Genomic DNA, 59,990 nt, shown 5'->3' on the forward strand with positions numbered 1-59,990 from the left:
TTATGTGAAAGTTTGGTAGTCCTCTATTTTCAAAATTACTTTTCGCCAATGTCAGAGTTGATTTTTGAATTTTTAGTTTCCGATATTAGGTTTTCTAGGAAACCTAGTGGGCTCTGGGGTTGGATATTTGATATGGTAATCCATATTTGAGCAAAATTACCCTTAGCAAGATTCAAAATCTTACTATGTTAGTAAGGAAAGGATTTTTCTTTCGCCTTTAGTCCCTCTCTGTGTCAGCTAGAGAGGTATGATGATCATGATGCACCTGTCCTTCATTTGAGCCACTTCACATGGCCCCCTGGGTTTGGTGGGCCCATGATTGGCTGGCTCCACCCATGAGTTTTCAGAATTTGTACTATTTGGGACCCACCAAACTTTTTGCCTTTTTTCAAACTTTTTGATCTTGTCCACTACAAAGTGATTAAACCTGACATAATATCTATTAACACGTTGGTACTTGATCTGTGATCAAATTTACTTGAAGTCATGATTATTTAATGGAAGTATTGGGAAAGAGTAATTTAATAATGGGTTAGATAAAAAAAATAAATAATAGAATATATTATTTGAGAATCAATTTTGATCTTATGATGGATATATAAGTCAATTAATGAAGATTGGTAAATATTGTGAAAATAATGTAATGCCCAATGAATATAGCATAATTAAGTATAAATTTGAATTTGTGCAAAGGTGACGAATGAATTTCTATTTATAATCATTCTGCAACATGGATTGATTTTGAGTCCATGTTCAGTTGTTCTAGTTATAAGTAAAATAATTGTTTATATTTGAAAGTAGTAATTTGTTATCTGTTATTTGTGGATGATGTAGTATTAGATGATAAGATTAGAGAAAAAATTAATAAAATAAAATAAAAAAAGTTAAAATTATAAGTGAGGAGAGGGATATTAGAGTCCAAAGGCTTTATGATAAGAGTCGTGATTTTCTGACTCTCCCCCACTAACATATTCCCCTTCCACTCTCCTAACTTGGCATGTGACATACTCGTAAATTTTCTTTCCTTGGGATGCACAACTACAATCTCGAGGAAGGAAATCTATGATTCTATCGTATGCCAAGTCACGAGAGTAGAGGGAGAGTATGAAAATCATTATTCTTAAACTACACATTACTAAAGATGAATATTTTGAGGGTATTTTTTCTTTCGAGTGACTAAGCAAGGGGTTAGTGATTAATAAAGGATATAGTGGGTTCAATAGGTTTGAAACTACGTCACAGGGTCGACTCTTCTCAAGACTTTACCACATAGCTAAGTGGCACCTTCATAATAGTTGAAGTGTGAATCTAACACTAATACCCAAGAAAATGGTCTAGAAATGTTGTGAAGTGAAACCTTAGATGGTCAGATATATTATATATATATATATAATAAATATAAAGATTGAGGAAGATGTTGCAAATAAAATATAATCAAAATTGAACGATCAAATTGGAGATGCATTTTTGGAGTACCATATGACATTCGAATACCAATCAAACTAAAAGAAACTTTTTATAAAATGATAGTAAGATCTGATCATATTTTATGAAGTTGGACGTTGAGCAATGATAAAAAATCATCTTAGAAAATTCAACGTAAGAAAAGTGAAGATATTAAGATAGATGATTGAAAAGATTAAAATGATAAAATTAAAAATGAACACATTTAAAAAATATAAGAATAATTTAAATAGACAATTTACTAAAAGAAAAACGGAGTAAGATAGTTTGGATAGACTCAACAAAGACTAATTACAAACATAATTAGAAAAAAAAAATTCATTTCGGATATACTAAAAAATAAAAGAAAGTTCTACAAGAACGTGGATGGAGATGGTAAAAATAGACAGTAAATTTAAAATTTGAACCCTATAAATTTTTTTGTCAAACCTGTCCAACCACCATTGGACTTGGGTTAAAGTTGATTGTACTAAATTAAATTATTTTTATTAATTAAAAAAAGTAAAACAATATTCACAGAAACCGACCATTGTTGCTGTATTTTGAACTAAATCACTGTTTTCGCTTCATAATTTGACTTTGGTAGTATTGATCCAGTGTGAGCGCAGGACATGAAGTTGATGTAGAATTACGATCATCAGCCACAATTGAAGTTCATTTGTTGCTGTATTTTGTCCTAAATCACTGTTTTCGCTTCATAATTTGACTTTGGTAGTATTGATCCAGTGTGAGCACAGGACATGAAGTTCATTTGTTGCCGACAAAGTTTGTGTTTTTGGCTAACCAACCAATTGACTTAGACTCTCTCCTCTCTCACAAAAAAAAAAAAAAAAAACACACACACACACACACACACACAACACAAAAACACACCAATTGAAGAATGGGTCATCACTTCAATCACATGTATCTTACCTCAGCTGTCACTTTTTAAAACCAAGTGTCATGATGGTAAGTTTGAACGTTGGAATGTAGAGTCAATCTTGTTTTGAAGGCCTATAAATGATGATGATGATGAACCTATATTGGGATGGATATCATCATATGCCCTTTTGAACAATGAAGGTTGAGCAATTTGAGGATTATATAGGACTAGGACCACTCACACTCTTCCTTTATTTATTAGGGTTGAGAATGAGATAGTCAACTATGAAATGAACTCTCTTCTTCAAGTGTTTGTTTGATCTAAATGGCCTTCTTGTTTGTTCATGGATGATAACTTGACCAAACTCCCCCTCACCCCATATGCTCCACATCACCATCCCCTCCCCCCTCATCAAGTGCTTATCTGGTTCTGCCACCTAATGGACCCATTTCCTTAAATTCTTACCCCCTCACCCCCACCCACCACTATCATCTACATTACGGCCCATTATCATCATCATCATCATCTCTATCGTGGGTGCCAAACTTTTTTAGCTTCATTCTCCTTGTATTTTTTTTTTCTGATGATAGATTCCAATCATTCATGTTCAAACCTGTTAATTTTGTAATTTGATTACACTTTAACGATCAAGTTATTTTGTAGAATTACAAAATTTCTAAGAGGGAGAGGGGTGTTGTGTACCTTTACCTTCATCGTTCATGTTTATATAAAACTTTGAAAGTCCCTCATACCATGTTTGTTCTACCTATATCATTCTTCTTGGGAATTACAACACGACACCCTTAATTTATAAGTTTTGGGAAACCTTCTTTGCAAATGGCAAGCACTTGTTAACGCTTGACTCCAGTGTTTTTAATTCATCAAATTGTCAAATTAGGTATTGCTTGATTAGGTCATTGTTTATCCCTTGATATAAATTAATGCTTTCAAATAATTTATTTTTTCTATATAAAAAAAAAGTATTTTTATCTTTTATTTTATTTATTTTTTTTTTTTTTGAGAATAATGCTTTATATTATTATCCAATTATAGAAAATTAGTTTTCTAAATAGTCATCTCAATAGTTGATTCCCAATTTTTAATAAAAAATAATTTCACTTATCAAAAGAATTTTCTTTTCACAAGTAATAAAATCACTATGTCAAAACACCAAGAGTTCAAGGAATCTTTACCCCAACAAGATGTGCATGGCAATGTCCTCTAAGTAGAGGATCCTTGCAACATTATCAAAATACATACACTTGGGGACAAGAAGGTAGTACTTTTTTTTTTCCTTGGTCAGGTTAGCGGTTAGCATAAAGGTTTTCAAGAGGTTTGAATCTAAAACCTTGGGAACAACCTTCACAAAATCTTACCACTTAACTAAGTACCTAATAAAATGGAAAAATTACTTAAAAGACCCTTGTGGAGAGATTTCTTTCTAAATAACCCCTAAATTTTCGACAATAACTTGACCAGACATTTAGTAAACTTTTCTTTTCTAACTAATCCCTTATTATTAGCAAATTCACCGCTTTTTATTTACAATCAAGATCACAATTTTTACTGCCGAACTCACCACTATTTACCATTGAATTCACCACTTTTTTAATAAAAAGTGGTGAACTCGACATTGGTAAAACCTACCCATTTTCAATTTTTGAGTTTTTCAACTAAAATACATGGAAAAACTACAGATAATGACTTGTTTAGATGATTTTAACCCAAAAGAACATTTTTATTATTATTGATTTTTATCTAAAACTAAGAAGAAAAAAAATGAAGAAACCCTTAATTTTTTACAAACATCTTTAAAATGTTCGAAAAAAAAATCCTTGAAAATGATTTGTTCTTCCTTCTTAATTCCTTTTCGACAAAATGAAATCTCCGAAACTCGATTGAGATGCCAAAAATCCAATTTTTTTTTTTTTTTGATGAAAATGATGACTTCAAATGGTTAAGGCATTCAAAGCGTGAGAAATGTGGGAGATGAGGTCTAAGGACCGTTAAGAAAAGAAAATTTTACTAAATGAACTGTTAAAGAGACTGTTCAAAACTTAGGGACTATTTAGAAAGAAGTCCCTTTGCAAGGGTCCTTTAGAGGCCACAAAATTATTTTCTCCAAACAAAAGAGAAAAAGGAAACATATCCTAGTTGTCTGAAACAAGTTCATGCCCTCCACAAAAGAAGTATGGGTATAAGTAACTATTTCCATCCATGCTGTTGTCACCATACACAATCTTTATCTTGCAATTCTCTCAACGCTCATTATGTGAATTGTGATAAATGAGACATTTTCATATGAAAAAATGATTCTTATTTAGATATTAAATACGACATTGTAAGTGCATATTTGTACTCATCATCTAAGCCTAATCCCAAAATTTGAGGTTCCTCCATTCATTTTTGTCTAAAGCCACATCTTTGGTTATTCTAATGCATACATATCTCACAAACCTAATCCACATTCTCGGTTTTCCTAATTCTATTTTAGAACCTTCATCTTTTACATTTCCTCTAGTAGAGGCCATAACCACCCTTTACCATAGAGAACCAACTCATGTCATCGACATCGCTACGGTTGCACAATTCATGTCATCAACTTTCTTTTCTTTTTTCTTTATTTGATAATATAGGGTATCCTAGATCCCTTTCACGACATCGACAACTCCCTACGGTTGCACATCCCGACTGCATGGAAGTTTCTCGAAGTGCAACAAGTTAAGAGAGCACCCATTTTCGAACACATAACTGAAGGGAGTAAACCCGTCACCAATTTTACCACCAAGCCAATCCCTTCGGATCTTCAACTTTCCCTTCATTTGTCACCTACCATCAATTCTACATTTTCTCAAATGTGTTCATTTCTAATTTTATCTTAGTTGTTCCACACTTCCACTCATACAACTTAGCATCCTCATTTCTACTATGATCAATTTATTCACTTATTGTTACTTGATAATTAGATATTTTATAACATATTCTTTGCTGCAAGTTTCTACTCAGACGAAATATTATTTTAACAAGGAACACTTGCATGGCTAGGTTTCAATATGTGAAATTGGTTGAATTTGTTAGAACTGACCTTCCATGAACAAGGGAAGCATTTTGTCAGCCCTATATCAACTCTATGTAAGATAATGGGTTGATTTTACACCAAATAAAAAATAAAATAAAATAAATGTCGTACAATATGGTATTCTTCCAGTGCAATTATCACAAGAAACAATTTCATCTGTCTCAATAAACAAGACTTAGCACAGATGAAAAGAAATGCAGGTCCAAGTATATGTAATCCCACGAATTGAGAGACTTCAATGAAAGAGAAGTTTTTAATATTTGATGATAAATTGAATTTAATATTTGGTGGGATTATTGGTTGTGAAAAGAAATATGTTGCTATATGATCAAATATATCCGATTTTTTCATAATTTGACTATATATATTTTAAATTATTATTCCTTTTTCCCCCTTATAGTGAGAAGTTTTTAAGAATCCTAGTATCAAATGGAACCAACAATTCAATTTTGACAATGAATTGCTCTGCCTTTAGTGCCCCTTAACAAACTGAAGGACATCTACACACTTGAGCACTTATTTGGGAACCATGGCAAAGACTGGTTACGTAACATAGCAGCAACACTTAGGTGGTGTTTGTTTGCGCTATTTTTCAGTGCTTATTGTTGAAAAAAATTAAATTCAGCACTTTTGTCAAAATAGCGCGTTTGTTTACTCGTGCTTATTGCTGAAAATAAGTGAAAAAAATTCAGCACTATTTTGATGCTGAAAAAAAGTGCTGAAGCGGTAAGCACTTCCCTTTTTTCAACACGGACAAGTATGCCCTTTGTTTTTTTGAGCATGGACAAGTATGCCCTTATTCTTAAAAGGATATTACCTCTTATATCCCATGGATAAGTATATAAACACCCTACAAATTAATAAATCCACACCATAGCTAAATTATTTTGTCTTATATAGGTTAAAAGTTTTGGAATGAGTTGATTTTTGGTGAGGATGATCTCTACAATGAGGAGATTATCCTCACAAAAAATCAGCACATCTTAAAACTTCTAACCCTATCAAAACAAGTTCAAGAACCGTAAATTGTCCACTTTTTTTTTTTTGAAAACTATTTTTAACAAGTTAGAAGTTTCAAAATAGGCTGATTTTTGGTGAGGATGATCTCTATATCATATAAACCATCCTCACTAAAAATTTGCTCATTCCAAAAACTTTAATCCATATAAAACAAAACAAAAAATGGCTATAGTGTGGGTTGCCCTTATTAATTCATAGGGTGCTTTTATAATTACACATCCTTCATTTCCATCGAATATTATTCATCCAAAATTAAGTTCTTTTAAAATTGATTTCAAATTTTGGTGACTTGTATGACATTATTATTTTTAATTTGAAATTTGTGGGCTTTTATAAATAGAAATTATTATTTATAAATTGAAGATTTGAGTATTATTTATTATTTAAAAATAAATTATATTTTAATTTTATAAGAAATAATATATTTTATTGTGTTTGATAATAAATAAGCATTTGAAACATGTAAACAATGTATAATATGATTGTAAGAGTAACAAAGACAATTTATCAGTTTCAGCAATGTGTAACAAACATGATTCAGCATCTAAACAAACAACTTTTTCAGCACTTAAATTCAGCGCTTAATGCTATTCAGCACTTATTTTTTTCAGTTTAACAAACAGCACCTTACTTAACTGTTGCATATCACACTGTAATTTCCTCTTTCTTAGCCCATAGCATGACAAGAGAGAATCCCATAAGAGACATGATCACAACCTACAAATCACAGCAATCACAAGTGCTTTACTCAAAAGAACTCCAAAATATTCCAACATGAGAGATTTAAAGGACCAGTCAATCCATTAATGTGCATTATGCTACATGTGTATCTATCATTAAGCATATATGGAAAAATGTATAATAGGAATATTAACAAATAATATTTTATAGTCTATATATTTAGGTAGCAACAGATTTTTATTGCTTCAGCATCTGAAGTCAACCGTGGTCAAGAAGAACTGAAAGGATAGATGACCTTATTGCCTCATTTTGTGCTAGATTGTGAATATATTGATGCACCCCTCTTCAAAAGAAGGGGAAGGAATTCAAGGATGAATAAATAAGAGTGATTTCTAAGTTTTATTATATTTTGCTTGACAGTTCGAATTCTGGCTAACGATGCCTTATATTAGGATAGTAGGGAGAGTTTTAGAAAATTAAGTGATTTGTAAGGGGAGCAACTAGAAATAGGGGTGTATTGTGAAATTGATTCCCAAGTTACCGTTTTTTTCTTTATTTTCCCTTTCTTCACATTATTTTTCTTGGCAGATTCCTTAGTACTCTATACGGAATTATGCAGGCTTAGGGTTTCAATTGAAATAAGATGTTAAGGAAAACCTTCACTCAAAATTCAGCTCCATAAAGCACATGCAGTCTTGTTGCCATCTTATGCAATTTTCCTTTTAATTTGATTACCTTTATCTCCTATTTATCGGTGTCCTTACTCATTATTGAAGTTGCACTCTTCATACTCTTTCTAGGTTCTATCTATATATTGGCCATATTAAGAAAATATTTGAAGTTTGAACACCAACTTATCCAATGTTAAATGTGATTCTATGAGGACATTAATCAAATCAATTGAGATGTGTATACCATTCTTATCCTGAGATGCCCTTGACATTAATCATCTATTTAATATTCCTCTTCAAGAATGCATTATCAAGCAAGGTCATTAATCAAATCAATTGAGACATGTATCCTGTTCTTATCTCGAGGGGCCCTTGACCTGAATCATCTATTTACTGTTCATCTTCAAGAATGCATGACATAGATATAACTGACAATTTTGTTCATATCCACTATAAATACTTCCATGCCCATCCTTTTTGAACTTCCTCACTCTTTGTTAGAACCTTCAACTTGCGTGTTCCTCCTAACTTGGGCTGTTATTGGTCTTTCTGGCACATGACCAAATCATCTCAATCGACTTTCCTTTAATTTATTATTCGTTACTGAAACTACTACTGCAATTTCACAAGTTATACAAAGAAGGTGAATACAACACCTTTTTTACCGAAACAAAAAAAAAAATGAACCTAATATTACCTACACACCTATACAAGTGACTATAAAATTGGTAAAACAGTCAAATTATTGACTTACAGAGATTGCTGGTGGCACACCAACAAGTGGATCTTGGAAAAACCTGTTTGCAAGTGCAAGAGCTAGAAGACTGCTTTGCATCCCTGAAAAAGAAAAAGAAAAAGAAAAAGAAAAAGAAAAAAATACTGAATTAGCAATCCATATGCTATGGCACAGATGACATAGAAGTGTATTACCTGTCTCAAATGACATTGTTCTTTGCAGGGCTTTCACATCAGGTGCCTTGGCAAAGAAGAGACCAGTGAGGGAATAGCCAGCAACGAAGGATGACAAATGAAATCCAACAATGAGCAACAAAATGGTCATCCCAAAAGGGGACAAAACAGCCTTAATGTTTATTGCCAGTGGTGAACCAACGCAGAGAGCTGTCACAAAAACAGATAGTGGAGGCAACAACGGTCGAATTGCTTCACAAATCCACGGAAAGAACCTGTCATCCACAGAGAGACTAGGTAAGAACTTTATGCTAAAATTGTCATTCTATTGTACAAGAAGGTTGTGGCACCCAATCAAGAGACTTTATGCTGGACCATTAGACCATCCAAATGTGCAACAGATCAGATGGTTGTAATAATCTGAAGTTGAATTTTATCTCTCAGATCATGTAGATGGGATTTGTAAAATAGTAGAAACTTGCATGTATGCCATGTGACCTGAAATTCCATATAGACAATACTCTCAGTCTATTATACTCAGCCTGTAAGTTTACCCAAATGAACAGCACATGAAACAAGTAATCATAGATTCAAGGAGGCATGGGACAGATTCATATTAATTTTTTTCCAACCAGCCAATCTTTTATCACAGTTAAAAGAAAACTAAAATTTAGATTGGTCCCACGCTCCTAGAAGTACCACTGTATACAGAGATTATCTCACTCTCTAGGTCAATTTGAATACAAAGGACATGACAGTTAACCAACCAACTACTCCAAAGGACCGATCTGTTGGAGATAGGGAGAACTATGAATATAAGAGGGTCACACGACTTAACTGGGGAATGACACACCCCGAGAATGGAGGAAAATATACACTCAACACTCCCACTCACCAATAAGGGTGGAAAGAATTGAACCCGTGCTAGCTCTCTGATACCATGTTAACCGACCAACTAGTCTAAAGACCGGTCAGTTGGAGAGGGGGAGAACTATGAATATAAGAGGGTCACGGGATTTAACAATGACCACTTAAGTAGTCACGATAGTCAACCTTCCCTTACTCGAGTGAGGAGATCAACCTTCAATTAATATAAATCCCAAGAAACATAACTAATTCAAACTATTTTTCAGGCCCAAACAAAACTGGTTAATGTCAAATATCCAAAAAATATCTGAAAAGGAAGAATAGGTGCAAATGCCTATACCTATTTAAAAGCAGGCCTGCAGCAATGGGTGCAACTACAATCTGGGTTATACTGGACACCATTCCTTTTACATCAACCGGCAACCTCTTTCCGATGAGCAACAAAGACAAGGCTGGTGTAACCAAAACTGCAGTGGCGGTAGATAGTGATGTCATGACAATGCTTAGAGGGGCCATTGGTGGGTCTGTTAGGAAAGTTGCATAATTTGAAAGCTGGGCTCCACTAACGCAAGATGTCAACATGATTCCAGCACCTGATTTAAAGATTCATAATCATCAAGTTAACATCCTTTTCCCAATTTTAGGAAAAAAGAATAAAATATGAAATAAATCGAATTCCTCACCTAGAGAAGTTGGAAGATTGAAAACTGATACTGAGATTGTACCAAATAGGTACCCAAGGAGAGGCTTTATGAAGAACTGCCCAACATATCCAGTAAAAATGGCAGCTGGTCTGTTGACTGCTTCAACAAAATCCTTTTCCCTTGAGTTAACCCCAACAGCAAACATCAGAAACCCCAGTGCTGGTGCATAGTACCTGAAATTGACTTCCATACATGTCAGGGCACAGGTTAAGTTGATTCCATTTGTATTTGGCATACAATCTTATGGAATCTAGGCAAGATGAAATCCAAAACAAAGTCTCGAAGAAATCAGTGTCATTGCGGGCTACACATTTTTGAGAATAGAAAGAAAATGCATTGGATACATTCTCACGCAGAGCTGCCGGTGAAAAACATTGTTATTCCAGCACTTATGGTTTAGATTGCCTTTAAAGTCGGTAAATGCATGAAAAAGAAGGTTAAGAAGAACAATTGTTTGCATACCACATTGGAGTGTCTCAAATATTTCCATTTCCAAGCTGACCAAAATTGAACGTAATGCATTGTCATGGGAAGTCAACACTCACAAGTTCACCAATTTTTCAAGTCTAGCATAATTGTAACTCACAAAGTAGTATGCTCAAGTGGACTCAACCTGATGGTCGGATACAAAGATAGTATCGAAAAAGATCTTGGGATGTCATACATAATCCCACATCTTTTGTAGTCACAAAGGAGTTGACGGTACACAAGTCATCCCATTTGAATTTGAATCTTTTGTGGGAAATTGAAGCCATGTAATTTGAATCTTTTTTTTTTTGCCCCGAGCATCATCCCATAAACCCATGAATTTCCAAATGCTTCTTTCAAAAGAGTATGAGAAAAGCCAATGGAATCAATTTTACTAAGACCAACAAGATCATCGAAGAAGGACTGAAAATCAAAACTAAAAACTAGTCAAAAAGGTTTAACTCAATCAATCACTCAAGAGAAACAAATATTGTTGCTTAAAGAAACATAAAGTAAAAAAAAGGAAGAATCTTGATTTCTTCCTTTAATTAGGACAATAAATGGGCTAAAATTCAGGACCTAGAGTCGCAGCATATCTCAAACTCTAGTTCAAGAACTCCAATCCAAATCCGATTGACTAGATCCAAAGGTATTTGATCTACGCTAGTTTTTCTTGTTATTTTGTTTAGTTCATCTCCGGGAAATTTTTCAAAAAAAAAAAAAATCAGGAAAATTGCAAGGATTATACAAGAAAGATTAGAAATGCTTTAGTCCAAGAAATATACCATTCAAACTAATGAGAATTAAAAAGATAAAAACGCGCCTGGTTGTAAACCATGTGAAAGAAGGTGGAAAGACAAGAGCCAACACTGTACTTGCAAGAACGACATGAGGAATAAATGAATTTGCTTTCTTTAGAATCTTCAAAACATCAACATCGTCCTTTTGCGTAATCTCCTGAAAAAAAAAAAATTGAAAAGTATATCAAAATCGCCAACTCGATTGATACAAACAAATCAATGAAAAAGTCACAAAGATCTATCAATCTAATTATAATACTCAGATATTCTCAATTAAGCTGTCGAGTTGAAAAAAAGAGAACCTGAGTAGAATCGGGTTCGAAAGAATCCGACACCTTCTCTGATACACATTTCCTGACTATCAAAAGAAAAGTAGAATATGCCATTAAAGGAAAATCAAAGAAATAGAACGAAAACAGAGAGAAAATAGAAAGATTCAAACTCACTTGGTGAAATTAAGTACGGAAATCTCGGAAACCCTAGAGATTGAAAATCAGCAAAGAGAAATCAAATAGGTGTAGTGAAGATCGATCGAAAGTGAGAGTAGAAAACGAAAGATTAACAGACCTGATGATGACGAAGATTTACTGGAGAATTTTGGCGGGAAAAAGAGAATTCGATCTTCTTTTCGGGTCGAGAAATTTGAAAGAGAATGCGAGAAGAATGGCCGTTGGATCCGACACTGAAGTTGGAGACTGAGATTCATTTTCAAGCGTACAGAGAAGAAGAGAGAGAGCGCGACAGTCTTCAAGGATTTTTCTAGTTTTTACCAGAACGTCGGATTCATTGGCTGCACAGATGAAAGAATAATTACAAAACCACCCCACGAATTCCTGAATTTATTTTGATGAGATTAGAAATTTTAAAATATGCTGATTTTTTTATGAATGATAACCTCATCATAAAGGTCATCTTCGAAAAAATAAATAAATAAATAAATTTATTTGAAAACTTATAACCCACATAAGATAAAATAATTTGATTATGATGTGGGTTGCCCTTATTAATTCGTGGGGTGTTTTTATAATTACTTACGATGAAAGCCTACTATGCCATGATTTCTATAGAAAAATGTTAAAAGACTTTTTACCACACTCGTTGAACACTACACTGATGTGAAGGTGTGCTTAAAATCATAGATGCTTTTCCTCATGATATGTCTATGATTTACGTACCATTACAACATCTTAGTGTAGAACGCAGGTGGTAGACTATCTGTAAAAATATCCTTCTCTCTTCATTCTTTGTATTTTAGATAAATCCCCTATGTTTTTAAACTGATTACATGCTCCCCCGGCCTTGGTATTCTCTTATGGATTTATGCTTTATGTTTTAAATACTATCATCTTTAATCTCTAGTTAAAATGCCCTTGATTTTCCTTCCTAAATTCATTTTCTTTAATTTTTGAGTTGTGGTAGAGTGACCTCAAGATTGTACTTCACATTGCACTTTACTAATTTGGAAGTGTGCAGGAGTTATAGGTGCTTTTTCACTCTTATCTCGATAAAAAGCTTTTATGACTCTTAAACACTTTCCATCAAGAAAGTGTGATATGAGGTACAATTTTGAGGTCACTTTTGCATTATTCTTAACTTTTTACCATACATTTGTAATAGTCTATTTAACTTTACACAATGCTGGAATGAAATTGGATTTATTGCTATTTTTATATTTCTAACGTGGAGGTGCACACATAAGTGTAGATGTGTTTACTCGTATTAGCAATAAATCCGATGTCACCCTGCATGACTCTTAACTTTATCTTTAATTTATCATTTTTAATAGGTTATTTTTTGAATCACCCTATTGTTAAATTGGTGATATTAGATTTATCCTCTTGCAAAATGCAAGATTAATTTTACCCCCTTGACCGTAAGTCAAAGTTGATTTTTCTCGATGGTTTAACAAAGAAAATAAAACCTTGACTTACGGTCAAGGGGGAAAATCTATTCTTACATTTTGCAAGGGGATAAACTTAATATCACCAATTTCAAGGGGTATTTTTAGAATACCCTTTTCAATATCACTTTAACCCTTCCAAGAAATTCCTTGATTTTTATATAAAAATTTCATCAATTTTCTACTCAACTTTAAACATAATATGAAATTAATGGGTTTGGGTCATAATAGTGTTAACCCGTCTAACACAATTAATAAATAGGTCAAGTTTGAGTCAACCTGCTTAATCTATTTTGATACATTTTATTATTTTGTCACTAATATGTAATTTTAAATATATTAATAATTATTTAAAAAAAATTAAATTACCTATTTTTGATGAAATTGAGTCTCATCTGAAGGTCTGAAGGGTGGGGATACCTTCTATAAGCCAAAAAAAAAAATGTGGCATGTTAAAAGTAGTAGATACCCTTCTCTTAAGCATATCATCTCGCATGCGCTTTTGCCATTAGTCTATGAATGTTTTTGCCCAACTCTTGTTTGTTGTACAAATGGAATATTTAATCCGATGGGTGATTTGTTCAATTATTATTATTATTATTATTATTTTTTGTTTTTTTCTGATTCAAAGCCATTTTCAATCTTCCTTTGAACATGCATGCTTAATCCAATGGTTAAAATTAGAGTTGTGATTTTTTGGCTGGAAAATTTTCACTTGGTCTATACTTTACTGACATGACAAGGACATAGAACTGTTGATCTTTTTTTCCTTGTGTATAACCGATTACGGACTGAGTGAAAAATTTTGAGTCAGAAAATCATTAGCGTAAAAATTATCATTTAAATATAGCCAATTCCAGTAAGGTTTGAGTGTGGGCGAGTTCAAAGGCGAACTAAATCTTAATCAAACAAAAGTTTGACCGACTCAATATCTGAGTCCTAACCAATGTATTACCTGAACATTTGGGTGGATTAATTCTAGTGGAAAGAAAAAGAAGGATTGCATTGAAAATCTTTTCTGGGGACATCCATTTTAGGATTTTTGGTTAGAACATTTCTTTTAATTGAAACTGTAACTAACTTTCATTGAACAGGGCCAAACCATCTCAATCAATTTTCATGTCAGGAAGTTTTCTAATTTCACCTACTCGTTATTGTGCCAAGTTAGCTTTGTGATGGTCTTAGGCAATTATGACTCAGACTCCAAATGTATCAAACCATAAATATGCCAAATGTAATGCAATGCTGGTCCACTTCATTACACCACCATTGGAAATAATTTTCCAAACCCTTTACAGAAAAAGCTCAACTGGTATTATATTATACTATCATATCAAAGGTTAAAGAGCTAAGAACTCAAAAGGGTGTACAGTTACCAAAATAGGATTAGCCTAGCCCGCGAGTGGGTTTGCATGGATGGTTACACGATTCAGTCTGATCTCTGCAAGAGGTCGATCCCCAGGTCCGATAGGAGTCTGGATAAACACAAAATGAATAAATAAATAGTATGTTCGATGACATTAATGAAACAATTCGTTCTTGAAACAGCACGCCAACCATCATCCTTGGACAGGATGTAATAGGAGGGAAACCTGTTCACAGAAGTAAAGGACACGTACCTTCTCCATTAGATCTAGGACTTCAAACCCGTGGATCACTCTGCCAAAAATGGTGTACAATCCGTTGAGATGCGGTTGTTTGGCATAAATGATGAAAAATTGACTTCCATTTGTGTTGGGTCCGCTATTGGCCATTGCAAGTATCCCTCTCGCGTTGTGCTAAAAATCATGCAGAGTTAAACATTGGTATGGCCTCACAAAAACATGTTGCAATTAAGATGTAACAATAACTTCATACAATATCCGAGACACAAGATAAAAAATAAACAATAAGAGGTAGTATGATGTTAGCACATTGGAAGGTCCACCTTTGTGATCAAAACCCCGCCTACATTACTTAAATCTACACGAGAAATTTAAAAAAAAAAAAAAGTAATAATGGTACCACATGTGTGCCGCAGCTCTTTCACTAGTATATTGTAAGCCATAGAACTTTTTTTTGTTGAAGTCTTTGATAGGCACAAAGGGTGCATATATATATGGGAGGGTCCAAAGGGACAACAAGTGCAACAACAATCGTGACTACGATTTTTTGTAAACCAATTTTTGATGGGGTTAGAAATTTCAGAATGAGCTGATTTTTGGTGAGGATGATCTCTATGGTAAGGCCGAAGCAGATGGTTTGGATCAAGCCAACTTCAAGAATTCACATGAGAGGGATTATGAGAAGGCCATGAACCAAACTTTGCTTGTATTTTGACAGGGTTCAGAGTAAAGTACCTTAAGGGACTCACGGATCTCATCGTTGAACTTTTTACCCCATATACTGGTCCCACCTTTGCCTGTCCCTGTAGGATCGCCCCCTTGGATCATAAAACCTTTGATATTTCGATGGAAAATGGTGCCGTCATAATAACCACTAGCACATAGTGCTAAGAAATTCTGTATCAAAATGAAACATGTGAAGAAGTGAGTAAATATTGTTAAATTACTTGACTGCTTATGAGATTGCTAATAGGAAACCATTTCTGTTTAGCAAAGGGAGTAAAAATCCAACAAAGTCGTGGAAAGAATAGTAGAAATACTGCCAGGATACCAAACTTCATATTACAGTTGTAACATACATGAAACTAGAAACCAGTTAAGTTCCCATAAGTAGTAATGGGAACTAGAAAGATTTTTGCAATTATTCAAACAAGGAACATAGGACACCATCAGACCGCAATGCATTAGTCACAAGACAAATGTCATGATTCATCCAACTTAGGAATTTTCAAATGAATTACAAAATTAAGTCCCAACAAACAGATTAAATAAAATAATTGTAGAGGCCAAGTTTTAAATTTGCACGTGTAGTACAAATTTAGGAGACTATAATGATTTGTTTTATTCAAAACCAAATTTGAACCAGTAATTTGGTAAAGGAGACAGGATATGAAAGAGCCAAATATTAAATTCTGTGATTCTAGGTAGTATTTTTACTCTGCAGAGTGAACATAGACAACTGGAAGACATAAATGAGGCCCTTGGTAAATGGATATATTCAAAAGAATATTGGTGTATACAAGGTTTAAAATCTTGTTTCAATGCAACTTTCAGTTAGGAGAAAAACCAAAATGGTCACAACCAAAACATTCTGACACATTCCTAAAACATTCAATGTTTCGGGGACGAAAAAACCTTTGAACCATGGGCATCAGCCAGATGGTTTGGTCATGTTCAATTATGACAAATGATGGCACCATTGGGAATAAATACAAGTTCAAAACCCTAACAGGGTGAGGGAAAAACCAAAACCAATGCAAATTGAGGTCGAGTGAAAAGATTTGTAAACACTTTGCTTAATAAACAATCACTTTATGGTATCATGTTTGATCATTGAAACGGAGATCCAAGCTTTTTTAAGCATACCCTTGTTATCTAGAGTCATGCTTCTGACGAAGTAATCACTCTTTCTCCATGTGGCATACACAAGACTGAGAGATGGAGACAAAGTTTGGCTCAAAGTTTCAAGATTTTTGGAAGGAGCTTGGATTGACCCATTTATAACCAATAAGATCATTGTGTGTCAAGATGGATTCCACTTAATATTTTCACAAAAGATGATTGGATTTGAATCCATTGAGTTTGTGATGAGGACACCAAGAGCATATCCTTCAGAGTGTTCCAGAGGAGGAGACATCTAGAGTCGTTTTGGATGGACAAAGTACAGACGTGAAATTCATGGATGAGCACCATTTCATGGACCCTTCCCATTGGGTCATTATAATGGTTTGAATAAGATTGAGTGGTTCTTACAAGGAGTCGTGAAACTTTGAATTCGGGTTCGTGGTTCGCTAGTCAATAATGAACCTAGTTCGTAGGGGTAGATAGAGATGAAGGTATTTAAAGGTTGAAGTGATGAGTAGGGTCAAAAAGATATTGAAGATGCTATATTTTGGGAAGAAAAAAAAAATCAGATTTTTTTATTTACAAGTTGAAGATGAAAGTGTTTGGTCATTTTCTATTAGTCTATCAATAAAGACAAAGGTCAAAGAGGTATGCTAACTATCGATTTGAAAATTTAGGTGGATATTTCTAATATCATCAATATGTGGAGAGGATGTAAAAAATTAACATAAAGTCAAAGAAAGATACTCAAATCCACTCAACTGACATGTATTGTGCACAAAGCCATAGTTCTTTTTCCCTAGAGCATCTCAAGAAAAAAATCTGGTTATGCGCACATTTCACGTCAATTGAGTAAATTTTTTTTGAGTCGGTTTGGCACGTCTCTAACATAAAATAACTTAAATAAGCAATTCGTTTGATTCACTGTATATCATGAACCAAGAGTGAACCACATCAAGAACCGGTTTGTGGTTCGACGCCTTATTAGAGAAAAAGGTAACCCTAGTACTGGCCCATTCAAAATACTCAAACAACCCAAATGTATATTACATTGATCTTTCGACAGACATGGGGACTAGTCAGAACTTCGATGTAGAGGACTTAATTCCTTTTCACGGCCAAGCGAGACAACGACTGTACCTAGTGATCCTTACCCGAGCCATACCCTTGATCCTACCCAAACAATCTCAGTTTCCCTTGATCATGCTAGACCTACTATTGATTTAGCCCTCGCCTGACCGACAGTACATGCCATCCCAATTTTCATAGCCTTTACCTCCAATATGTACTTTGCCTCGCATGAGTGAAAGTGATGTTTTCAAGTGGTACAACTGCCGATTGGTATTGAGGAAGATGAAGCCGTGAGAATTGAACTCCAAAAAAGGGAACAAAGAGAGAAAAAGGGTTTGTGATCCTTTGTCTCTAATGCCATGAAAGATCAAAAGATGCTCTGAAGTAATGGCTTGGTCGAATTTACAGCCATATGTTTTATATAACAAGATATAAATTGATAGCATGCTAACCATATAAGAGGAGAATTGTTACAACCTCAAACAGATACAGGCTTAACATTTTGCATAACTAAAACCTGGGTATTTTTGGTGTATTGGTTGGGTTTATATCATTTGGTATCAGGGCCAACACAACATCTGGATTCAAGCCTTGGAATTAGTGACTTGGATAAAAGGCTACATGGGGTCTAAAAAATAAGTGTACCAAAGTGAAAACTGCCACACAGTAGGTACCAAGGGCATTGAGGAAGGTGTGACCTGGGAAAGAGCTACCTAGGGGATAAAAAGAACGGTATCAAAGTAAAAAAAACCACCACAAACATAAACAATGGAACATGATGGCACAATACGATCCCAAAAAGAGATACGGGCTTAACTTTCTGCACCACCAACACCTAGGTATTTTTGTTATGTTGGCAAAATTCAAGAAAAAATGTTTGTAGACATTAAATAATAGAGAGGAAAAATGGGGAAAGATACACAGAGAAATCAAATAAAAGAAAGATTAGGAGATTGCACCGTGCCCGCAAATAAGCTACTCTGCGGATTTGTTATCAATTACCCTTTATTTGTTACTCTTTGGATCTGATCATCACCTTATGAAATAGATTTATAACATGTTTCTCTTCAAAGCCCAACCAAAACCTCCCCTAGTGAATAGCAACTGTAGTTTTTACACTACCTCTGTGATGTTAGGTTCGAGTAACAATAATTTGTAGGTTTTAAGACTTTCAATTGGTCCAGAATCAGGTTCTTGCCTCAAATTTACACTCAATTTCACCAACAAAACATGCCTACCAATATGAACTTTTTTTGTAGTCTTACTTAGATTATCGAACATGATAGAAACATAACTTATTTTAATCTCATCTTTCTCGAAAATAAATAAATAATAAGAGATATTGGGTTCCAACCTCGGCAGTTTTGGGGACCTCATCGCAAGCGATCTCGCACTTAATGTCTCCTAGATTGGTGTGGAGCGTTACCGACTGCACCAAAGGAAAGAAAAAAGCAGATCAATTAGAGAGATGGTTCAGAAGAGGACGCGAGTGTATGTAAAATGTTCGACGAAATGTCACAACAAAAAACATACCATTTTGATGTCTCGAAGGAAACAGTGGCGGGAACAGAAAAAGTCTCAGCTGTCAACACGAGTTATATAATTTGTACACGAATATGGAGTCTGGATGGGACACATTAGCCATAGAAACGTTGTGGAATCTTTTTAGAGGTTTTTATTTTTATTTTTATAAGGATTGGTGATAATCTGTACCCACGTGGCATATTCTTTTTTAAGTTAGGCTCCAAGCATAATCTCCACCCTCTTATCCAAGAAGGCCTAAAGTACAATCTTATACTTCATTATTACTTGTTGTATTATTTTATTTTATCCATATAATTATTTTATTTTATAAAATATATATATATATATATTATATTAAACTAATTTGAAAGATATTTTAAAAAGAGGTGTTCTGGGGTTGACATAAACGGGACACCACGTCATTGTGTCACTCATATGTTCCGATTTGTGTGACTTTAGCATTATTATTTTAAAAAATCTAAAAATATAATTTTTTAAGTAATATATCATACGAATCTAGATGTATCGATATCATGGTTTTTAAACTCGGTATTTGGTCTCGTCTCATTCAGTTCCGATATCGAGTTAACTCGTACGATACGTCTCATCTCGTTCAACATTGAGACAATAATTTTTAACCATTTAAAAATTCAGAAATGATTCCTATTAAAAAAATAAACCCAAAAAAATATTTAAAAAAAAAATCATAATATACCTATCAAAATAAATTGAGTTCCATGTTTTTTTTCTAAAAAAAGTGTTTATTGTGTTGATAGATGAACAATCACAGCTGAAGTGTTGTTTATCATGCTTTTTTAAATTACATTTCTGGTCCTGTGGAATATATTACATATTTACATTCTAGAAACAAAGCATGTAATCCATAAGTGTTTGCACATTGATGTTGCTTGTAAGAATGTTTTGTAAATATTTGAAGGCATGGCATGAAGCGCTTCAAAAAAATATAAAATATAAAAAAAATATGGAATATAAAAAATCTCGATTGTTCATTTAGTGGAGAAGATGAATAAATAATGGAGGAAAATTGATTTGGGGGTGAAATAATTGAGGATTGAGGCAAAATTCGGTTGTCTTGGTTAATTAGGACGAGATTTTAAAAATCTCGTCCTATACAACTCGTTTATCTCGCGAGTTAAAACAAAATCTGCACTGTCTCGTTTATCTTGTTCGTATCGTCCGAGTTTTTCGAAAATATCGTTCGAGCGACTCGCTCATCTCACGATACGCGATTGTCTCATGATACATTGTAAGTTGGTCTTGTTAGACTCTGATACCGAGTTAACTCGGGCGATACTTCTCGGTTTGGATCTAGTTTGGATCAAAGGACTTCACACCTTATTTGATTCTTTTTACATACGTAGTGTGATATTAAACTACAAATAGATCCACCGTATCATCCTCTTTGGACAGTCTCCCCAGTCCTACTCCTAACCCAATGAAATGCCACGCATAAGCAACAAAGGGGAGTGGAGTGGAGTACCTGTCACGCACAATACCCCAATTTGACGGTTAACATACGTTAAAACAGATGACGTAACCAATTCTCCAAGCATTCATCTTTTCCGTTATCTTACGTGTCCACAACGTACACATTTTACTCCACGTGTCCTCTAAGGTAAAACTCGCACTAAACTATCACGGAAACCGACGCTTCCGTGAACGCGACGTTAACCCGCTCCGCCGACCAATGTAGAGAGAGAAAGAAAGAGGTTAGAAGCTTTGATGGCAATTTCGTAATTTTAATTCTTGAATATTTTGTCCGATATTTTCTATTCCGTTACATTGATTTTCACCTCTTTGGTCCATTCTTCCTCCTCCTCCTCCTGTTCTACCCCATTTTGTCCGTTAGTCTGCCGTTTTATATTTTCTTCACTAACGTTCTCAAACAAACCTCTCTTTCATCCTAACTTCGATTTCTAGGGTTCCGAAAAAGGAATCAACTTTGAGTTTAGATTTCTAGGGTTTCTGTTCCGCACGAAGAGAATTAGGGTTTTTTTAAGCTACAGAGTGCTCATGCTGTTGCTTTAGCGATTCAAGGTAGTTTGCGCCTTTGGTTTTTTGGGGGTTTTAATCAAATTTAAGATTTGTTCTTGCTAGTTGTAGATTCTGAAGAATCGATTGGTTACTTTATTCTCTCTTCGTTTTTAGTTCCGATTTTTTATTCAGCTGCGATGACGTACAACGATGATTCGGTAGTTCCAGAATTGAATCTAAGAATGGGGGATGGGAATGGGGATTATACAAGACTGAGAAACTCAAACAATTATGAAATTGAAGAATTTGGAGGAGAGGAGCCTCAATCTCCTAGAAAGGGCAGACCTGTTTGGTGGTGGTTGAAGATGGGTTTATCTTGCATTTGCGCAATTGTAGTGTGCGCAGTTTTTATCATCTGGGTTGGACCTTTCCTCTTGAAGAAGGTAATAATCTGAATTATTCAATTTTGATTTTGAAGGAACTCTAGGGTTTTGTTTCATAGAGTATATATTTCATGAATTTTTATTATATCTTTGACAGTAATGTAGCAATGTAGGTTTGCAATCAAGGGTGGTGTTTGCTTGGTATACTTTTTTTTATTTTGGGTATTTGGGTTTAAGTTGTGATTTCTTGGATCTGCCAAGTTATGTCTCTAGATTTGTTGACTGTTTTAGAATTACCTTTTATTTGTTGTAAACTTTGTGAATTTGAATCCTGTTACCTCCTCTTATATGCTCACTTAATTGCCCACTCATTTGAGCACAGCCATGTACCCATGTGTTTTCTACAGATCATAGAATCATAAAAACATATGCAGGCCTCACATTAGGATCTACACAAATTATTGCAAGGTATAATATAGGTATACCAAAATAATAATAATAATAATAATAATAATAATAATAATAATAAAAGAATCTACACCAATTCATGCTTTTATGAGTGCATTGAATGCAAATGCTCTATTGAAATGGTGTTGAAGAACACTAAGATTGTTCATTATTAATTTAATCTGGGCTTAAACCCACACCTCAGTTGGTTTGACACATTGCAAAGCAACTTTGAGATCATGGGTTACACATAAAAAAAAAAAGTTTGTTCATTTATTGAAGCGCTAAAACTTTTAAAGTTAGTGCTGTAAATTCAGTGAAACATTCTCATTGGAAGATAGAAGTGATATGTACAAGGGGATGTACGTTATACTTTTTTGAATTGAAAGGAATTGTATGCAAGTCATGCGCGGTAACCGTGTAAGCTTCTATGGTATTCCCAGTAGTTGTCAACTAGTTATGTAATCTTCCTTTAATTATTATCTAAATGCTTCAGTTGAAAACTTGAAATAATTTATTTTAACTAATGGCATGTGGAAAAGGTGGTGAAGCCGACTTACCAATAATCTTAGCTAAAGGAAGTTTATGTGGAACTTAGTTGACAATTTTTTTCTTAAAATATAATCCTTACCTGAATATATACCTCAGACATCAGAACAATAATCAAACTTATGATCTATTAAATATATTGGAGTTTGCCCACGCCTATGGAGCAGGCATCATTTTTTTGGGGTCAATGGGGTGAAGGAGGAAAGACAATAAAGTTAGAAGGGTATTATTGGAAAAGAGGAGGTAGAAGAGACAAATTAATAAGGTTTTTTTATATTATTGGTAAGCATGTTTTTAATGAGTTCAGTAACTCGGTTAGCGGGATTTAAACCCAGATCTTTGGTATCATCACCCAAAGACTTTACCAACTAAGTTAGTTGGCACCTGCAAAATTCAATAAGGTTATCCTCGAGATACTTCATCTATACGGGATAAAGATTGAGACAAAGGGATGAAGAAACGTTGTGTTTTATTATATAAATACTTCAAGGAACGTGTTGTAGATCTTTTGTGTGTATACTTTTCATTGACCATTATTCAGCACCACTGGCCCGAGGTTGTGACATTACTTAGTATTTGCACCATTGAATTCCACTTGGAAGTTATTGCTGGTACTTTATTACTTGTTCTCCTTTTAGCTACTCTTTCCATGATTGTGTTTTGTGCTTTGTCAGGATGTTGTCCCAATCTTGGATTGGGAGATGGAAACATTTAATACTCAGGTTCTTGGGATTTTACTCTTTGCTTCTCTGGCATTATTTCCTTCCCTGTTGCTGCCATCTTCACCTTCTATGTGGGTAGCAGGAATAACTTTTGGTTATGGGTTTGGATTCCTACTAATTCTGCCAGGGATGAGTGTAGGCATGTCGTTGCCATATTTCATTGGTTCCCGTTTTCGTCATAGAATTCACGTGAGTACCCTGTGCTGTTTTGATTTCCTGCCCTTCTTTTCTCACATAAACAAGGCGTTCTTTTCTCATATGCTTGTCTAGCATTCAAAATTTTATGCAGATGTGTTTGGAGAAATGGCCGAAGAAAGCTGCTATTGTAAGATTAGCTGGTGAAGGGAATTGGTTTCATCAATTTCGAGCTGTTGTCTTACTCAGAATCTCACCATTTCCATTTATCATATTCAACTATGCTGCCGTAGCAACAAATGTTACATATGGTCCTTATATGATTGGATCGATAGTCGGAGTGGTGCCTGAAATTTTTGTCACAATCTACAGGTAGGGGACTCTCCTCTTTGTCTTCAACTCATTCTTACGCAATAATTTCTATGAGCTTTCCATACATTCCTTTGGAATGTCACTCCTATGTTAATTATCTCATGCACACATATTTATGTAATATAGGTAGGCAAAATATGGGGGCAGTAGTAGATGTGTGTGGCACATGTTCGCATCAATTGGCATCATCTATTTTTGGTCCCCACATTCATGAACTCACAACCCCCCCCCCCCCATAAGCTTGAAAGGTGGGATTCTAGTGTTCACCAATGATTATTAAAATCTTCTTCTGAGATTTGAGGCTTGGGAGATAAAATCAAGCAGTCTGTATTCGAGTCCATGATTATATCTAGGAAATCACATATTTTTTTAATTTAGGAAAATAAGTTGGAATGCATTACTGAGACTATGACTGCAGATTCATTGGGGCTTAAGAAGACGGTTTGCATTGTCGGCCATTGGAACAGCTGGGGTTATTGTAACTTTGTGGGATACAATTATACAAAGTTTGTAAATGGGGTGGATGAGTTGGTGGGGGTTTTCTCAGTGTACATTTCATGTATATATATGTGTGTGAGGGGATTTCTCGTGGGTATTTTCTAGGGCCTATGAACCGACCATGGAGAGAGATCATGACTAGTTTTGGATAGAGTTGGACAATGTGTTTATGTATTGAGAGTGTCTATAATACTTTGGTCGTGGGGGATTGTAGCATGATAAGATTCTGTTTTATAAGAAAGGAGACATGGGAGTGTAAGAGTATGAGAAACTCTAAGAAGTGTGTGAACCAAAATTTTATTGTGGATATTCCCTTGGCGGGAAATGCCATCACATGGTCCAATAATCATGATGATCCTTCATTGTCTTGGCTAGATAGATTTTTGGTGTCAATTTTATGGGAGTACTTCGATTTGGTTGTGTAGACAACAATGTCTTATCTAACTTGAAACTATTCATTTATTGCTCTATAAGTTGGCTTGGTAAATAGTATCCCATTTTTTTTTGAAAACATGTGCCTTTTTCGTCAAGATTTCAAGGAGCTTGTGAATGATTGGTGGAATTTTGTCTCCTTTTTAGGAAGGTCAATTTTAGGTACCAATTGAAGATTCTAAAGGAGAAACTTAAAAGTCTGGAATAAAGAATGTGATGAGATTAAAGCAAACATAAAAACATTATTGCATGTAATTGTGATGCAGGACGATGAGGGAATAAGATGAAAGAAATGGTGGTTAGGGGATCTAATTGGGGATATTTGGAATTGGGTTAAGGATTTGGGCGACAATAGGAAAAAGGTTTTCAAAATCCCAATTGGCTATTGAGATGTAAAATGTAAAGTTTTGTAAATTACAATATTTTGGTTGGGATTGGTGAATGGTCAAAAGAAAAGGGAAAAGATTAAGGATAGGGTTTGTAGGATAAACTAAAGGTTAAGAAAATATGAAAATGATTAAGGGTTGAAGTTTGTAGGTTTCAAGAATCAAGAAAATAGAGTTTATGGATTGGTTTCTTGAAAAGATTAAAGAGTTCTTGATCTCTAGCGAATAAACGATTTTTTTTTTATAGAAAGATGGATTGAAGAAGATTATAGAAGATAAGAAAAAAATTAAAAGAAAAAAGAAATTATATATTTACCTTGGAATGACCCCAATGATTTCTATGGCATCAACCACGTTGAATGCACCAACATCTAAACAGTAACTGTAATTTTGTTTATTCCATTCATTCTTTCTCAATAAACCCTAATACAATCTATAAATAAAGAAAATCAACCAAGAGTCTTAATAAAATTAAAATACCAAATAAATAACCTAATTTTCATTACTTCCTCTCCTAAATTTTCAACACTAATACATCTTAAAATTACGAAAGATTATACTAAGACCATGAACCAATAAAACATAAAAATAAGTCTAAAAAATATATAAATAAAGCCCTAAAACAAAATTTTAAATAAAAACAAAATCTACTCTTTAAGCTTTGATGTCCCCATCAAATTGTAACACTTGAGATGAAGGATGAAGGAAGTAGATTGTCATTAGATGATAAACTGAATGAGTCCAATCTTAAGGTAGATTTCCAAAGAAGTGGCAATGGAAGAAATCTAGTGAAGGCAAAAATCTAGAGTGAGATGGCTCAAAGAAAAATGAATAGATAATGATATGGATTTTTTTTTTAATATTTTAAGATGACCAATAGTCAAATCAGGAATAGCCACATTTTCAAACTAATAGTTAATAGTGTGGTAATGGAAGGAAATGATATAACTAGAGAAGGCAGAATGGAGTCTTACAAAAAATTATATTCCAAAGAAGATGAGTTTTTCCCAGCGTGAACAACCTAGTGTATGATGGTATATTTTTGGAGTAACAAGCTTGGCTAGAGAGTTCGTTTGAAAAAGGATGAAGTTTATCAAACCATCATTAATGGTTTACATGTTTTCAAATATTTGGCAGAACCATTAATGATATTTGCTTGTTAACTGTCAATGATTTTAAGGATTAAGGATACACCTTGATTATTGCTCCAATAGTCTCTGTGTTGATTTGATTCCAAAATAACTAACCGTCAGAAATATTGTGGATCCAAGGCCAGGTACCTTGGATGGGGCTATCTACAAAATTATTTTGAGGATGCCAGGGTTGAGGCTCATCGTGGGTAATCCCAACTATGATTGATCTAGAACTAAAAGCTTTCATCATGGGTTGATAAATTTTTATTAGTGTTGAATTGAGAAATAAATGCTTTTCTATGGATAAGGCACACTTTCTTTTAATAATAAAGCCCAATAAATAATATAGTAGGGCGAAGTATATTCAATGATCTCACATTGATCTTAGCAGTTTCCTTGAGCCTGCTTAGTATGGTGTGTTGTTAGCCAATGAACAATTGACTTGAGAGTGAGATCGAGGGAACCAAGGTTGTTTGTGGGATTGATTTAGAGAAAGCACTTGATCAGTTAAACTAAGAGCTTTTAAAATAGTTGCTAGGTCGTATGGGAAAAAGTGGATCTAATGGATTATGAAATGTGTCATCATCTTCCTCCTCTATTCTTGTTATGGGAGTCCAATTGTTTTCCCATGAGTTCTAGAGGTGCAAGACAAGATGGTACTTTATCATTTAACTTTGATATAGTTGTTGAGGTGTTGGGAAGAATGATAGCAAGGATTGTGGCTCATGAATATCTTACTGGCTTGTGGTTTGTTCGTGAGGTCTTATGATTTTCCATCTGTAGTTTGCAAATGACACATTGGCTTAAGGAGAGTTGAACCCATGGCCTAGGTTCAAATCTCATTGAACCCACCTTCACCTCCGTTAACCACTAATCCATTGCTCTTTATATGCATCTTTTAGGAATTTAGGGTATTCATTTGAAGATTTCATGTTTAGGTGGGAGAGGGGATGTTATTCATCTCTTGAGATCTTGGACATAGATATAGTATCTCATCCAACATGTCATATTAACACACTAGAGTTTGCTTGTGCCTATGGCATGGGCATCCTCTTTGGGGTTTAAGGGGGATAAAAGAGGAAAGATAATAAATTTGGAGAGGTATTATTAGAAAAGAGGAAAGATGATATGTAAAATCGTAGGGGTGTTTTTGAAAAGGAGTAGAAGAGAGAAGACAATACAGTTGAGAGGTGTATTCTTGGGAAAAAAAAAGGGGGGGGGGGGGAGAGAAGGCAAAAGAAGAGGAGGGACAATCCTTGAGATATGTTGGATATAAATCTTGAGACAGAGAGTGGGACCCACCGTTGTGTTTTATTATATAGATTTGGTTAAGTCTTTTCACACTTGGTTTTAATTTTCAATTTTTTACATAATGCCAAATCAATTGAAACATGGGAACTTGTAATGAGATTTTTTTTTTTTTAAATATACTATTATATACCTTTTTGTTGACAAAACTACTGAAGAATTATCAGTGAGTTGGATCAAAATTGCTATGCTATAATTGGAAATGAGAACTTTATCCTACAAGCATCCATATAGTATCCACTACCAGTATCGGTATTCGTTTGTGTTGATATATCATAGCTGCACTGTATAACAACTCGATTTATGTGGAAGTTTGTTGGGTTGGTACTCTATAAAGTTTCTTTTTATGGTAACTGATATTTCCTCATTAAATTTGAGGCAAATTTTCATTGCAAGTGACCCGATATTTCTATGTGGTACATACCAATGTACTCTCTCATACATACATTCCCAAAAGGCTTTATGGAGCTATACCATACAACTGCACTGTGGTGCGAGGTTTTCATGTCATATTAAGAGCTGACTTAGTCAATCCAGATTCCACACCATCAATCTGGCTCTCTGGATTAATCATGTTTCTGGTACCCCTTGTCCAAAATCACACATATATATTTGTTTATTTTATTTAAGAGCAAGGCAAAAGAAAAAGCCTCTTTTTATTACATGTCATTTGGTTCAAACTTGCCACATAGGGAAGGAATGCTGAGGTGGCAAAACACAGGACCCTTTGACCTACCACTTCAGCTGGCTGAATGGGAAATCCTTACGCTCAGCAAAGATGTCGGACGTGTCTATTCCAGATCCTCGTGAACTCTTTACAAGAGTCCTGGGTTTGCTTTACACATGGAACCTGAAATGAAGAAACCCAAAGGCGGTTCAGGCCTTTTGTCACCTCGGCATCTCCCAGTGTTTCAAGTCTCAGCCTCACAGCATACTTACTTCCATGTCTGCGGATATGTATCCTTTTTTCGCTTTTTGCTCCTCTCCTTTGGATATCTTGTTCTCTCTTTTTGGGTAATCAGAGTAGAAAAACGTAGAATGAATCATGTAATCTTCTTTAAACTTGTATGTCATTTTGTTTCTGCAGTGGGATTCTGATAAGGAGCTTAGCTGATGCAACACAAGGTTACCAATCACTCTCAACACCGCAGATAATCTACAATGCGTTAGGTTTCTTTGCAACCTTGGCTGCTACCGTCACAATCACAATCTATGCAAAGAGGGAGCTCAGTAAACTACAGCACGAAGAGGTGCCACTACTGGAGTAGGAATTGATTTGAATCCTGATTGGGAGAAAATCTCTGCCAACAAGCCAGGTTGAACTACGAAGTTGATGAAATGTGTTGCTTGTTGGTAAACTTCCGAATCACTGACCCATCGACCTCTACAACATGATTTTTTTTGCCAACATGGATCATGTGATTACACACGTCATCTCGATGGGAAAGGAGCCATATATATAGGAAAAGTGTATATTTATAGTGGTGGTGTTGGGGAGTAAATTGTTCTGCAGTTCAACTAGTCAAAAGTCAACCTGATTGGTTGATTTCAGCCATCCGATTAATTTACTTTCTTATTCGCTATTGATTTGGTTTTCTTTGATCATTCAAAAGAAGCCAATAGATTGGATGATGGCCGGTTGTACTGTTATCTAGAATTCTTGATGAATGAAATTGGAATCTGTTTTGATCCTCAATGATCAGACAACCCAAAACGCCAGTGAATCTATGAATGCTTGTCCACTCTTTTCTATAAAACCCTAGATTTTTCCATCCAAAATTTCCTCATTTTCAACCTCCCCAAAAAAATTCATCTTTCCATAGAAAGTTGAATATGAGGGCGTATAGGTCTTTTTCATTAAATTTATTTGAGTAGATCGAGTTCAAGGGGTATGCCATCTATTTGAATACTAAAGGTCCATAACTTGAGGGGTAAAATGCATAAATCACCCAAAATCATTTAAAAAAAAACATCTTGATTGTGATCAAACATGTGAAAGGACACTCGCCAAACCCCATGAAAGTGGGGACCGGACATTCTTTTCCAACCTCGTTGGGATGCAATTATTATTAATAAATAAGAGATTAATTAATAGAATATTTTTTTTTTATAGGATGAACTATGGGTGATTTAGACATATCTTCTATATGTCTAAGAAGAATATTGAGATATCGTCGTTTTCAAGCTGATGATGACAAACTCTTTGACCTTGTTCTACTTTGAAAGACTAATAAAAATTACTTAACACCCTCATCTTCAACATCTAATTGAACCCTTTAACTCTTCTCCCAAATCAGTTGTCAAAGGTAAATTCTTCAATGTGTAAGGTCAAGAAATAAAGATTTAAATCACGGGTTTTCTACAAGAGGTTGAATACGTAAGAGGCTTGAGAGCTTGAAAATGATAAATTTTGAGAGAAAATCAAGTATTTTTTGCTAAATATTAAAAATGAGGATATTTAGGTCAATTTTTATTTGTCTTCCAGTGATAGACCGAGGTCAGGGATGTATGCCATCCTTTTGAGAACACGGGTTAATCAAACATTCAGCAAAAGATAATGGGGTATGTCTAAATCAACAATTAACTATTTATAGATTTGTAAAATACAGAGAGGAAAGCACCCATGTACCACTCTCTTTTTCATTTCTTTGTTATATCTGAATATTATTTTTCTAGTAGAGCTCTCATGGCCAACATATGTGCCAGTTTTTCATTTGGAGGAAAATCATTTTCTATTATTATTACTACCATTATTGTCTTACAAGTTCCAGTCTTCCATCACTAATATTTGAATATTTTGCAAGAATATGATGTTTTTACCATAATGATTAAAATAATTTTTTATTTATTTTTATGGCCACTCTTTCATAATTATTTATTGATCCAAGGTGACACACATAATAAGAGTACCCATGCCCCAATATTTCCTATAATTTGCTCGTGTTGCTAATTAGATCGATCGTACTTATATCATTAGTACATAGGGTTAACTGGGAGGAGACTACGATGATCAAGATCATCATAGAGATGCAAGTTTTGTAAGAGACATCTAATGAATATTTCTGATTAATAAAGGAATTTTTTTCATTATATGAACATAAAGACTACGACAAAAAATATTAATTATTTGATAGAAAACTTAGTTCTGAACAAAAAATATAGAATTGAGGAATAGGATTCATTTAGCCGACTCTAATTTTTTAGGTATAAAATTTTTGCAGAAAACCAAAAAAAAAAATTATCCTAATAAAGATTAGCTCATGGTCGATTGACACATGAAAGCATGAAATTAGTGAGACCAAGACCAAGTCCACTAAAGATTAGTTTTTGATTTGTTTGGCTTCAAAATTGTGCTTTTGTTCTTCTATGAAATGAAAGTCTCTTGGATTTATTTTTATTTTTTTTCTATTTGAAATAATTACTTTTTAAAAGCGTGTTTTACAAAAATAAAAGGGGACCCATCTTGAAAAATTACTCTTCAAGCAACGTCCTAAAATACAAGTCCTCGGTTGCGAAAATTTGAAGTTAAGAGTAGGACCGACTTTGACCAAATCCAATTTTAGGATCCCAAAAAAACGTAGAACCTTAACGTTCACATTTCACATGGGATCTCTAGGCGTGGACTTTAATCTTTCGATTAAACTTTATTTTCAAGACTTGGTCGGATGGGGAGTTCTACATGGTGTGTCACACCATGTTTTATTGTACTCGGCATACTGTATACGTCAGCTTAGTTTTTCTTCCCTCTCTTATCACCCATGTAAATTGGAGACTCACCATGGGTTCATCACTATTTCTTTTTCTGACATTGTCAGTTTCACGCGACACACACAGACAAATTACCCAATTTCAAACACACGACTAGAGAGAGTAAACCCCTATCGTTAGTTTTACTTCTAAGACTAACTCTTTAAGGGTTGGGTCGTTAGGATCATCAACCTTGATATTGTTAAGTTATGAGAAAAAATAGGATAAATATATCATACATTTGTCGATCAAGTGATCTACCCTTGTTACCTGTACATCATAGTTAACAACATACAAAATTTAAAAGAAAAGCACTTAACGAAGGAAAAGCGATCTTTGATCCTAAATCTTATTATTTTATTGAGATTATGTGATCATTTAATACACGGGATGACGAATTGAGAGTTGATAATTATAAATAGGTAGAAAAGAGCAAGATCGATGTAATTTTCTACCTTCGGATAATTTAGATATAGCCTTCTATTTTATGATACTAGTAGTCGCATGTGCAGGAGCATGTGTATTATAAAAATTAGGATTTATGAATGATTAAATATTTTATAATTACTTTAAAAAAATTGAAAAAAAAAATCTAATTTATATCATATTTTATCATTTAATAGATTGTAGGTGTTTCTTTGTAATTTAAAATTTTAAGTAAAATGATCTTAAAAATAATATAATAAAAAGATATTTTAGAAATTTTAGAAAATTATCAAACGTTATTACAATTTACCAAGTTGAGGACATGTAATTTTATATTGTAAGGGTCTTGTTATAATTTCAAGTTAATATTAAAGGTTACTTTTTAATTTTGAAAATTTAATTGACAGATGTGAGATTGTAATTTTATCAATTTTGATAAAAATAACCTTGATAACTAGCAATGACCTTAAATGTAAAGACTTTTCCAATCTCAACCCACCGTCGAGGCTTTCCAACAAATGACCGTTAGGATTTGATTACTTAATTTTCTCTAATATTTGATCTTCTAAAATAACAAATCAAAACCTTTTAAGAGAGCAAATTTCTTTTCAAAATTATCAAATAAATCAAAGTTTTAGGTCGAATTAAAGTTTGCTCGTGCCTAAGGCACGTCCATCCTCTTTGGGGTTTAGGGTGCGAAAGAGAAAACTAATAAATTTTTAAAAAAAATTTATTATTGAAAAAAGAGAAAAGAAGAAAAATAATATAGAAAGTTACAAGAATATTTTTAAAAAATGAATAAATGAGAAAAAATAATAAATTTGAGGATATTCTTAAGAAGGGGAAGAAAGAAGATAAAAGAGGACAGACAATCATCTTAGAGATATGTTATTTATGGGTATAAATCTTGAGACAAATAAGTGGGGTCCACTGTTATGTTTTATTATATAGATCAGACTTAGCCCATGTTGTCATACTTATAGTATCGACATCTTCTTAATTGTTAAAAACGTAAAGTATAAAAGATATTAAAGTTAGAGAGGTATTATTGAAACGAGTCGTGCTAAATGAACCCCCCCCCTCCCCCTCCCCCTCCCCCTCCCCCTCTTCTAACACATTCCCCCATCACTGAACCATAGAGCATTTGTTTCGGGATAAACAAGAAAAATATTTATGATTATGCATATCTTGAGATGAATGATCAACGATTCTATGATGAGACGTGTCAGAGGGGGCCATTAAAAAATCATTACATTATTAAAAAAGGAAATCGAAGAGGAAATACAATAAAATTAATGGGAGTGGGAGGAGAAAAATAAAGACAATGAAGTACGATTATTCAAATCCACTCCTTGATCTTGATCTTGATCTTAATCTTAATCTTTATCCCCATAGACTGTATTAGAGTGGAATTCATTGTTATGTTTTATTATATAAATGGATTCAACATCGTTTTAGTTCAAGAGAAAAATTAAGATTTTTTTTTAAGGTAATTAGAGAGAAGGGTATTTCGGTCATCTATTATTAATTTTTCATAGAGGATAATAGTCAAGGGTGTGTCTTCAATTTGAAAAAAACAGGACGATATCTTAAATGTTTCATCCAAACACGGAGAGGTTTGTCTAAATTACCACTTAATTTATTATTTCAGTCATTGTTGACTGATGGGTGGTCGTAAGTAGTTAAAAGCTGTGAATGGTCTAGTTACAGTAGTAGTTCATAGCACAACAATACGGGTGTGGGGGGCAAAGATTCCATAACGAGAGAGACAGAGACAGAGAGAGAGGAGTGAGCACAGCACCACCATCAACACTAACACCACAAGCACAGCACAGCACCCTCTAGTGTCCCGTGCACTTGCACAGAACAAAACTCTCTCTCTCTCTCTCTCCTCTCCTCTCCTCTTTCCTTCATCTTTCTTTTTTATTTTTATCTCAAATCCTCGGTCAAATACAAAAGACAACCAAGATTCCTCAAGAAATCAAAAATAAATCAATGAAGAGAGAGAGAGAAAATGAGAAACGCGTTTCTTCTTCCACATATAGAAACAGAGAGAAGTGTTTCTCTTTCTTCCATTGGTTGTGTTGATGTTGGTTGTTGGCTGGAAATAAATGGAGATGGAGATATATATAGAGAGAGAAAGAGAGAGAGAGAGAGAGAGGCAGGTGAGAAACTATAATTGCTGCTTTTAATATCCCCAGCTGTGCTTCCTCTCTGCCTCTCTCTCTCTCTCCCCCCTCTATTTACGGTTGCGGAAACTGAAGAAGCATGTGCTCTCTCTCTCTCTCTCTACACACACAATGCACGTCTGTGAAGTGTGAACTGTAAGTTTGGTCTCTCTTTGAAGACTGCGCCTCTCTCTCTCTCTCTCTCATACTCTGTGAAGATTCGAGAACTAGGGTTTCAATTGACCTTTAGAAGCATCAAAAGTTCGAGATCTTTGAACTGGTGACTGAGAGATTCGAGGAAATTACACAATTGATGGTGATGATCATCATCATCATGTTGTGATTTGTGAATCCAATTCATGTGCAAATGTCGATCTTCTGATCTTCCAAGATTGAAGAACTTGAATAATGGAGGCGACGACTTCAAAGACAAATTGAACGGTGAAGATGTATTATTTTGTCGTAATCGTGGACTTCTTTCTTCTATCTATTACGAAATCAGATGATGGAGCAACTCAAGATCTAATGATGTCGGGAAGGTTAAATAAATTTGTTTAGATTTCTTTCTCTTTCCAACATGACAAGATTAGTTTGGATTTATTATTTTTCTTCTTCTCGTGTTCTTCTTTTGTTCTTCTTTCAAATTCTTATTAGATCTACAGTTTCTCAACTCTCTGAAAAAGAGATCTTGCTTCAATTCAAGGGAAACATTTCTAATGATCCTTTTGATAGCTTAAATTCATGGGATCCAAATCGAAATCCTTGCCAAGATTACTTTGGAATCTTCTGTAATTCTGCTGGAAATGTAGAGAAAATCGTACTGTGGAACACGAGTCTAGCAGGCGAATTGTCGCCAAGTTTATCTGGCTTGAAGTCTTTAAGGAGTTTGTCTTTGTATGGAAATCAATTTACAGGCAATGTGCCGATCGAATTCGCAAAGATCGAGACTTTTTGGAAGCTCAACTTGAGTAGCAATGCTTTGTCTGGAACAATTCCAGAATTTCTTGGTGATTTCGTGAATCTTCGATTGCTTGATTTGTCGAGAAACAAGTTTACTGGAGAAATTCCTTCGGCTTTATTCAAAAACTGCTTCAAGACCAAGTTCTTGTCTCTGTCGCACAACAATCTCTCTGGTTTGATTCCTCTATCGATTGCAAACTGCTCAAATCTAGTTGGATTCGATTTCTCTTTCAATAATCTCAGTGGTAGTTTCCCTACACAGATTTGCACTTCGCCTAGTATTGCCTTTGTATCACTCAGAAGCAATTCTCTAGTAGGAAATGTTGGGGAACAGGTTTTAAAGTGCCAAAGCTTGGAATTTTTGGATCTAGGAAGTAATTTTTTCACAGGGTTGGTTCCTTTCGAAGTATTCAGATTGAAAAATATCAGTTATTTCAACACGTCGTTTAACCAATTTCAGGGCGAAATTCCTGAGATTGGAACCTGTAGCGATCGAATGGAATTTTTCGATGTTTCAGGGAATAATTTAAGTGGGGAGATCCCTTCCAGTATTACAAATTGCAGAAGCTTAAAGATTTTAAACTTAGGGTTTAACCAGCTGAATGGGAGTATTCCAGTTGACATAGGTAACTTGAGAAAGCTCTCTGTTCTGAATCTGAATAACAACACTATGGTGGACGGAACAATTCCAGCGGAGCTTGGAAGCATCGAGTTCCTTCAGGTTCTTGATTTGCATAATCTCCGACTTGGTGGTGAAATCCCGGACGATATAAGCAAATGCAGGTTTCTTCTTGAGTTGTAAGTCTTAAATCTCTTTCACTGTCTAATTTGTACGTCAAATTTGCTTTTTTTTTTTTTTTTTTTTTTTGGGATTCTTTGACCTGAAATTTTGATGTTTTGTTGCAGGGATTTGTCGGGTAATAATTTACAGGGAGAAATTCCTCAGACCCTTTACAACATGACATACTTGAGAATCCTTGACCTTCACCGGAATCATCTCAATGGAAGCATCCCATGGAGCCTCGGAGAACTGACTCGAATTCAATTTCTTGATCTATCAGAGAACGCCCTTTCAGGGACGATCCCTTCGTCACTTGGAAATTTGACCATGTTAACTTATTTTAATCTCTCTTTCAACAACCTCACTGGTTCCATTCCTCTCATTCCCATAATCCAGAGTTTTGGCTCTTCTGCTTTCTCCCACAATCCCGGGCTCTGTGGACCGCCTCTCGACATTGCCTGCTCGACTGGAACTGTTTCAAAATCTAGGAGAGCCAAATTGCTGAGTGTTTCCGCGATAGTGGCCATTGTAGCTGCTGCTGTTATCCTTACTGGGGTTTGTATAATCTGTTTCATGAACATTAGAGCACGGAGAAGGAGAGACGATGAAGCATTGGTCGTGGAAAGCACTCCGCCTGCTTCAACAGATTCGACTCTCATTATTGGAAAGCTAGTTCTTTTCAGTAAGAGTTTGCCTTCAAAGTACGAGGATTGGGAAGCGGGCACCAAGGCTTTGCTCGACAAGGATTGTTTGGTTGGTGGTGGGTCGATAGGAACAGTTTACAGAACTTGTTTCGAAGGTGGGATTTCCATCGCAGTGAAGAAACTCGAGACTCTAGGAAGAATTAGGAACCAAGAAGAATTCGAGCAAGAGATTGGACGATTGGGTAACCTTCGACACCCCAATTTGGTTGCTTTTCAAGGCTACTATTGGTCATCTACAATGCAACTAATTCTATCTGAATTCGTCCCAAATGGGAACCTCTATCAACATCTCCATGGACTTATTTATTCCGGTGCCAGCACCAGTAGTGGTGGCGGCCCATTGTACTGGTCTAGAAGGTTTGGGATTGCTCTTGGAACGGCTAGAGCTCTTGCTTACCTTCACCATGATTGTAAACCCCAAGTTCTGCATCTCAACATTAAATCTACCAACATACTCTTAGATGAAGGTTTTGAAGCCAAGTTGTCTGATTATGGGTTGGTGAAGTTGCTCCCCATGTTGGATAATTACGGTTTAACCAAGTTCCACACTGCTGTTGGCTACGTTGCACCTGAGTTAGCTTGCCAGAACATGAGATACAGTGATAAATGCGATGTTTATAGCTTTGGAATTGTTTTGTTAGAGTTGGTTACGGGTAGGAAACCTGTTGAGAGCCCAGCGGCGGCTGAGGTGGTGGTTCTATGTGACTATGTCAGGGGATTGTTAGAGAATGGCATGGCTTCAGATTGCTTTGATCGAAGCTTGCGTGGGTTTCCAGAGACTGAATTGATTCAGGTTATGAAGTTGGGATTGATCTGCACGACTGAGGCTCCATCAAGGAGACCAAACATGGCAGAGGTTGTTCAGGTTCTCGAGTCCATTAGATCTGGTTGAGAATCGTAATAATCGATCAGATAGTTCCATGGTTTTAAAATTCTGTTTCGCGTCTCGTCTCATCCATGCCAAATACCGAGCCGTCTCAGACGAGTTTTCTGATACGTTTGAGATGAACATGGGGTTTTAAATCTTGTCCGAAAAATTGACTTGTCCGTCCGTCTCGTCCATGCTTGATACCGAGACGATTCAGGCAATACATCTCAGTAGCGGACGAGTTTTGAAACCATGGATGGTTCAGAGTTGCATTAGCTAGAGGATTGAGCAGAAAGAATTGGTTTTGGGGTTGGTGTGGATTTGGTAATTAATTTGTCAAAGAAACGGAAAAAAAAAAAAAAAAAATTCTTTTTGATTCTTTTTGTGGCTACTCGTCAATTTTTATGGGCAATTGTAATTTCGGCAATAATATCATTTGATTCATGTATTTCTATTGGAATGTAGAATAAGTACACATCAAATTTGACCCTTCTCTAAGCCCATAAATATTGTTGTTAAGACCACAAAATGATAAAGAGAAGTAGGTGAGCCTAATTTCTCACAAATGGTGCAGTTAGGCCATATAACATATTGAATTAGTTGCAAGTTATCTAACCCACCTTTCCTTCAAATCATCCACTATATATAGGGCATGGTTAGACTCAGAATGGATATGGGATTAGTTGATTTTTGATTATTATGTAAAGAAGGAATTTGTCGTGCCCTGTTACGAAAAATAGATGACACAACGCGGTTCAGTTCCATTTCTTTGGGAGGAAAAACCAGGGACACCAAAGAAAGATTGGAAGCCTGAGACGATTCCAATCAATTATGTTCCACCTGTAGTCAAGCTCGTTGCTTCGATTCCCTTCAAATGGGAGGAAAAGCCCGGAAAACCACTGCCCTCGTTTTTGCAACCAAACACCAATTCTCCTCTCCTTACATTCCCTCCTTTGAAGCTCATCGGTTTTCCTTCCCCCTCCGTATACTCTCCAAAGCCATCCCCAAGTATCCATGAGGACAACGATGATGAAGAAGAAGAAATGTTTGACTTGGGTCCTGAAACTAATAGCTTTGACATAGATGAGGGGCACGCATTAGCTCCTTCTCTCCTAGCAAATCGACTAATGTCAGCTGCAGCGATTTCTACTGCTATTCCAGTGAACCAAAATGTTGTGAAGGCAAGTTCTATTGTGGCAGAGAACCACTATGTCTGGGATGAAAACCAGGCCTCACCAGTTTCGGAAACAGACAGTAACCCTAGTAGCTATGCGACCGGAAGTTCCAGCTTCATGGGTGCTTCTTTCTTTGAGTGTCTCTTCCCATTATTTTCACCTGATACCGGGTTTCCAAACCAAGTTGGCTTTCATGAAAAGAGTTCCTCTCTAACTTCGCCAGATCCACGGATCGAAGAGTTAGGTTGTCAAAGTAATTCTGGCCTCGTGGTGAAAAGAACACCAACACTCGGTGAATTGATACTGATGAGCCGCAGAAGAAATCATGCAAAGTCTAGTCACATTAGAAAGCGGAACCTCCCCTTGGTAATTCTCCAGCTTTTTAAGCTTCTAGTGTTCATAGAATTCTGCAATTAAATTTGGACTAACTTTCAAGAAACACTAGGATAGTTCAGTTAAATCAACTTCAATTTCAAAATTATCGAAAACGAGCTTCTTAAGACAGGTTTTGCACATTAAGTCTAAAAAACTGATTCACCGGAGATTCTTTTTCTAACTCCTTTGCCTGATTTCTACAATGGCAGGAATTCATTAAGAAACGAGTATTCAGATCCTGCATCTTTGGCATTGGTGGCAATGGGGTTGATCATTTGCACAGAAAGCAACAGAGGCTGAAGGCACTACAACTAGTTTGAAGTTTCAAGGTCCTCAAATCGGTTCTCCATTATGTTTCTCTTTCTTGGAATATCAAGGATGTAAACTAGTTTTTAAGTGTTATAATGCAAGTAAATTTTAAAAGCTATCAGAACTCCGATTGAGAAACTGTTTGTGTACCTGCACAAATCCAAAACCACTAAAACAAGCTTTTCTTACAAATTAATATCAATAGGTGATCTGACACGGCTTCAACTGCGAGATTTAAACACTTTGGAAACTTTCCGAATCCGTTCAATCACTACAGGAATATCCTCTTCGCCCAACATTGTAAAACAACACCGGAACCATCCAGGTTCGATACAATGACAACATGAACCGGGTGTTACATTGATCTTGGCTATATTCAACAGGTAATCCCATAACTCGAGCTCACCTTTCTCACTGTAAGAGCGGATTAATCCACTAAAATCAGCCCAACAGTAGAAACCCCCACTACTCTTTATACATTCAATGCCCAACTGCTTCAACCCTTCGGTGAACATAGCATACATTCTCCGAAGCCTTTTTTTATTGGCCTCAATAAATTCTTGAGTAAATTTTGTATCTGAAAGCATTGAGATCAGTAGACGTTGAGTGGGATCTGATATGGAACAGAACCTTGTTAACCCCTTGGCCGTGGCTAGAACATTCTCGTTGAAGGAATAAATAACCCCAACCCTAGAGCCCGGAAGAGAGAGATCTTTCGATAGCCCATAAATTATATGAACCCTATCCCTGTCAAAGTCTTCTGAATCAAGAACCTCTGCCATGCTCACAAACTCTTCGTCTCCATAGGTGGACCCTGCAAATATCTCGTCAGAGATGACGTGGATGTTCTTCTCTTTGGCAAAATCTAGAATCTCGTACAGCGTTTCCCGACTTAACAGATTGCCAACTGGATTTGAGGGGTTTGAAATGAGAAGTCCCCGAACTTTTATCCCTCGTTTCTTTGCCTGATTAAATGCTTGGTCGAGAGCAGTGATACTTAAACTGAAGTTGTCTGTGCGACGGCATGGAACGGGTATTAGTTCCACCCCAGTTCGCCATTTTATATCCCTGTCAAAACTGCATATTGGGTTTCCAAATCAGCTCCATTGATATTAATCGAGACGTTTTAAAATGCAGAAAATAGAAATTACCCCGGGTAATATGGTGATGGAATAAGAAATGCATTTCCAGAGTCTGCGAGACAGAAGCTGAGAATCTCAATCGCAGGGGTTGCACCAGCTGTTAACACCATATGTGATGGGTCAAATGAAACTGATCCACCCATGACTTGAGCCATGAATCCCGCCATAGCCTGCATAATTGATACAATAATGAATAATTGAGATAGATTGCACAACTCAGTTCCTTCCTCAACAAAACAACATCCTGCTGATCATATGTTCCTACATGGGTATGAAGATATATTTGTAAGGGAACTTCGCCATAAGTAAGAAATGTAAAAGAACCTATACGACAGCCCACTTGAGAAAGGGAAAAAAACAGAAAGCAGAAGAGAATGGAATGAGGCGATATCATAATGAAATGACCTAATAATAGTTCATTGTTACAACTGTGTTCCATTCCCCAAATATTCCTTGCGCCCAAAGATGAATCTCCTAAGAACGGAACAAGAGCAACCATTCTACCACAAAGGTTTAAAAACACCTTCCATCAGCCATTCTACTTCATCACTCTTTTCATAGGGAGTGTTGATCCAAGTTTTTGTTGCCAGTTAACATGATTGACCTTCCTACCTCAAAATGGAATACGATCTTGAGATGATACAAACTTGGATGTCTACCCTTTTAGGTTCTCCTTCTTTATAAAAAAAAAAAACAAAAACAAAAACTTATGGATCTTTAGAACAATCATCCAGCTTGCATTAACAGTTAACTTCCACCTACGAGAACTCCATCAGCAATATGACTAATGATTATTGTTTAGAAACCAGGTGAGCTTTCCCAAACACACGCTTTCAAGAACTTCAATTTGGTTTCTTCCCCTGCAATGCCCATGATTCAACCTAATCATGGAAATGTGAAGTAACAATCACTAATCTTATTTCCATAAACAAATAATCGTAGCTCAGGGTACGATAATCAGTAACTCTAGTCCTAACATGGACGAGAATCAATATTTGACCAATAGTAAATGATATCAACTCTAGTCAGGAGCTTTCATTATGACATTTTAAGCTTCAAATTTGTGTTGAAAGTTTGGATGCAATCGTAGTAATAGATTTAATCGCATTTTCACCATTACTCATGTTAGTTTAGATGGATAGTTGAGATTTGTTACTTGGATCCTCAATTAGGTTTTAGTGCTTTGCTAGATGCATTGAAAAGGCTGTTTCGAAATCTACAATAGCCATTTCAGGAACTTTTATGGAGACTAACATTTTAAGCTTCAAACTTGTGTTGAAAGTTTGGATGCAATGGTACTAAATGGGATTTAATCGCATTTTCTCCTTCACTATAAAATATGTATGCTAGTTTACATGGATAGTTGAGATATGTTACTTGGGTCCTAAATTAAGTTTTAGGGGTTTGTTATGAAAGCATTGTGAATGAAAAAACTCTGGATTATCGAATGAAAAATTAGCCTTCAAGGTTGTGTTTTAGTTCCTTTGTGACTCTTGGGTTCGCTTGGATTAGAACCCTGTGCAAGGTTTTTCTTAGCTTTCCCTCTAAGAAAACTTAACTTGAATGTCATTGAAGTCTTATCTCTTATTGTAAACCATTCTTTCAACTTCAAAACAGAGGTTGATTTCCCATGCATCAGCCATCATTTGTTAGGAAAAATTGATCTACCATAACGGTGGAGCACGTCTTAGACACCAATGTAATTAGGGAGAATCAACAATGCCTTTACTGAGTCTGAACTCTAATTTATTAAACAACAAGATTAGTCGATGCCTTCACAAAGGCCAGTTGACAATTATAGCTTGCTAGTGTAAAGCAATTATATTTTTTCAGTAATTCTAGATATTAACGTATGTGTCTTTCATGTGCAAAAAGCATAATGATCTTAAATAGTAAAATAACTAAAATGATACAAAATGCTAATGAGTTGGAAGCCACTTGTTAAGTCAGAACACAAAAGAATAAAGAAAACTGCAGAAACATGGAAAATTAAACAAATTTTCATGCTGTTTGATGAAAAAAGCCACAAAAATAAAAATGTCTAATGTGGCCCCATACGAACTTTAATTTCTTTTTCTCTTACAAGGCCATGTCAATCTTACTAGTTCCTAGAAGAAAAAAAAACTGATCCTTTCGTATTAGATGCATAAAACAAATATATATATATATATATATATTAACCTAGTTAGATCAAGAAGAGTTCAACCCAAAAATTGGAATTACGGCAAAACATCAAGAAACTTGGCACCATGGATCCGTCACCAATTGCGTTCACTTCTATTATTCAAAAATAATTCTACATGCATTTTGGTATCTAATCAATAAGATTGAACCCAGTAGATTGCACAGAAATGGCGACCCAAATAAGCCCTAAAACTAATCTTAATTTCCAAAGTAAATAACTTGATTTTAAATTAAATTAAAAAAAGACAAAAGCCCATTGATTCAACTGCGACTACCAAATCAAAACATTTTGAATCAGAGAACAGTAACGACAACAACATAAACTCATCTGCCTTACCACTTTCAACTCTATCAACCCATGGAATGGTGGATATGCCGTAATCCCATTAATACGCAACTCCCCATCTCCCCCAATAATCGATTCTGTCGCATTCTCCACAAGCCAATCTTCAATCAAATCCAACAACAACTACAACCACCAATCCAAAAAACAACAATTGGTTGATAAACAAAGCTTAAAAAACCCAATCCAAAAAACAACAATTGGTTGATAAACAAACCTTATTCTCAGCTAGTCCAAGCTGAATAACACCATCTGGGTTCTCCAAAGAATCGTACGGATCCTCAGAAACCTTCTTGAAACCAGCATAATACGGCGACTCAGATTTAACAATCGAATTGGCTCTAGAAGATAAATAAGCTGGAGCCGAAGAACCCCTTGGAGAGAGATGGGTACGAGATAGAGATCTTGGAATCCCAGAAATCTCATTAAGTGTTACAGAAGATGGAGAAGGAGACAAAGAAGATGGAGGAGGATTATTACGGTTCCTCTTGAGATAAAGCTGTAAGAAGTAAAAGAGAGCACAAGGGATCACTGAGCCTAAAACAAGGCCACCTCTGCCTTGAACTACACCTTGCAAGGGCACTATTATTCTCATGGCGGTCCCTCCACCACCACCACTACTACTACTACCAACACTGTTCAGGGGTTTAATGGTGTCTTCTTCTTCGTTTTCTTGGTTTGGGTTTTGTCGGAATCGGTTGTGGGTCATGTTATTTTTGCTAATGTAACATTGGGTTCTCGTCGGAATCTGACGCTTTGGGTTGTCCGTACGGCGTAAACTGTGAGAAAGAGTTATGAGCCGTTCCTGGTTAGGGGAGACTGGAGAGATGGATCTTTGTAGTTGGGATTTTTTTTTCTTGCTTCGGCCGCGTGAGCTTGATTTACTGAAATGCCCCTTAGAAAGAAATAAATTGATGGAAATGCGCTGGATTTTTATTTCTAAATTTGTTTTGAACTACTTTACATTAGGGAGTTTGGTGGTGATATTGAATCGTGATTCATGCATCTATCAATTTTTTTTGTGGGAAAATTATTATTTTTTAAAATAATTTTTTAATTAATTATAAAAAGAAATATAAATTTTAAAAAATACAAAAAACAATTTAACACGTAGATTGTCCAACATTTTTTAAATCATTGTACTATAGTGTTTTAGAGCATCTACAATGAACGTGTTAGTAGATCTGTTTATATTAAACTCTCTAACTTTACGTGCCTTTAATTTTACAATTTACTGATTAAAGAAAGCATTTAGCGTGGTAGATGTTAAAAATTGAGTTAATTGTGATTATCCTTTTAACTAATCACGTAAGTTTGGAATTACGTGTACAATAACATGTACACGGAGACGAGAACAAGTTTGGTTGTTAACACGTGTTAAGGTCTGATTCTTATATCTCCGTTGGAGATACTCTTACCCTTTCCTCACTTTAACTAAACACGTAAGAGTTATAGCATTGTAGAAAAACACTTTGCTTAGTAAGGGTCTTTGAACTCACATGAATTATCAAATTGAAAATCCAATAGAAGTATAAAACCCTCCAAATTTGATGGAAAAACTCATATATAAAAGACAAATTTAAAAAGAAAAATAATTTATTTTTGAAAATGAATAGCCACTGAAACTCCCACCAAACTTTCAAATTTAACAGTAAAAATATTTTTTTTTAATTCATAGAATTTTGTCCTTTACACCGTGGGTCATCAGATCATGATTTTTGGATGCCACAAAGTGAACTAAATGACCCTTAGAAATCTTACTAAGTAGGTAAGGCCAGCCTTACTCTTTTAATGCTAAAATATAAAAGATACCTAGAAGGTTGGATAGTCCATCATGTTAAATCGTTTACAATAATGTTTTTTTTTTTAATTGTTATTTTTTATATTTAAATAAAAAAATTAACTCTATTTTAATAATTTTCCCTTTATTTATTATTATTTTATTTTATTTTGACAAGGTAGACTTGATTAGGAAGGGTGAGGCCCCAAATCCACGTGGGTACATGCAATACCCCACAAACCATACATACCAAGTAAGTCGAGATATATCCTTGTGAATGACCAATGAGGAGGTTTGAACTCAAGACCTTTAACTTTTTTTCAAGGAGGCCTTGGCCACTATGCCTAACCCTTGTAGGTTAGTATCATTCTTCTTATGTTGCTGTAGAAATCAAGAAGATTAATTAGTGGGTTCTTTTCTCATTTTTTTTTATATATATATTTTTTATTTTTGTTTTAAATAAGTCATCATTCTTGTGTTTGGTCATAATAATTAGACATCCTAAAAACCTTATTGAGAAGCAGTTAAGTCATTAACGACCTATAAAAAGCAACGTTATCTGAAAATTATATAATTTCGAAGTTCCATCTGATTCCTCGATCACTAGTAGAATCATAATGTCACTTCTATCTATTTTTTACCTTTTAAGCGCTTCTCATGTATTTACACCAAACAATCATTTGAATCTCTAAAGAAGATCCACTAATATATCTCTTCCTCTTAGCATGGGTCCCTCATTGTTAATGATAGATAAATTAATAGATCATCTATTACATTTTTTGGGTGGCAATTACACTATTTCATTCCCATTGTCATTATTACATAAATTGATGGTCAAGATCATCTCTTTATGTCAAGTTTTAACAAAGAAATTTATTAAGTTAGTTTTTAATACAATCAAGGCTAGAACTTCAATCAATTTAAAGATAGTTCCCACTTTTTTGCATCAAATAAAATTTTGCGAGTGCTTTACAAAATGGTTATTTATCTCATAAGTACTTTATTATAATTTTCCACCAATCACAAAACATTTGAAAAGCACATCTCCACCTTAATTATTCAAATTTAATCTCCTGGTCTAATCCCGACAAAACCCTTCTTTCGAGTCCACCTCGAAGGGCATCTATTTCTCTTCAGCCCTCAACTCGCTATCGAGACCAGGCGAAATGAAGGCGAATCCTGGTCTCTTTCTTTCTCCACTGGCCATGGAACCTCGAGAGAAGCACATAAGCTCGTTAGCAGATGACCTGATATGGAAGCAAATAATGGAACCCCTAGCTTTCGAGCTATTAGTAACATTTACTTAAATTCTATTATGCTCATAGTCATTTGTATTCTTACTTGTAACTATTCCATGTACAGATATCTTGTTAGGTGATATAAATTCTAGGGCTAGGGGCCATCCTCACTAAATTTTAATCTAGTATGAGAATCCTAACCTCTGCAAAAAATTAGTTGAATTTTATTTTGGACAACTTAATATAACTATTATTTTATATAGGGGTATGGATTGTTGAACTCATGTAAAATCATTCTGACATTATTTTAAGATTTATACATAACTACACATCCCTATAATAAAATTCAAACATGGGATTTTGTGTCCACGGCCTGCTCGATACAAGTTGAGGCCTAAGGCAAAAATTCTAAATGAGACATTTTTATATTTAATATATTAATATAAAGAGTCATTCTAAACTAACTTCCTTCGAATATCACGTGTAGCTTTATATCCATTTCAGACCATCTAATTCATGGAAGGCAGTCTACAATAGACTTGACCATGATCCAGATTTCTTAAGGTGAATGGGATCTATCATTTGATGAGTCCCATTTGAGATTTCCAACGGTCAAGATGCATGCGATTTTGAATGATTCGTCGCTTTTGATGGTATGTATAATTAATAGAATCTTAATTATGGGTGTGATCGTATGTTTTCTTAACAGTACATGCATGTGGATCGCGTTGTTTTGACTATCATCCCAAACTCATTAATTTCCTTTCATTGACAGACACGTGGTCTGTGATAATACATAAGTACACAGAAGGACTCAGATAAAGAGGTGAAAGAAACCAAGATAAAAAATATTTTTAAATTATAATCATATTAAGTTTGGATTCGAATTTAGACAAATCGGATTGATCGATATCTATACCCACGCCCAACCCTATTTGAGTCTGGCATGTTTTTTTGTTATCCATACCTGAGGCTGAACCCAAGCTAAATAGGTTCAAACTGGCATGACCCAAGGTCGGGTTCAACCCAACGGCTTCAAGTTTTGCCCGTCCAAGTTGCAGTCTTAGGGCGGTTTCAATGAATGTAGGGCCTTAGGTAATTGCCTAAGTGGCTTTATACTTTAACCAACCCTATTTTTGTTTTAAATAAGGAGCTCTTTGAGTCATTTTTCATGTGTCTTTCAATCCTTTCCCTTTATATCAATGTTTTAAAAATTGGACTAAATCGATTGTTTGAATAAACGTATACATATTTTAAAGTATTTTTAACTATCATCGGTCCAACCGAGTTGAATCAGGGTCCGACAGTGGTTGTACCGATTTGACAAATATTCGATCCAAGCAACGGTTAGGTTTTAAAACATTGCTTTACATGGTTAGTGATTTAGAATAGATTTTTTACTTTTTTACTCTTTTTTTTATTTTTTAATCACCAAGGTGAGAATAACTCAATACGTAATTGACACATAATTGGATCATTTAAATTTATCCATGGTTCCCCAAGCGAGATATTATCTCCTACAATGGTATTCTTCTTCATGATTGCTCGCTTAAGTTGATTTCTTTTTAAGATCAGAATTGAAATTAAGAATGTCAATGGGCCTTGCTCGATCTTGATAATTTTAATGGGCCTGGACTCAGAAGCATACAATTGAAAGAGAGTTGCTATTGGCACCCTAGCTTAATAACTTACACCCCAATTAAAGATTAAAACACACTATACAACACATTTACAAAACATTATTAACATTCGTTCAAATAATTTTAGTAGCTGTTTACAATTACAATTAGACTCATATAATCTCTATTGGCACCTCAACTTTTTCTTATCTTAATCATTCATTTATTTTCTTTAAGGTGAATCTTCATTTCCTGAGTTGTATACGACGAAATTCCAAATTCGGTACACTATTCATTTTAATTCCCAAAACATGCATTCTTCATTTTTATAACTTATGAACTTCGTCACTTTTAATGTCCATAAATTAGTAACTTTTAATATCTATGAATCCATTGATTATAAAAGTGGTGGATTCACTTGAAATACATGTTTTGAGAATTAAAATCAACAGTGTACCAAAACCGGAATTTGGACGTATGTTTTGATTTATTTTAAATTTGGGTGTGATAAACAAAAGTTGGGGTGTCAATAGCAATTCTAAATTGAAATTATGTCCCGTGAGACCCCCATTAATCAGGACCTGGTTGATGTTATGGACACGTCAACATCAATATATGATTTTAAATTACTGAATTGAAATTAACAAATTTTTAAGATCCACCTTACTAAAGTGGCCCTTGATTTTTTTGGAACTCTCTTTAATTTAATGGCTATATTAAATATTCAATAAGAATGCTAATTATCAAACCCCTTTTTGTTGAAACTTTTTCCTCCCAAGACAAAAGTATCGAAATTATTAGGTTAGACCCACACCAATTTTTTTTTTTTATTTTAAGATAGAAAAATCACATCCAAGGATTCAATAATTGTGGTGGTGAATTGTCTTTTAAGAGTGATAAGATATTGTTCTTTTGTTTTTATTGATAAATTTACAAATGTTATATATTTATTTCTTGTATTTGAATTATATTATTATATAAAATTAAGTTAGTAAAAATTTTAACAGAATAAAAAGAGTTAAAATTAAAGATTATGTAATTTTTTTCTTTTGAAATTAATCTTCTCCTCAACGAGATTGAGATTGAGGTTATTGGTTTTTTATTCTATTAGACATAGTTATGTCAAAATCAATTTGTCTCATTTGATAGTCATCGTACACTTCGTTTTCATGGGGTTCGACCTATTGAGTATGTCTTTCATGTACAGGTCGCGTGTCAATTTATTACATTAATGCTCTCTCTTTCTTAGATTCCTTGAATGTGTTTTCCTTTATATTATTAATCGTAAGTAGCTTGGGATACACATGATTGTTGTTCTCAACTCTTCGAACTGTAATTTGCTCTACTCATCGAACTCAGTATGTTAGCAGCTTTTCTTGCTCCCAAAACAATCATAAAAATAAGTAAATAAATAATACTAAAAAATGACTTAGGCACGACGATCAGAGATGAGGGGCAACTGAGTCACGATCATCTTAGATTTATATATATATATATATATATATATATATAGGGAAATGTTCAGCACCCAACCATTTACCCAACAATTTGCCCAACATGTTTTGTCCTACATGGGTTAGAAGTTTTGGAATGGGCTGATTTTTGTGAGGATGATCTTCTCTGGTTAGAAGATCATTCTCACCAAAAATCGGAGAAGATCATCATCACCAAAAATCAGCCTATTCCAAAACTTCTAACCCCATATTTACAAGTTGAAAAATCGTGGACTGTCCATTATTTGTAAACCATTTGTGATGGAGTTAGAAGTTTTGGAATGGACTGATTTTTGGTGAGGATGATCTCTTCACCATAGAGATCATCCTCACAAAAAATCAGCCTATTCTAAAACTTCTAACCCATGTATAACAAAACATATTGGGCAAATTGTAAGGTAAATGGTTGGGTGCCGATCAGGACCCATATATATATATATATATATATATATAGGTAGCGTTCAATGGCCAACAGTTTGGCAAACACATTTTTCAAAACATGAGTTAGAGGTCTTGGAATGGGCTGATTTTTGGTGAGGATGATCTCTACGGTGAGGAGATCATCCTCACCAAAAATCAGCTCATTCCAAAACTTCTAGCCCCAGTTTACAAGTTGAAAAATCGTGAACCGTCCATTTTTTGTAAATCATTTTTGATGGGGTTAGAAGTTTTGGAATGGGCTGATTTTTGGTGATGATGATCTCCTCACCGTAGAGATCATCCTCACCAAAAATCAGCCCATTCCAAGACCTCTAACCCATGTTTTGAAAAGTGTTTGCCAAAATGTTTTGCCAAATTGTTGGCCATTGAACGGGACCCTATATATATATATATATATATATATATATATATATATATATATATATATCCGGCACCCATATATATATATATGGGTCCCGTTCAGCAACAAACATTTTGGCAAACATTTTTCAAAACATGGGTTAGAGGTTTTGGAATGGGCTGATTTTTTGTGAGGATGATCTCTACGGTGAGGAGATCATCCTCACCAAAAATCAGCCCATTCCAAAATTTCTAACCCCAGTTTACAAGTTGAAATATCGTGGACCGTTCATTTTTTGTAAATCATTTTTGATGGGGTTAGAAGTTTTGGAATGGGCTGATTTTTGGTGAGGATGATCTCCTCACCGTAGAGATCATCCTCACCAAAAATCAGCCCATTCCAAAACCTCTAACCCATGTTTTGAAAAATGTTTTGCCAAAATGTTTGTTGCTGAACATTTCCCTATATATATGTCAGAACAGGTCCAACTAATCTCTAAAAGTTTTAAAATAGAGAGAGAGATGTCTAAACCTAACTCTAACCAATCTCCTTTGAGAAAGTCCCTCTATATCATTGTTCACGATCTTCAAATTAATATAGAGATTTCGAATAGTTTTGAAGGGTCTCTCTAAATCACTATTCACATTTTTTAAATGCCCATTTATCTCCCGTCTTCCATAAATATCTTTTTTAACATTGTTTTTTTCTCTAAAATAAGTTTTAAATATCATTTTTATCCCCCTCTCTTTTCAATTTTTTCGGTGAATAAGTATTATTTTAAAGGATGAATAGTGTTTTAGAGAAGGGGTGGGATTTGGAGGTGAGCATCTTCTTCATTTCAAATTTGAAGAAGATGCCAATTTGGAGAAAAATTTTAAAGAGTGAGTTGGAGATGCTCTCAAACAAAAGGACATCTTTGCCTGATCCCACCTCCATAAATAAGAACAACAAACAAGAAGAATAGGCTAACCTAAATTAAGTATAAATGTTTGGTTGGGCTACCTTTTCAACAGACTATGGCCCACCAGCTGTACCATTAAAGTAGTCCCAAATCCCCCCATAAATTTTGATTTTGAATAGCTGACTGAACCATCTCCCTCAATTTATCTTTTTTTTTTTTTTTATATATTTGGTTAATCAATCGAATGGTCAATGTAAAAGGATCATACAAACATCTATATGTATGAGAGTAGTACAGAGAAACTTCTTGAGAACTGAAGTCCATGTCAAGTGGACTTCTCCCACAAGTTTGCTGGAGAGGGGACAAAATGATCTGGTGTGTACACAGCACTTATGATTATATGATTATCTTATAAGTTGTAAGTTGTGCATGTGATGCTCATCACTCTCTATGAAATTCAGTCAAATACCTCCATACTTCTTTTGTTTACTTCGATAACAAAGTTGGAGGGGACAGTGTTGCTGCTCCAAATAGTCGATTTTCTCGAGATTCACAATGTCATTCTTGAAGAAAATTCAATAATTTGATTGTTAAATAATTCTTTCAACTTTCTTCAAGGTCTGCATGCATGATTTTGAGGAATTTATATAAAAATTATGCACATTTGGCGATTTTTAATTCTATAAGTTTTTTTTGACAATATCATATTTAGTTTTGTTTGAATCATTTTTATTCAACAAATTGTCATAATTCGTTCTTCCAATTATTGACCCTAACAAAAATGTTTTATATACATTTGAACACATGTTGATAATCGTCAATTACATTCTTCTTGTTTGCAAATCTATTTAGCATGCATTCTCCCCTTTATATCCTCGGATGTTTGTTACTTAGAATACACATAATTACTGTTTCCGGGACTATTAACCCTAAACTTACCTTCCTCAAGATGATTCCAAGATATAATCCAAAGTTTTGATTGAGAGGTCAATTATTGGATTAGAGTGCTCCAAGAAGTCAGTTGTCTCGTCTCTGGTAACTGAACTTACGTCTGACTGGTGGGATCAGATGACTCAGGACTTGGACCAAGGCATATGGGTCCCTCCCTCGGGCACATGCAACACACACACATCACACTCACTAGGTAAGTGAGGGTACCTTTTGGTGGGTGCTTCGAGGAGTCATTACTCATACTCAGTAACAAACGCATAATCTATGAACTCTCACCGTTTATTGGACTCGAAATTGCCACTTAACCAACCCCTCGGGATTAGTTCCACACATTCATATTGGGTCCAACAATATCCAGGCGACGTTCTTAATTGTGATGCAAATATTTTGTAATTTTATTACATTGCTCAACCTATTGGTGGGCAAGTTCTGTTCCTAACAGTAATGGGCTTTATGGTAATTTCAATCGTAATGTTTTTAAATATTTTGTTGAGTTTAACGTTGGCTTATTTATTTGGAGAATCCGCCAATTTGAAATCCCAAGGGATCTCCACAAGATAAGAATCTTTTCTCTAAAGCTAAGGTTGTTTCAGGCCCCCCTCCACTTGAAGCCAAATTCCAGTTTTGTCCTTCTTTATGTCCACCACGGATTCCTCTAGTATTTGGGACCCACCCTCTAGCTATTACATAATCACATATTTTTGAAAAGGGAAAATTATTAAAAGAGAATTAAATATTTTAATATTTAAAAAAAAAATAGAATTCAGTAGTTAGATAGTCCAACGTTTTAGTAACTCGTTGGATTGTCCATTGTTTTAATGTGTTAAATTCATTGTTTTACCAAAAATGCCCTCTAAATGATTAAAGCGTTCGACTGTCGAGCACTTTAATAACTTGCTTTAACACCCCTAGCATTTTGGCCTCCATTTAAAACGTTGGATTATCCAACAACTTAATTCGTTTTTGATAATTTTTGAAAAATAATTTTTTTTTAAATATTAAAATATTTAACTCTCTTTTAATAATTTTCTCTTTTAAAAATTAAAATTAAGTGATTCAGCTATACTTAGAGATATAGCTTTAGCATTTCAAAATTCAAATAGGGGAAATTGCTCAATAAATCCTGACAGAGGATTGCTTTCAAAACACCCCCTAATTTTTCATGATAACTTGATAGCTCATTTAGTAAAATAAAAAAAAAATCTTTTTTAATGTCCCCTTAACCACCTTTCAATTTGGTGAGATCTATGATTCAAATTGTTAAGATTGGCAATTTAAATCAATGAGATCGATCTCTTGCAATCGTCAATCTTGATGTTTAAACATGAATAATCGATTCAAATTATCAAGATTGATGATTTGAATGGTTGATCTCAACAATTTGAAACTTCAATCTAGACTATTTGAATTCATGGTTTTATCGGGTGAGGGCAAGCTAAGAAAGGAAGATTTTACTAACTGGGTTGTTAAGAGACTACCATAGAACTTAGGGTGCATTCAGATAGTCTTGCCTGTCCATTAATTAAGTACTTTTTCTTTTAAATTACTCTTAAAATAACAGTAATAAGCACTTCCCCACTCTCTCTCTTTCTTTACATCGCAACTCACAGCTTCTAGTTTCATCCATCCCCTTTGTGTCTCTTATTTTTTTATTCAAAAAGCCCTAGAAATCCCCGGATCCCCCGTAAGTGCATGCAATTGATTTTGACTTTGCATTTTATCAATTGGGTATGAGGCTTTACCTTCTCGAGAGAAGGAATGGAAATACTTGTTCTTCTCTAGAACTTTGTGTTTTGTGTGACCTTTTAATCTCTTCAAGCTTCACAATTTATTAGTTATGGAGGCTTTTATTCTAGAGAAGAGTTTGTGAGCTTTATCTTTTATGGAGGCTTGGAGATTTGAGTCATCTAATAAAATGATGCAAAATCTCGAGGACTTTTGATACTGATCTTCTTTAGAGAGAAAGTTTGAGTATTCTCAGACAATTATCTAAGATTTAGAGAAGGCTTTGTGACCTTGATCTTCCATAGAACTAAAAAGTCCAAATCTTTCAGAAGATTTGGAGTACTTAACATGATCATCATTGAAACTATAAATCAAGTATTGTTAATAAAGAGTTTTGCTTCTTCTATAGACTAAGGCTCGTGATCTTTTGTCTTAGAAAAATGATTTGCGTTGAGATTTTCTAACTCCCCCTCTGACAACTCCCACCACCCTCCCCTCCATGGTTGTGCAGAGAACTATATATTTTTTCTGGGGATACAGAAATGCACATCCTCATAAATATGTATAGTTGTATATTCAGAGGAAAAAAAAATCTATGATTCTATGCACAGCCACATGGGGAGAGTTTATTAAAGGGGGGAGTCAATTTATCATTACTCAAATGATTTACGGCTCTCTTAATGGTCTTGGCTTTAGCATGTATAGACTTGTGAGATCAACTCCTAAATTATATGCCATTGATTTAACGGGCTTTCTAATTAGTTAAGAGTCTTGATTATAAGATTTGCCAGAAGGCATACTCAATCAACTTTCTGACGTGACAAGTCCGAGAATCATAGATTTGTACGTCTTGGGATACATGATTGCACTTTCCCATAAAAATGTGTATCCCAAGATGTATCAGTCTACGGTTCCTAAACTTGTCCACATCAAGGAGTGGATTGAATTTACCACCTAGCGAGTCATATTATCACGACTCATTAGTTAAAGATAAGACAAATTTTGTCCTACTAATTAGTGGGTTTATTATTCTATTAGAAACATTATGTGGATTCTACCTGTCTCCTTGGTTGTAGGGTCTGCAATCTGGCTAATTGATTCTTGAGTTGACCCATTCTTGATCAAATTAATGGTCTCATTATTGTCTAACATGTCTTATTCGACAGGTGAGTCCATTGATTAGCTTAAATCCTTTTGTACTTAATTGGAAAGTAGATCATATCAATGGAAATAAATCTGTGTCTTCAATTCATGCCCCATCTGGATTTGCAAAATTAATTTATAATTTTAGGGGATTTTTTCATAATTTAAAATTAATTTATACATACGACACACACCATCAAACCATCACATTTTTTTTTTTACTGCTAATTTACTTTTAAAAGTGGAAAAAAATATTTACTGTTTTGTAAAACAACAAATTTTTCCCCAACTACATAAAATATTTAATTACCTTTTTGGAATTTTCAACATTTTCTCTACCGATTTGGTAATTCTCCCTTTTTTAAATGAATATATTTATTTATTATTATATTTTTTTTGGTTTTTCTAGTCATCTATTTCAAAATCCCATCTATGTAAATTAGTTCCAATCTATGCACAATTTTGTTTCTTCATATTTATATGAGGGGATTATCAAAAAAGAAAAATAAATCAAATCTACAAGATAAGATGAGGCCTTGGTGAATGTGAAGGGTCTTCAATAAAATGATGGATGAGAATTACATGAAATAACGGAACAAGTTATTTTTGGGGACAATGTGAGGTGCAATTTCAGCCTTAAAGGAGAGCCTCTAAAGAAACTACATCCTTAAAGTAAGGATGGATGTGATGTTTGTGGTATGGAAGAGTTGGTTTTGTGTGTCTTAAAAAGTGAGGCAATAAAAGATCAAGGTGGGTCTTAAATGAGTCTAAAGGCCTATATTAAGATGTTTTGTTGTCAACTGACCCACAAATGTGAGGTTGAAATGTTAAGCAAGAAACATTCTAGGCAATTTTCTTTTTGTCTTCTCAAGAAATTGAGTGGTCCAACAATTTGGGCTGGGCTGGGCTGGGCTTGGGCCAAGATGCTTTTGTAATGATAAGCCTCATATGGCTTTGGTTTATGATTTGGGCTTCGATTGATTACTAATTAGCATTTTGGGTAGGGTTTAAAATAGTAAGGATTTCATTTGAAATCCGTGTGATCTGAATCCGAATTTAGCAGGTTTGATTTTATCAAGTATATCTAAATTAAAATATGATTCAGATATGGGTTGATGTCCCTTGACCTAAGTGGAATTCAGGTCGAATACAGTTCCATTCCTATATCCGTCAAGATCCGAATGATATATTATTTTATCAGATGTATTCTTATATTTTTTTTTTAAATCATTTTTTATCAATTCCTCTCTTCAAAATGGAGAGGTTTTGAGATCAAATCATCATTTAGACATATTTTAGCAATTTTATTTAAAATAATCTTAAACGATTTAACATTATCTGATCTGAATCAATTAATTCGGTCATATTGAATGTGGATATGATTTTAATAAAAGTAATAAAAATAATAAAAAAAAGTAGTTAACCAAAAAATGATTTCTTAAATATTGAAATGTCCAAAGAAGCAGCTAAACAAAAGCACCTCTTAAATATTCTCACCAAACGACCATCTACCCAAAAAAATGCTTCTAGTAGAAGTGCTTCCAATGGAATTGATTCTATGGAAACAGTTCCATGGAGCTCATCACATTACCAAACAAGACCTAACCAACTCAATCTGCGTCAAGTACTTTCATTATGAGTTAAGATCAGAAATATTTTTGCATTATTAATTTAGTGGCAGTTTTTCATCAAGAGTGAGGCTAATTAATGGGTAGAGACATTGGATTTCAAGCACATAAGGAAAAAAAAATCCCAAATCCAATTGCTAGAATTCAGTAATCAGTGCTAAGTTTTTGTGCCTAGATCGATATTCATGATTTGTTCGAGTTGTCTCAATATCATCCACCAACGAGATGACAAGTCGCCTCAAAGACATGGTTTGTTATAATTCTAAGGCATTTTTTAAAATCTTGTTCAAGACAACTCAAATAAATCGGATATCTCATCCGAGATAACGCGGTCTTGTTCATGGATGAGACGTCAGTACCTGATCGTGAAGTGGAATCGAAGTCAAACATTAAAAATCAATAACAATTTCAAGATAAAATAATAAAACTTATATTTAATGAGAGCTTCTATTGCCAGGCCAACCTTTGCTAATACCACCCTTAGATGTGTGATAATTCTTTGGTGATTTACATATGAATTGGGGTGTGATAATTCTTTGGTGATTTACATATGAATTGGGGTGACATTAACTAAAGTTGATGTGGCAATAGAATCTCTCATATTTAATAATGATCAACTTTTAGGAAAAATATTTGGCTAGTAACAAGAAAAGTGAATCAGAAATTTGTATTCCAAACCATTATCTAATCTTGCTTCCCTTAGCTTACCAAAAAAATGAAAAATAATAATAATAACTAAAGAAGAAAAAAATATTTTAGAAAACCACATTTATGGTCCAACCATAATAAATAATGGGTAGTATGGTCCAAGGACCACTCTAACACAACTCAATTATGAAAGTTCTTCACCCACTTGCCTACACCCCCAATGAATTAAATTTGTGAATGTTATTCTGAATTATAATCGAACAACTAATTTGTCGTATTTATGTCGTTCTCCACTTTATTTTGGCATTTTTTTAATCAAAATCTTAAATTTCAAATTCAAACTACAACCGCATTTATTCTCATTTACAATTATTCACTTGCTTGTTTATCAAAAATAAATAAATAAATAAAGATTTCTGATTACTTAATTGAACACCAACCACTTCCAAGAGGCAAGGACCACTCCAATGAATCGTAATTTTCAAACAACTTCTGCGTTGTATTTATGTCTTTTTTTTTTTTTTTTGACAAATTTTTTAAAGAGTCCTGATAATATGACTCGCCAGGTGGCATACTCAATCGACTCTCTAACATGGACAAGTTCAAGAATCGTAGGTCTGTACATCTCTAGATACATAACTCCCTTGGGATACATTTTTTTATTTTAGAAAGTGCAATCATATATCTCAAGGGGTACAGATCTACGGTTCTCGAACTTGTCATGATTATCACGACTCTTTTTTAAATATCGAATCCAAATTAGAGCCACACCACTCTCGTATAGAATTTTTCTATACTTTCCCATCTTTACTTGCATGTCATAAACTAACAAATAAATAAATAAATAATTCTTAAAAAAAATGAAAAAGAAAGAAAAGAAGTAATTTTAAAACAAATTTAAGGGTCCAGCCATGCATGTTAACATAATGGGTGCTAAGTAGGGAAGGACCACTCCGACACTGCTCAATCATGAAAGAAGACCCTACTTTGATGTGGGGAAGATAAAAAACACAAATGTGAATTCCGTACTAAGTTCTTGACGTAACCGTTATTAGATGAAATAGTGAGACATTCTTCACTCTTTTGCATTTTTTTTATTTTTTTTTTTTTGGGTTGTTTGGTGAAACAAGCACTTGTTGTCTTAATTTCTGGTACGTGTGTTAAGCATCTCTTTTTTGCCCTTTTTTGTTGGATAAAGCGATGATCAAATCCTGAACAAAAGCAAAAGTTGGAGCTTTTGGTTATGACTTAAATCTTCTGCCTAGACACCCTCCAATTTTCGGTAAATTGCAATTCCATCCCTTTAGGTTTGCTTATGTCTTGGGTTAAGTCAACCCAAGACCAAGATAATAGTGTTGAATGTAGGGCTGTCAATGGGAACCCATTTTAATTAGAACCTAACTAGTGTGGAGAATCACTTTTTTTCTATACTTAATTAGAATCGAATTTATTAGGAAGTGAAATCATTTCAATTCTATTCGAGAGGTACCTATTGGGTATCCGGATTTGTATTCTTCTGAGTTGGACTTCTCAAATTCAACTTTTGAACTCTTTATTAAGTGTTTTGTCATCTGTGAGAATTCATGCTAGAGTTGCAACTTCAATGACCATCATACTTACCATTAAAACCGTGATCATGACAATCATCAGCGTCTTCAATTTTTTTTTTTTGGCGGGGATGGGTGGGGGGGGTGTTCCAAGATGAGTTATCGACTCTCTCACTTAATATGAAGTTATAACTCTCACTTCGTAGGTAGAGAGTTGTAATTCCTTCAAAATTGAGACTAATAAAGAATTGGAGAGTCACAACTTTATGAAGTTGTCAACTTTCGCTCTCAACTCTATGCTTCCAATAGTTCGAATGAATAGTCTAGATTCTTCATATTCAAGTCAAGTTTTAGTGAATTAAAGTATAGGAGAATATAATGAATTTTTGTGAGGATAGTTTTCATGCCATGGACAAATTGTTGTTCAGAATTGGATTGTTTAAAATGTTATCCACACAAAATTCATACAAGTGGGTAGGGGAGCGCGTGCTCGCAAACACGCACACACACACACATATATATATACAGGGTCCCGTTTAGCACCAAACATTTTGGCTAACATTTTAGCCAACCATTTTTGTCCAACATGGGTTAGAAGTTTTGGAATGGGCTGATTTTTGGTGAGGATGAGATCATCCTCACCAAAAATCAGCCCATTCCAAAACTTCTAACCCATGTTTTGAAAATTGCTTGGTGCTGAACATTTCCCATATATATATATATATCAACAGCAAAAATTGTAGCCAAAGTTTTTCCCTATACGATTAAAAAGTTTCGAAATCTGAAACTTCTAACCCCATTAAAAGTGGGTTACAAATTAACGGTAAAAATTGACGATTCATGATTCCTCAACTTGTAAATTGGGATTAGAAATTTCATAATGGACTGATTTTTTATGAGGACGATCTCCTCACCATAAAGATAATTCTCACAAAATATTATCTCAATTCAAAACTTTTAACTCATATAGGACAAAACACTTTGACTGAGTTATGATTGTTGAATATATATATATATATATATATATATATATATATATATATATATATGGGTGATGTTCGGCAACCAATTTTGTCCTATAGGGATCAAAAGTTTTGGATTGAGCCGATTTTTTGTGAGGATGATCTCTAAGGTGGGGAGATCATCCTCCATAAAATCAACTCAATCCAAAAAATTTAAGTCATATAGGACAACACATGTTGACTCCCTAAAGTTAGCTATCGATTGAGAATTGTGGACAGGCAAACTTTTAACCCATATATGTATATATGGTCAAGTTCGATAATCAACACGGAGCCAACGATTTGTCTTATATGAGTTAGAAGTTGCGGATTAGGCTGATTTTTTGTGAGGATGATCTCTATGGTGACGACATCATCCTCACAAAAGATCAGTTCAATATGAAACTTCTAATCCTATAAAAAATGGTTTACAATTTAGCAGTGAAAAATCGACGGTCCATAGAGATCTCTATGATAATCTCCTCGCCATAAAGATCATCTTCATAAAAAATTAGTTTAAT

The 59,990-nt window shown here is 34.7% G+C and overlaps 6 protein-coding genes across 10 annotated transcripts; 3 read left to right on the plus strand and 3 right to left on the minus strand.

Annotated features, from left to right (window-relative positions):
- Positions 1-5,747: 5,747 nt before the first annotated feature.
- Positions 5,748-12,399, minus strand: LOC147389547 (putative sodium/metabolite cotransporter BASS5, chloroplastic). 2 transcript variants are annotated; one of them, XM_086418117.1, is made up of 10 exons: positions 12,096-12,399; positions 11,975-12,007; positions 11,831-11,886; positions 11,552-11,685; positions 10,240-10,433; positions 9,897-10,149; positions 8,711-8,964; positions 8,535-8,617; positions 7,055-7,145; positions 5,748-5,972 (listed from the first exon to the last, which is right to left on the minus strand). In XM_086418117.1, exons 1-9 carry the CDS (start codon positions 12,232-12,234, stop codon positions 7,074-7,076), a joined length of 1,218 nt encoding a protein of 405 aa, XP_086274243.1. In that variant the 5' UTR covers positions 12,235-12,399; the 3' UTR covers positions 5,748-5,972; positions 7,055-7,073. The 2 variants fall into 2 exon arrangements, with proteins under 2 accessions (XP_086274243.1, XP_086274242.1); XM_086418116.1 differs by lacking the exon at positions 5,748-5,972 and having other exon boundaries at positions 6,875-7,145; positions 12,096-12,398.
- Positions 12,400-14,597: 2,198 nt separating this feature from the next.
- LOC147389548 (Cyclophilin-like peptidyl-prolyl cis-trans isomerase family protein) lies at positions 14,598-19,627 on the minus strand. Its single transcript, XM_086418118.1, has 5 exons — positions 19,482-19,627; positions 19,303-19,377; positions 15,768-15,929; positions 15,048-15,206; positions 14,598-14,903 (listed from the first exon to the last, which is right to left on the minus strand). The coding sequence occupies exons 1-5, from the start codon at positions 19,482-19,484 to the stop codon at positions 14,820-14,822; spliced, it is 483 nt and encodes a 160-aa protein (XP_086274244.1). The 5' UTR covers positions 19,485-19,627; the 3' UTR covers positions 14,598-14,819.
- A 1,531-nt stretch (positions 19,628-21,158) lies between these two features.
- LOC147389549 (SNARE associated Golgi protein family) lies at positions 21,159-29,574 on the plus strand. 3 transcript variants are annotated; one of them, XM_086418121.1, is made up of 5 exons: positions 21,169-21,530; positions 21,642-21,910; positions 23,521-23,757; positions 23,858-24,075; positions 28,920-29,574. In XM_086418121.1, exons 2-5 carry the CDS (start codon positions 21,665-21,667, stop codon positions 29,098-29,100), a joined length of 882 nt encoding a protein of 293 aa, XP_086274247.1. In that variant the 5' UTR covers positions 21,169-21,530; positions 21,642-21,664; the 3' UTR covers positions 29,101-29,574. The 3 variants fall into 3 exon arrangements, with proteins under 3 accessions (XP_086274248.1, XP_086274247.1, XP_086274245.1); XM_086418122.1 differs by lacking the exon at positions 28,920-29,574 and adding an exon at positions 28,525-28,913 and having other exon boundaries at positions 21,159-21,910; XM_086418119.1 differs by having other exon boundaries at positions 21,169-21,910.
- Positions 29,575-33,739: 4,165 nt separating this feature from the next.
- On the plus strand, positions 33,740-37,934 carry LOC147389550 (Leucine-rich repeat protein kinase family protein). Of its 2 annotated transcripts, XM_086419914.1 has the most exons (3): positions 33,740-34,712; positions 34,828-35,931; positions 36,040-37,934. In XM_086419914.1, the coding sequence occupies exons 1-3, from the start codon at positions 34,621-34,623 to the stop codon at positions 37,508-37,510; spliced, it is 2,667 nt and encodes an 888-aa protein (XP_086276040.1). In that variant the 5' UTR covers positions 33,740-34,620; the 3' UTR covers positions 37,511-37,934. The 2 variants fall into 2 exon arrangements, with proteins under 2 accessions (XP_086276040.1, XP_086276042.1); XM_086419916.1 differs by having other exon boundaries at positions 33,740-35,931.
- A 139-nt stretch (positions 37,935-38,073) lies between these two features.
- Positions 38,074-39,384, plus strand: LOC147389551 (hydroxyproline-rich glycoprotein family protein). The gene is made up of 2 exons (XM_086419918.1): positions 38,074-39,027; positions 39,246-39,384. Exons 1-2 carry the CDS (start codon positions 38,227-38,229, stop codon positions 39,354-39,356), a joined length of 912 nt encoding a protein of 303 aa, XP_086276044.1. The 5' UTR covers positions 38,074-38,226; the 3' UTR covers positions 39,357-39,384.
- A 63-nt stretch (positions 39,385-39,447) lies between these two features.
- On the minus strand, positions 39,448-43,847 carry ACS12 (1-amino-cyclopropane-1-carboxylate synthase 12). Its single transcript, XM_086419917.1, has 4 exons — positions 43,232-43,847; positions 43,009-43,140; positions 40,497-40,657; positions 39,448-40,422 (listed from the first exon to the last, which is right to left on the minus strand). Exons 1-4 carry the CDS (start codon positions 43,721-43,723, stop codon positions 39,567-39,569), a joined length of 1,641 nt encoding a protein of 546 aa, XP_086276043.1. The 5' UTR covers positions 43,724-43,847; the 3' UTR covers positions 39,448-39,566.
- Positions 43,848-59,990: the final 16,143 nt, after the last annotated feature.

Source organism: Akebia trifoliata, chromosome 12 (assembly GCF_017979445.1).
Source record: "Akebia trifoliata isolate Shusen 1 chromosome 12, ASM1797944v1, whole genome shotgun sequence".
Lineage (NCBI taxonomy): Eukaryota > Viridiplantae > Streptophyta > Magnoliopsida > Ranunculales > Lardizabalaceae > Akebia > Akebia trifoliata.

Excerpts from the sequence above, each read along its gene's own strand:
- LOC147389547 (XM_086418117.1), bottom strand. The coding sequence starts at position 12,234 with ATGAATCTCAGTCTCCAACTTCAGTGTCGGATCCAACGGCCATTCTTC. Across the intron at positions 12,008-12,095 it reads TAAATCTTCGTCATCATCAG|GGTTTCCGAGATTTCCGTAC; the intron begins GTCTGTTAATCT and ends TTCAATCTCTAG. Across the intron at positions 10,150-10,239 it reads CAATCTTCCAACTTCTCTAG|GTGCTGGAATCATGTTGACA; the intron begins GTGAGGAATTCG and ends TCTTTAAATCAG.
- LOC147389548 (XM_086418118.1), bottom strand. Across the intron at positions 15,930-19,302 it reads AGGTCCCCAAAACTGCCGAG|AATTTCTTAGCACTATGTGC; the intron begins GTTGGAACCCAA and ends ATTTTGATACAG. Across the intron at positions 15,207-15,767 it reads AGATCCGTGAGTCCCTTAAG|CACAACGCGAGAGGGATACT; the intron begins GTACTTTACTCT and ends CATGATTTTTAG.
- LOC147389549 (XM_086418119.1), top strand. The coding sequence starts at position 21,665 with ATGACGTACAACGATGATTCGGTAGTTCCAGAATTGAATCTAAGAATG. Across the intron at positions 21,911-23,520 it reads GACCTTTCCTCTTGAAGAAG|GATGTTGTCCCAATCTTGGA; the intron begins GTAATAATCTGA and ends GTGCTTTGTCAG. Across the intron at positions 24,076-28,919 it reads ATTTTTGTCACAATCTACAG|TGGGATTCTGATAAGGAGCT; the intron begins GTAGGGGACTCT and ends TTGTTTCTGCAG.
- LOC147389550 (XM_086419914.1), top strand. The coding sequence starts at position 34,621 with ATGTATTATTTTGTCGTAATCGTGGACTTCTTTCTTCTATCTATTACG. Across the intron at positions 34,713-34,827 it reads GATCTAATGATGTCGGGAAG|ATCTACAGTTTCTCAACTCT; the intron begins GTTAAATAAATT and ends AATTCTTATTAG. Across the intron at positions 35,932-36,039 it reads TGCAGGTTTCTTCTTGAGTT|GGATTTGTCGGGTAATAATT; the intron begins GTAAGTCTTAAA and ends GTTTTGTTGCAG.
- LOC147389551 (XM_086419918.1), top strand. The coding sequence starts at position 38,227 with ATGACACAACGCGGTTCAGTTCCATTTCTTTGGGAGGAAAAACCAGGG. Across the intron at positions 39,028-39,245 it reads GAAAGCGGAACCTCCCCTTG|GAATTCATTAAGAAACGAGT; the intron begins GTAATTCTCCAG and ends CTACAATGGCAG.
- ACS12 (XM_086419917.1), bottom strand. The coding sequence starts at position 43,723 with ATGACCCACAACCGATTCCGACAAAACCCAAACCAAGAAAACGAAGAA. Across the intron at positions 43,141-43,231 it reads TTGGACTAGCTGAGAATAAG|TTGTTGTTGGATTTGATTGA; the intron begins GTTTGTTTATCA and ends TGGTGGTTGTAG. Across the intron at positions 40,658-43,008 it reads GGTTGATAGAGTTGAAAGTG|GCTATGGCGGGATTCATGGC; the intron begins GTAAGGCAGATG and ends TCAATTATGCAG.